Raw genomic sequence first — 72,089 nt, 5'->3', positions numbered from 1 at the left:
GTATAGTTTACATAGATACTCCACTGTTACGTTCTTAGTTCATACATGATTCATGATAACTACTATGTGATGTATCCCATGCTTTTGTTATTGCTTAATGTAAATCGCTCTGGATTAAGAGCATCTGCTAAATGCCTAAATTGTAAATTTAGGCAGATCTACGAGCTTGTAGGTCTGCTATTTTTTTAAACTGTCAGGATTTAGAAGACATTTTTAGAATCTGATCTCAGGTCAGAATGCGTTAAAGAACCACCATTCTTCTGTGCGTTAGAATCTGATCTCAGGTCAGAATGGGTTAACATGTGATCCATCGTGCTCCTCTAACCTGACCATTATATTATGCAATGTACGGTAGACTTGACTAGGAATTAAGATTTCACCCAACAGTTAGTTCACTGGGCTATCCCTTTCTGCTGGGATATCCTGGATGAGTGGGTGGCTTCGCGATTATGCTAATCTTCAAACTGGACTACGAGTGGGCTTAACTCCTGATCCCCAGATTACGTCCCTTCAGTCCATTCTCAACGTTTCATGACAAGATGTCCAAGCCGTAGGGTGCCTCCATGCAGCATTGCTGACGCAACACAAAGTAACATATGAATTAGCAAAAGCTGATGTATCTATTGCAATATATGTAGCTATAGTGTTCGAAATATAACATTTTCAATAGCTACATATCGATAGGCCTATACTGAATATTTTAATCGATTTTCATACTCATTTCCCATAGTATCGATACCATTAATATCATGCTCTCTTGTCTCTTATTAAATTAACTTTATTAGAAAGATAATTGAGTTACTTTTAAAGGCCTGATATAAAGTGATACTTCTTGAATCGTTCTGCAACGAAAACAACGCACCCACAGCCTTTAAATAATAAAAGATAATGTGGTATCGAAAGTTGTATTGAATATTAATATTTATCAGGTTTAGTTTTTTTTATCAAAGTTAGAAATCCCATTATCGTTACTGAAGCAGAATTACATGGACATACATATTAAATGGGCAGGGTTGGGCAATAACTGACCTTAATTGCCAGACAGGAAGAAATACAGGCAAATTCTAATCATTGGCTGCTGAAGCTGTTAGAAAGCATTGTTCCTTGTGTCACAGAGCTCAGAATAGACGCAGCGGTCCCCAAACCTTTTTGGCCGTGCACCCCCTGTTACCAGTCCTGACCTAGCTGACGCATCCCCTTAACACTCAGTCTCGTATTTGGCCAAAAATGATACATTTAATATGATTATGGCAAATAATCACAGAAAGTCACTGCACTGAGAGACATGCAGCTGCTGTATACTCCCGCCGATGCTCTATACATCTCCTTACAACAGTGTTTTAAGACAGCTGGTGGATGGAAATGAAGCTCCACCCACACGGCAGAATGCCACAGGGGCAAGTGCTTCCGGGAATCTGGCCGACGCGGCATTCTTCCGCGTGGGTGGAGCTTCATTTCCATCCACCAGCTGTCTAAAAACCAGGAAGAGACGCCTGCCACGAGCGGCTTTTAGCCGCACATGGAATCGCAAGTGTGCTTACACCCCGTTTCCCCCCACTGTAGAGCGTGTGCATGTGCATGTTTTTCCAAATCACTGAATGGTCCTTTAAAGAGAGAGCATTTGTAAAACTCATTTTTGGTGACCGCATCCATTGTTTTAAGGTGCGATCTTTTCAATGTTTGCTTAGATTACAATTGTTTTGCAATCTAAGAGAACATTCATTACAAAACATGCCATGCAACTTGTATTCACTAGTAATACATACACTACATCTCAATGTGAGTATAGAGCAATCTTTTATTCCAAAGTTGTCATGACAAATCTACAATTCTGCGATTTTAAACATTGTTGACGCCATCTGATGCATTTAGATGCTCATACAATGTGCAGTATAACAGATTAAGCATAGAACAGTATCAGTATTCTACATCAGTAGTGCAGTGAAAATATATATTTATATATATAATATATATCAAGATTCATAAAAAAACAAAAAGTGACTATTTTATCAAACACCAGTAGCAAACAACAGTACATCTTTGCCTCCCTATTTTCAGTGGGCCTAAAAGCTTAAGGCAGACAAGACAGCGTTAGTTTAGCATGTTTTATACTTTGTCGTGCGGCGGTATTGCATCGCAGTGCAGACGATGTGTCGCAAGCTTGTATATTGGCTATTCCACAACGGCTCATGGTGCCGTCGAACGCCGTTGCATAAATTAAAAAGTTAGGCAGCAGTAAGGTTGGTCCACTTAAAAAGAAACGCTCTCACATATGCTTTACAGTAAGTGCATAAAGTGTCTGTGTCACAAGAACACATCATTGGTTTCACTGAGAGTGCGAAGACATTTTGAAACATGGTGATATAATCTACTGTACACATCACAAACTCCTCCTAATTCAGGCACCTATACAACTGTAACCATCAGTAGTAAATGTGGGGAGGTTGGTTTCAAGATCAAAACAGCCCGTTTCCTAAACCAGTGTTCAAGACACTGCTTATTAACACGTATGAAACTGCTTATCAAATCATCTTTTTACGGGCATACTGTATTCATCATTTTATAAATGAAATCTGAGATATAAAAGATAAACACAACTCAAGCCAGCTGAGACTATACTCATTCTTACTTAACCAATACTGAATTCTGATTCTTTAAGTATAGCATTCAGGTTGACTTTTAAACCAAAATTAGATTCCCCCCGAACACAGTAGCCTATATAGCATCACTTCCATATGCTAGATCCTATTAGTTATTTACAGTGTAACGTTTTGTTCATTTGTGAATAATAACCATTAAAATATTAGTAATTATCCCCCTAAAACAAAAAAAACATTGTGGATGTAACAATCATAAACCATCCAATCTTCTGCACCACGTAAAAAGGATACATTTATCAAAATAACTTCCATTATTAAAATAGCCTGGAATCTTAAGAGCGCAAAAATTATTGCTTACCCGTAGCTTTTGAAATATGCAGACCATGTATGCTTTACAGTGTAAAGTTTACATGAACATAGCATCTTTATAACGGTTCTCTATAAGCGTATGTCTTTTCAAACTCTTAAACCCTGCATTGACCGGAGGCCCCCAGGGGTCTATACGAGGTCCCCTCCTTTTTCCCCCTCCACATCAAATATCGCTAGTGAAAGTAGCTGATCGACAAACATCCGTCGAAACAAGCTCACAATGGTGTGAGCTTGTTTCGACGGATGTTTGCTCCAGTCCAGAAGAGGGACGCTAAAGTTCTTATGGTTAGGATTATAGAAATAAAGGTAATGGGTCGGTCGCACACACCAGACATTTGTATTCTTCCATGATGGATCAATGACAGACGTTTCGGCTATCCAGCCTAGCCTCATTCAGTGATGAAGGCTGGATAGCGGAAACGTCTGTCATTGATCGCAGTCTTGGTGTGTGCGACCCATTACCTTTATTTCTATAATGTGATTTGAACGGGTAACGCACCATAAGTCAGTGCGGTGGCCACAACAAAAGTTATCCATGGTTAAGATTATCCACACCAAGTACTATTATTAACTACAGTTGTGAACAATATCGTTATAGTGACTTGTGTGGACGGCCCCCTAATTATTCATTGTTTTCTGAACTACCGGTACACATGGATGGAATGGTATCCACTGAGAGAAACCTCACTGACTTGTAGCAGCGCTAACACATTTTGACAAATTCTGCAAAGAGATTAGACAACACATAGAAGTCTATCATTTTGATCACTTGAAAACCCTGTCAACTTAAGTGTGATTATTGTTGTGGCCAGCAGATGGCTCTGCAATTTTTCTTTCCAATTATGTGTCTTGGACAGTGTCTCTTTAAATCAAGCTGTATCTAAGCTCTCCCTCTCTAGAGGGAAAAAGAGAAGTCATTCATTCTGATGGAAATGCCAAGATCCTAAATCATATCCCACCTGGCTGAACATTCAGCGATAAATAAAAATACAATAATAAATACGATTTTATATATATATATTCTCTTTTCCTTTTTTTGTCTTCTTCAGGAGTCAGGACAGATCCCTGGGAGACCGCGCTCAACAAAGTATGCAGGGTTTAAGTCCATACTATAGCTTCCCTTTTACAAACCTGCAATTTGCTCTAATGGCTCTTTTTTAGTTGCATATTAGCTTTGCTGTTGTTGAATATTTGGTCATTAAGAAGAGGAGGGGAAATGGCTTTGTTTCCTGATAGAAACACGCAGATATCATACATAGATTAGGGGGGAGGAGTCCTTTACACAGTTCATAACAAGGTTTTGAAGAGATTCAATGTTTCTCATCTTAGGTGCTATTCTAAAAGAACGTCATCTCACTTCTGTCCATTCAACAATGCCAACATATAGCTTGTTACCATGGCATCACCCTCTCCTTTAGTGGTCCCACAGTGCATCCATACACAGTGTTTAATGTTGATCTAATCGAATGCTCTCGGAAAGAGTCTCAAAGCTCGTAAAATTAAAAAAGTCTCCCTTTTATGTACACGGCTGCACTTTGTGCATGTGAAAGACTCTTATTTGCATATTTCCTGGGGCACAAGCGGTATAGCTTTAGCCATCGGTTCTAAGGCAGTATAATTCTTACGTTTGGGTCACTGGGAAAAAAATAAAATAAAATGAAGAGACTTTGAAACGACCCAATGGTAGACTGTTGAGTGTTGACCACTGGTTCTCAATGTGACCCCCAGGGGCCTTTGAGGGGGGGGGGGGGACAAACAGTGACAAACAGTTAAAAACATGTAAGCTCCATTTATTTTTTTCGCCTGTAAAAATTGCATAGTTTTGACGCGGCGTGAGCTTGTAGATGTTTTTTTGTTGTTGTTGAAAAATCGTGACAAATCATCTCGTGTGGGTGCCCGGCACGAAACCCCGTCAATTGAAGGGCTCCTTAACATGAAAATGTCTGAGGAGCCACCCTCGTCAGACGATGGACTCGGGATCGTCCTCTATGTCAGCGAGGTCCCCCGACGCCATGAGGCTCTGCAGCACGCTGGTGGGAATGGCCGGCTTGTAGGACCAGTTGTGTCTCAGCGTGGTGAAGGGGAAGGAAGACGACAGGCGTACGGAGGACCTGCCGCCGCCGCCGCCCGTCTGGGGCCCCGTCGACGACGTGCCCGTCCGGGCCCTGATGGATCTCTGCTGCTGGTTGGAGGAGAAGGAGGAGGAGGAGCCGCCGTGGCGCTCCAGCCGCCGTTGCAGGTCGCGCACCTCGCCCTGCAGCTCCGACACCTTGCCGAGGACGGTGACGGTGCCGCCGCCGAAGATCTGCACCTCCTGGATCCAGCGGAGGTAGCGCTGCATCCAGACGCGCACCGACGGGCCGTCCAGGCAGGGCAGGATCAGGCCGTGGTGGTCCGGGGGCCTGCGCTGCCACGTCTCGTAGAAGTCCCGTGTGGCGGAGGAGGGGTGCGGCGTCTCCGGGGACAGCATCCAGCGGCTGATCCGCTTGACGCGCAGCATCTTCTTGAGGCTGTCGGCTTCGTCTTTGAAGAAGCCCTTCTTCGGCGGAGTCTTGCAGGCGGTGGGCAAGGACAGCTGCCTCTGGTGCTGCATGTCATTTCGTACAGGACACATAATGTCATGTTTTGGCAATGGCGACTATGAAATGGAAACTTTCAGGATTTCTTATCGTTTCTGTTGGGCAGAAACCTCTTTTTGTGTTTATTTTGTTTTTCTTGCAAAAATAATACCCTATTTGATCATTGAATGTCACAGAAACGCATCAAAGGCAGCAGATCCACAAACTCGAATTTGAATCCTGAAGTGTAATCGTTTTGGACATATGAGGTTTCCACCAGACAGAGATGATATAAGTCTATCCTAGAAGACAAGAAGCTGGCAATAATCTTAAATAAAGAATGCAAACATCTTAGTGAATTACTAGTGCAACTGATGGTGGACACCTGGCCAATGGCATACTTTACATTCAACAATATTAACAGCAAGCAATATATCAATTTATGAGTTAATTTAATTCAATAATCGGATATACGACACAATATAACCAGGCAAATTTTTGATGTCTTCAGAAAAGGATTGGTAAGGTGCTTAAAACTCTAAATTGTGATAGTATTCATTGTTTGCTCAGTAACAGGAGTTTCCCCATCTCTTTTATAAAGTACAATACATTTTCAGGTGGGCTACCAATTTCAACCAATAAACACATTTAACCAATACGAGCGTATATTTGGTTCAAATTCCAATTTTGTCTGCACACGTTGCAGTTAATCCTGCATGAGTTTGCCTATCCTGTATGAGCTCTCCTGATTGGATGAAATTGGTATCCTGAACATGTATGTTCTGTTGGAGCTGGAGAAACAGCTTTCTTTACCTGTTACTGAACAAACACTATCAGTGATTGCTTTGGGTTGGGCATATAGAGCCATTTAATGATTTTTACCGGTATTTGTCACCGACTTACACAGGTACAAGCAGTGAAATGTTGTCAGATTGTGCTACAATAAAAACGTATACAAACATACAGTTATAGGGCTGTATGCTAATACTTAGGGACTCAGTAGTAACCTAAAAGGAGTCTTGGATTCATGGAGATGTCTTTGTTTTTGTGGCATTCCTAAGCCAATAATTGGATGACCGGAGTCTCCTGTGGAGTTTCTATACTGACCAATGACCCGTTGCCAAATTATTGGCTTCGGAATGCGACAAGAACTGAGAAAAAAACTCCCCATTAATTCAAGGCTTCATGGGGTGTCTAATTGATAGACAATAAGTAATGTTTCGGGTGAACTAGCCCTTTAACATAATCAGCAGTGTTTCCGTGTGCAGTTATTTTCACCAAAAAAAAAGAAAAAAATAAGCAATTCACCCAAATGTGCAAAGTGACCATGATGTGCAGACGCACAAAGCAAAATGATCAATCAATGTGCAGGTGTGTCACGTACTACACACGCGTAGCATGAGCAGCATTTCTCAGACAGAATTACCGTAGGTCGCGATCTCTGCACGGACTTGACGTGCTTGGGCTTCTCAGTGTACAGGGGGTTAAGGAAGAGGTCCTGGGCCCGGCAGTCGAATTGGACCGACCAGTCCCACACCGTGGGACAGTTCAATGGGTCCCTTTGTGAGTGTGGCGACTCAGCCTGCCAAGACAAGCAAGGGTGGGGGTGGGGGGGGGGGGGGGGGGGGGGGGGTTAGGGCTTTAATTTAACCCATTTCGACCCATGGGAACGATTCTGCAAATGTCTTCTAAATCCTGACTGTTTTCTTGAAAAAGCTATGTTTTTCTATGTCAGTCGTTCTCAAACACTTTCATGTCACTTTTCACGATGCTTCAAAAATAGCAGACCTACAAGCTTGTAGCGAGCTTGTAGATCTGCCATTTTTAAATAGCTAAAGCACAACGTAATGCTAACACCAAAAGGAGTTCCCGCCTAAAATGGGTTCAAAGACGGCAGGATTTCATTCAACATTCTCTGAACCAGTGAAAATAGCCAATCTACAAGCTCACAACGCGTTGTGAGACATAACGTCTTTGATAGATAATATCATATATATATATATGGTTGCATGCTGATATATATATATTTTTTAAATAATTAAAAACAATCAAGTACGTTATACAACCGTTTATTATTTTCATGCCATTGTATTTGTCATTTCTGCACCGTCAGAAATGCAGCATAAATAGATCATGTCTACAATGTGCGGTACATCCTTGTACTACTGATCCACATACTGTAGGGACATGAATTAGGGCAGTGGTTCTCAAACTTTGTACTCTCTTTTAAAGAGAGATTAGACGTTTTCTCGGGATCCAAACTAGTGAAAATAGCAGATCTACAAGCGCACACACACACACACACTTGTAGATCGACTATTTTCACTAATCTTAATTGTTATTATTTTTATTTATGGAATTTCTTAGATTTGTTTGTTTTAAAATGTATAAAGTTCTTTAGAAAATCACACCCGTGTGAACTGAGTGGTGCAACTCCGCTCTCTCGCTCTCTCTCTCTCTCTCTCTCCCCTCCCCCCCCCCCCCCCCCCCCCCCACCTCCTGCAGTGAAGCACTATCTCTCTCTCTCTGTTTCTGGCACAACAGCGCCCCTACTGGTACTCATAGTCATACTGGTGCTCATAGTCACGGACATAGTCAAATAGGTAGTCACATAGGTGAACACGGACATTGCTGTTCCTTGGAGTGGTTGCACCAAAAAGTTAAAATATGGAGATAAGAGGTTTCTGCCCGACAGCAAAAAAAAGAGAAGAAAATACTACATGGAACCCATTGGAACACAGCTTATTTTATCCCATTTCCTGAAGAGTTCACGGTTTTGGACATACAAGGTTTCTACCCGACAGCGATGCTATTTTATATATAAATGAGTACAGTAAGCGTCACACAGCTGGCCCTACGGAGCCTTCCACAGTAACGCTCTGTGTTGCATAATGCAGTGTACTGTACAGTACAGTGGTCTACAGTGCTTCTCAGAGACGTGGGAGAATAGTGGTCGCTTGTGCTGCGGTGGCAGACTAGCCAGTCACTACTTGGCCATGTTTAGTGTCACTGTGCAAGCAGCAGTTAATAACAAAAAGCACAGTTCCAATCTTTACATACATGCAACGCAAACGTTAGCAGAAGTGGCTCTAGCCACAGAGAGCTACATTGTGGTGCACTTTTTACATATACAGTAGTAGAGCAGTTTGTCTCGGGTCATGCCTGTAAATAACTTTTTCATCCAAGGCACACCTGAATCACATTGTCAGAGCTACCAACCTGCACACATTTTGTGTACCAACCACGCAATTCTAGGCGTATAGACACCTAGAATTGCGTGGTTGGTACACAAAATGTGTGCAGGTTGGTAGCTCTGCATTGTTACTTTATATAGAACCTCACATTTGTGTCATATTACGGTATATGTAAAATATTTTTGGTGAAGGAGGTCTGATGGTCCGGTCCCAAACTAGTGAAAACAGGAGATCGACAAGCACACGAGTCACACAATGTGTCGCTTGCCTTCGCACCGCGTTGTTGTGAGCTTGTAGGTCAGCTATTTTCACTACTTCTCACTACATTTGTTTTCTAATTTATGGAATTTCTTTGATTTCATTAGGAAATTACTAAAAAACTATAAATGTAGGGATTTTTTTTAACCCATTTTGAGCGGGAACCCGTTTTGGTGTTAGCATTACGTTATGCTTTAGCTATTTGTAGGTCTGCTATTTTTGGAAGAAAAAAATCACGATGTAGAAGACATTTTTTAGAATCTGATCTCAGGTCAGAATGGCTTAAATACAAGTGACCAATGTTCCCTCAATTTTTTTTTCGGTCTGAGCAAACACTCAAACCTCCTGAGCAGACATCAGCAACTACTGAGCAAACATACGTCACCTTGACACCAACTATCCAAACGTTAGATAATGCGAAGTGAGCGCCCCTCACTTCACACAGGTGTGATTTCTTTTCTTTTTTCAAAATGGATTTTGGTATACGAGTGAATCAATGAATAGTTACATAAGGTTACGCAAGTTACAATTTTTTTATTTTATATCAAGGTGGTAGGCTAGCAATTTTAGAAATATTCAGTTATCAGTGGTTCTCAACCTTTTCAGGCCCCCAAAGTAATCATATTTGAACTGGGGACCCCCCCACCCAGACAAGCAACAGAATGGTTCCACAGATAAATATTGTGAAAATAGCCAATCTACAAGCTCGTTGTGAACTTGTAGATCGGCTATTTTCACCAGTTTGACCAGTTTTTATAGCATGGTTTGCTGATTACTTTTGATGCAGTAATGGTATTCTTTCTTTTAGAGCCTTTGAGGCATTATAAAAGTCTTAAAAGTCCTTAAATTGTCACTTCACTGTCATCTGGGTTGAGAACGACTGGTATATGAATAGCCTACTCAGTACTCAATTGTGCATTACATGGAGGGCATGAGAAACCGTAAACTTTATTGGGACACACACACACACACACACACACACACACACTAAGACCGAGTTTGTTGGTGTGTCAACTCCTATAGTTTCTCAGATTGTCGAACGTCAGCAGCCCCTACTACGCCAGATATGAGCTATTATTATAATGTAGCTCTACATAGCAGAGGGATTGATTGATTGATTGAAGAAAGCTGTATTAACAGATTGGATAATTACAGAGAGAGGTTCCATATGGAACTAGACCGCTAGAGATTAATGTTAACTTCCACATGTTGTTTCATTCACAAGTACACTGGACTGCGGAGGCTTGTTGTGCTGTAGTGATAACAACGTTAGCTAACCAGCTAATGCGAAGCTAACGTTATTCCCCCTCTCCTTGTTGCGCACAGCCGCACTTCCATCCGTTCGCCTTTTAAATCTAAATGTCCCATCAACGCACGGGTCCAAGGCGCAACGCGATCTTATCTGGTTCTTGGGGTTTCACACACTGACTGCACTGCAGTGCTGCCTGCTACGTCTCCACCTATTAAGGTCCTCACTCGCCGCGCAGACGGCGCACTGGGCGCAGTATACACAGGAGGAGAGGAGAGCAAAGAGTCAAAAAAGGAGGGGAGGAGACCTGTCTGTCGCCTCGCCTCAGTGTGTGTGTGTAATCTAAATAAACTGAAGTAAATAGAAATAAAGTGTGGGCAAATGTCGACTCAGGATAGGTATTATTACTGTAATGTAGATGATACTCGGGGGGAACACCTTTTTCTTTTAAAGAAAACTTTTTTTTACACCAGCGTCGGTGTCTGTGCGCGACAGATTTCAGTTGTGCGCGAGAGCATTTGGCCATGTGCGCGCGCGCGCACGGGCGCACGTTAGGGGGAACATTGCAAGTGACCCATAAAAATGGGTCCCGACAGAGTGTTTTGGGAACCGGTGCAGTAGTAGAGTGTGTGTGTGTGTGTGTTACCCGGAGGACGCTGGCTCTGTGGTGGTGGGTGTTGAACAGGAAGGTGCTGAACAGGGGGACGTGGATGCTGTCGGACAGCACGGTCAGGTAGGTCTCAGAGAACTGGAAGGCCGGCGCGTGCTGGTGCAGCAGCTGCCACACACACTCCAGGAAGAGCAGGAACACCGGGGACGAGTTCTGGGAGGAAGGAAGGAAGCAGGATCCGGTCACGCGTCAAAGTGTTGATTTCGACGGCACATTTAGATTTAGTTTTAAAGGCCTATTCATACTCTTTTAGGTGATATAAGCCAAGGTGGTGCCCCACCGAAAACTACAACATGACGTCACACACTGAGACCGCTCACCCAAAACACATCTCTCTTGTTTTTACTAACCAAGAGAGAGGTTTCGGTGGTCAACTTATCAACTAAATCACTGAGTATGAAGAAGACTTTAGTCATTAGCTTTAGTTCATGTTTTAGTCATTTGAAATGTTTTGGTTTTAGTCAGCTAAATATGTGATTTTAGCCGACTAAATCTACAGTTGATTTAGTCTCCAAAAATCTATTTTTGATGGGCCTTGATGGCAGATTTGACACTTGGTTGCATGCTGAAAATAGCCAATCTACAAGCTCGCAACGCACCGCAGCGAGCTTGTAGAGCTGCTATTTTCAGAGCGCAACCAAACATAAAATGACTTGTCTTTTGGTTCTACTAGATCTCTTCTCCACTAGTCCTTACCCTAACATTTTAGTCTAGTTTTTATTTGTTGACGAAATTGTCAATATATTTAGTCTTAGTCACGATAGCTTAGGTTTTATTTAGTTTCCCTCTATGAAAAAAGGTAATCGACTATTTTGACATAGCTTCAGTGTGGTTCGAAGTGACGCGGTGCGAGCTTGTACATTTGCTATTTATGAAAAATCTTGAAAGTGTTCAATCATTTTGAATTTCGCACGCACGCACACACACACACACACACACACACACACACACACACACACACACACACACACACACACGTAGAGTAGGCCTCAGGCCTTAATGGGTATAAACCGCTTCTCCATAACTTAATTGTGTGTGGGATTCTTTTCCCCCCCTCGTACCTCTTTATCCTTGAGGTGCAGCTGGTTGCAGCGGTCCAGGAAGTTGTGTCCTCCTGCCACCCATTCCTTCTGGACCAGACTCTGGAAGCCCGGAAGAGTCCTGTAGAACGGGTCCAGCATTAGCTGGACCAGACTGGAGATGACGCAGCACAGGTCTGAACCACTCTCCTCTGAGCGCGCACACACACACACACACACACACACACACACACACACACACACACACACACACACACACACACACACCATTAGGCCCATCCAGTGGCGTGCACAGGTAGACACTAGGGGGTGCTAGAGCATTTTCGCATTTTTAATTCACTAATAAATTAATTATTAATTCATAATTTGTTAAATTGGAAAAAGGGCTTCGTTAAGACCTCCATATTATTATGGTCAATGCCTGTGTGAAAAGCGAGTGGGAGCGATTGGTGCAGGCAGTGAGGAGCTACGGCTGTGTTTCTGACACACAGACAGACAGACATAGATGATGATGATGATGTCTTGATATAAAAAGCCAAATAAAATATAAAAAGAGAACCACTGTTCTAATACTGTCCAATCCAGATCGAGAGTGAGTGAGTGAGTCTCGGATATCACCACCATATGCTGTTCTAAATGATGCTGGTGTTTCGCCATGAATGTATCTTGTACTATTCTGAATCCCAATCCCATCCCTTTTGCCCCCATTTTCTTTCCCCCTTTTACCTCCTTTATTTTTTCTTAGACACAATGTTTTTGTATTGACTTGTAGTGCTTTCGTTTGAAATGTACCCATTCTACATGCAATACTGTGAAAAAAAATGTTCAATCAATCAATTATTTTATGTTCAATTTAAAATGTTAAACGATTAATAACCTACCGGTTATCAGGACATTGGTGTTTTCCGTTTCAAGGCACTCCACGACCTCCAGTGCTTTCTGAAGACACTGCCTGAAGCACATCAGCACACGTATTCAATACAACAAGTCCATATTCAATACAATATAGAAGAGAATTAAACAATTACACATTGGGGGAGCTTTTGTTCTGGCGGACCTGATGATGTCCAGCCATCCACAGCTGTCTAACGATGAGAACCATTTCATATCGGACAGCCAGAAGTCTGTTGTGTTGTCTAAGAAAAGAAAGGGGACGAAACAACAGGACATTAACCACCACGGTTGCACAGCAAGCTTTTTGAACTCTTGTTAGTGTTGTATAGATAGATAGATATTCACCATTTCCTGTGTGCAAGACCACACGTTTTGACAAATGACTAACAAGACCACAGCAATTCAACATATGGATACTTTTCTTCAAAAAGTCATACAAAGATAGTGTCAATCACCATTCACCAGTGGCAGAAATAGCCATTCTACAAGCTCGCAACTGGCTTGTTCGCCTATAACTGAGCCGTGTGATCTGGTTTAGAAGAAAAAAACCTATAACAATAATGCAGTCACGCTACAAGTTAGAATAAACAATGGACAAACCAAATGATTACCAAACTAAACACATTTTGAAAAATTATTTTGATTCCGGTGACCTGACAAAGTAATCTCCGTTCCAGATCGGATCAAAAAACCAAAAATGGTATTGATCCCAGGCTAGGTTGGCACCACCAATGTGTGAGTAGCATGGCTTGGTTAACTTAGATGTGCTCCACCTCAGGAATCCATCTCCCAGGTGGTTTAGCACATTGAAAAGGAGACACCCTCATTCTAGGCCAATACAGACAATAAGCCACTCCGACCTACTTACTTACTTCCTTCACTTGGAAGAATACAGGTTATTTTCCCCCAAGGTTTCCACCCAACAGCGACAATATGTTTCTAATTGTAAACGTACACTGAAACGCTACTGGCAGACGTCAAAGGGAACCCACCAATAAGGAAGAAGTGTTTGAACTTGCTGTAGGCCAGCTGGACGTCCTGGACAGTTGGCAGTGTATCAGACAGATCCTCTGTCTTCACCGAGAACAAGTAGTTGTGAGCCACTGCGGTCAGCATTCTGCACAGGAACAAAAACATGGACACACATGGACTTAGTCTTACAAGGACGACTTCACCCATTCCCAACCTCATCTTCATATAATAATAATAATAAACTTTATTTATAGTGCACCTTTCATGAAATAATGCAGCGCTTTACAAAACAAATAAAGAATATACACTTCTATAGGCCTATATATACACACACACACAGTATATATATTTTTAATATAATTGGTCCTCACTCATGCTCATTATGAGATGGCACTATTTCTGTCTACTCACTCTTTGTCTCAGAGAGGGCTGTGGACAGTTCTGAAATCTGCCTACCCATCGATAGGCAGGTTTGGTCAAACAAACATTTAAATTCTTTAATTCTTTTGATGCAAAGAACACATGCAAGAAAGCAAGAACAATTAGAATATACTTCAACATGTTAACTTTCCAGGAGAACAAAGGCTGTATTTCTATTAGTTTGGAATCCCCATCGATGATGTACACCACCTGTTTGGTCGTGCTTTTTTTTAACTTGCCTTTCATTATTTTATTTTGTTTACACATTGTACACACAAATATTATTTGGCACATTCGTACTTTTCCATATAAGCCTGTGCCATAGAGTCCTCCGGTAGAAGGGGCAGGGACGATGTTTTGAAGAGCGCACATCCACTGTGATGGGACCAACACCACATCTGAAAGGACAAAGCAAGTCCAAACATCACCAAATGTCTGCACAGATGGGCCCAAAATGTAGCATGTCTCTCACTCTTTGCAGTGGAAAACTAATAGAAGAGTGAAGAAGAGCACCTACTGGCAATCCCTTTCCCTGGAACTGACACATGTCTGCTTCAGAAACATTCGTTGGTACAATAAAGAACTGGGGCAAGCTGAGAGAGAGAGAGAGAGAGAGAGAGAGAGAGAGAGAAAGAAAGACAGAAAACACATTAATATTCTTATACTATACCACTGTATACTATCTAACATTATTGTTATGCCATATTATTATAATTATTCTAATTGTATTTGCCTGTATCTCCCTCTTTCTTGCCCCCGACACGGTCGAGGCAGATGGCCGCCCACCCTAGAGAGTCTGGGTCTGCATGACGTTTCTTTCTTCCAGTTTTTCGTTACCACTGTTGCCAAATTGCTTGCTCAGAGTGGGGCTCAGTCGGGTCTCTGTTCTACATGTAAAGTGTCTTCGGACAATTTGTTGTGATTTGACACTTCAATTCACTTGAATTGCGTTGCGTCTCTTGCACTAGAACTTGTGTACTTGACATTGACCACTTGTAAACTCTGAACTCACTGCGGCGAGAGCTCAAAGTTGTTGTTCTCTGTGACCAGTTGACAGACACCCCGGCTTCTCTTCATGTCCAGACTCCAGTCCTCTGCACAGTCAAACATCATGGTCCTCTGTTTCCTCTGCTTCTCTGCAAACACCCAATGATTTCACACACAGCATTATTAAGATCCCATTCATGTAGACTCTACAATGAATGGGATCTTAATGCTATGTAAGAGCTGTGAGTGAAATGCAGAGCCCACATGTGTATTGCGTACACACACTCAGTCACAGTCGTGTGTCTGAGTGACCATGCCTGGACCGCTGAGCCACAAATAGACTAAATGTGACTGCAGTCAACAACAGTTGTTCTATCACTGGACGCCTTTCAGCCCAGTGTTAACAAACGTATAGGCTGCACAACGGTGACATGTGAAACAATGTTTGTAACACATAGGGATGTTAATAGTTAGCCATTTAACCGGTGAATACGAATTCCGGTTAAACAATTATTTGATTTATTATTATTATTATTATGATCTAAATCAATATTTTAGCGTTTCATTAATCAAAGATTATACATGGTTTGATGACATGGCAATTGTGTACTATACATGATGAGGACACGCAGCATGGCAGATAGTCATCTACAGTAGTAGATTAGATTGTGACAGCAAACCTCTGCCACATCCTAATGTCATAGTGGTGGTGGTGATGGTCTCCATTTGCTCCACAAAGACTACATTTACACACATTTGGCTCTACTGGGTTCCTGTAACAGTTTCACAACCAGGCATACAGTACATGCAGTCCTGGCTCATTTAAATTAGGGACCTTGAGTGATTCATTGGCATTCATTCATTCATTCTAAATAGCATACTGTCGTATTGGTATACATTCGTATACATTCGTATCGGTTAATGGTTAATTAACCGTATAAGTTTCTGTTACTGATAAACATTTTCAAAATGGCCACCCCCGATGTGGTACTGCAGTACTGTATCTTTGTTGGTAGAGAACATAGGCAGCCCTAGGTGTCACAAGACTTTAAAAGGAAACTAGCGCATTATTAAAATTAATTTAGGACTTCTAAATCCTGATTGAAATTCTTTATTAGAGAAATAATGAAATTAGTCATAATAATCATAAGCCGTCTGAAATATAATTTTGTTATTAGACACAATTGGCATGGTGAACCCAATAATGGTGCAATGCATGGATGGTGAGTTGAGTGAGTGGCTCTAGTCTAGGGCTCATGTGGTAACTGAATTACTTACCTGGACAAGCAGTGTTTTCACAGTAAGAAAAGGCAAAGAGATTCTTCAAAGACTTCGGCTCTAAACAGTGGTGTACAATTCCTTGGAAGATCTACAAGGTAAGCAAATCAACACAAACGTGTGTGTTATGCGGGCAAATCTAACAGCAAATACATTGTTTTAGATATGCCATTAGCCAAAAAAAAGCAACAGATTAATTGAAAAGTAATTCATTGAAAAGTAAAATACAAAACATACATGCACATGCAACCATATACATGAACTCAAACTCTGTGTTTATAATACTTTATGGCCAGACCGCACCAGTGCAACTATTTGCAACTCCTTGCAACAAACAGGGCCTTTCTGTGTGGAGTTTGCATGTTCTCCCAGTGTCCCTGGCCTGGGGTAGGTACCCTCACAAAAACATTCTCTGGAGGGGAAAGGAACTGGTTCGAATAGCGTGTTCCTTCCACACGCTACGTCCTGGGGGAAACTCCTCCACGTCAGGTGATAATAAGCGGCCTGCTCACTCATCATGCATTGAAGGAAGCATGAGCTCAGTTCGGGGCTCTCCCCAGGTTGGCAGAGGGAGAGTAGCGCCCTCGATCACAACTTAGGCAATTGGCAGCAGGTGAAAAATGGGTTACAAAATTGTGGGATAAATAAATAAATAAATAAACGTTGTGAGGCTAGTTCACATATCCATACCTAACCCCTGAGAAAGACAGACACACAGATGCCATCATGCCATGTGTCCATACCATTTTAGCATCTTTCTCTTCAGAGTAGGTGAGGACGAAGGTAAACACTCTCAGGTCTTTGCAGTGGAAGATGAGCTTAGATGGACACTTGTTCTTCGCCAGGCTTAGTGTGGTGATCAACTTCCTCTTGTCCTCATACCCTGGAACCAAAAGCACCAACGTGATGACAATACATTACTCACACATACCAGACATTGTCCCACATATCATTAGTCAAAGACTGAACCAATCGAGCTGAGCAGCTTTTGCTCAGCTGTGTACCTCCATAGATGTGGTCCACGCATGACAGAGGGATGTCGTTTTGCCCGTAGAGTTTGTTTTTGAAAAGCTGAGTCTGAAATGGAAAAGAATGCCATTAGTCCCGATTTATATACACCTATAACCACAGATCCAGTAGAAGTGGATTAAAATGACCCCTTTCATTTATAAAACCTAGTATATAAGTTTAAAACCCCTGAACATAATTTAGTGTAATACAACTTCGTAGATTTTAACCAAACTGGTTAAAAAGGTGGTCTCCCTAACAATAAAAAACCTTATATAAAACCTCAATAAAACTATGACTAAATGTATTGCTAAATGTAACCTCAGTAAAACTATGCCTGAACCGTGAACCTAAATGTATTCCTAACCTTATCATCAGTATCCTCAATCCAAAGGAGATGGATTGAGGCAAGCAGTGCATGTAGGGTGCTTGATGGTAGTAGAGTGAATGCAATCAACATATTCATGAATGAAACTGTATGGAAGGGCAAACTTTCTTAGTAGCATCAAAAGCAGACTTAGGACACTATAGGCCAGGGGTCCTCAACTAGAAATGTTGAAGGTCCACAAATATTTTTTTGATTAAGACCGAGGTCCGGTCCCATGCGCGGCGTCCATCGGAGAACGGGGCTCTATGCCCGTTTAGTATGGTCAAGCCAAGCTTATACAAATCAGATCGCCTTCCACCCAACCAATAATGGGGTGCAGAGTGCAGGCCCGGAGTGGAACTCCAAATCAGGCCGGGAGTTATACGCCCTGGCAGGCCACACTGCGCGCGCGCACAGCGCGCGCCAGAATTTTGGGGGCCCTTGGGGGACATTTTGGGGGCCTTTGCAGCAATTTCACATGAGAAATGTACCATCTGATGTTATTTATATTATTAACTTAGAAAAAAAATAAAAAATATATATATATATATATATATATATATATATATATATATATATATATTTTTTTTTTTTTGGTGGTCCACAAAGAGGTGGTCCGCGGTCCGGTCGCGGACCGTGGTCCGCCAGTTGAGTACCCCTGCTATAGGCACTATAGAAAGACAATACTAGATTTGACTCAGTTTTCACCTAAAAAGAGGAAACAAAAATATGGAGGAGAACTACTTAAGTAGTGCCCAAGAGAAATCTTGTACATGAGTCATTCACAAACTTCTCCAATTGGCTTCAGTTATGGGTCAATGTGGCTTTCTCTGAGTATGTGTACTTCTTCATTTTCAGTACCAGAAAATAGTCAAATGTGTGATCTCAATGAAATATAGAATGAGTATAATTTTGTTTTGTATTGTCCCTTTTATGGGAGAGTCAGAGAAAAACTCTTTAATAATATAAACTATGATGATATGATGGATTTAAATGATGCACAATTTATCAGCCGTTTATTTGAAAAATATTTTTTTAAATTGGCAAACTATCTAGAAAAAGCCTGGGACTTGTATGCAATGTACAGCCAGTAAGGGCTGTTTTTAAGGGACCAAGAAGTCACAAAGTGAATTTGGTCACTTATTGTTTTTGTGTTTATTTTTCTTCTTCTTCTCCGCCAAAAATAGCAGTTCTGGCTGAACCGTGCAGTCGGTATCTGGTTGGAATCTGGTAGAGGCCAAAACGGTGACTATGTGAAGCCCATGACCATTGGCCAAAGGGTGGCACTATAGCACTCAATTGAAAATGCTAACTTTGAATGTGCATAGCTCATGAACCGTTTGACCATCTGCAATCAAACTTCGATACACATATGCGTCTACTCATGCCGAACAACTTCCGTGCTCTGACTTTTGACCTCTGACCTTTAGATCACCCTCTATTTTGAATTAGTTGAAAAACAGTTCAAATATATCTCCTCCCAGAATCTTTGATCAAAATGCAGGAAAACTTCTACACGTGAACTTTGGACCTATACGGACAATAAATCGTAGTACTTTATGAAGCTTTTATGAGCCAATGAAAATTGCTGGTTTGTGAAAAATCTTCTTCTGCCCCTAATACATACATGCAGCGTCATATGTTTATGTCACTTTACAGTATAGTAGAGGGTCATGCCAAATAGCACTGAAAGCAGTCTTACTCCAAATAGCCAAAGGGGGGCACTATAGCAATCTCACCGTGTCTTCTGTCGGTTCCTCATCGCTAACAAACGACACACGGAAGTTGGTGCAGAGCAGCGTCCCAAACACGCCGCGCTGGGACAGGTCGTCCTGGGTTTCCTTCACCACTGTGTTAGCACTGCAGAACACCACCTCGCCTGAAGGTGGCGCCACACATACCGGTAAAAGAGAATGTTTTTTTAGCATGGTTTTCATAACAGTGTTACCAAGTGCTTCATAAACTAAAATAGAATTAAAAAGGTAGTGTTTGAAATGCGTTGGTTATGGGGAATTGAGTCCCTATTCATTACAATGGAGGGGGTGGAACGGTGAGGAGCGCTTCCTGCTCCGTTCTGTTATTGTAGTCGGCACTTTGGAACACTACAACAACGATTACACCATTTTGACAAGCAACTCAGCGGTCGGTGCAGTAGCTGTTCAAAGGTAACTTTAAACGTAGGCAATCTAGCGTAAAAGACGGCCGTGAATGGTCCGCAGTTAAGATGTTAAAACAAAAGGTTTCCCCTTAAAATGTTATATTCTGATAGTAACCATAGCTAGAGAGCTGGGCCGGATTTACCATCCCAAGGGCCCCTGGGCTAGACAAAACTTCAGGGCCCCCCTGGGCTGTCATTTTGGGCTATCCAGACCACCCCCCCCCCCCCTCCCCTCCCCCCAAAAAAGAGAGAAGCAGGCAGGCAGACAGACTAGTCGCTGCATGAATGCAGCCAGTAGTGCACTAATGCAGTTTTACAGCAAAATATTTCACAATGTGCTCTAATATTAAAATCACAGCAAGAGAGATGAGAAATAAAGAAAGACTACAGCCACTAATAGTGCACTAATGCAGTTGCCAGTTTTACAGCAAAATATTGGGGGTATTTTGACACTTACAGCACCTTTAAATAAGCAAGGAAATACAATGTAATTTTACCTGGTAATAGATCAGGGCATTTCTCCTTCTTTGGTGTGTTTGCCGACTCTGACTTGATTTCCTGTAAATCAAAAGGTATTTTGGGTTTTTTAACAGTATTCACTTGATAGTTTTTCCTTGTCTAGACATCACTATTATACTGTAATAACTGTATAATATTGTAGTTCACAGCCATAAAACCTACATAAACAAGACGAAGGGTCCAATTTTGTGCGTCTTAATTACCATGTCTTATGTCTTATAACTTAAAACCTGGAGGCATGGCCATTGCCGTTTGGCCACTCAAAATAGCAAAACAGCATTGGCCATGCCACCAAGTTATGTCATAAGACCTGGTAATTTAACACACAGTAGGAGTTTTAAAGTTGTCGAGGAGTCATCAGATCGCTAAGTATTTCACACTACAAAAGTCTCTTTTTGAAATCGGCTGTCATAATATCTTTGCGGTTTTCACACGATTGATCGCAGACATGGGATCACACACACTGCAAGAGTTCACCAAGATGTGATCCACATATACATTTGTTTTTATTCTAAATAATTTTAGACGTCTCCCAAAAACGTGCAAGGCTCCCGTGGCACGCGCACACTTACATTTTCAATGTCATCTCGTTTCCATCTCGTCTTGGCTATATTACTAACTGATTACTACAACTGAAGGAAATGCGAGAGGAGAGCATGTACACACAGTCACACACACGTCATATTGGATTGTTATTTCCACGTCCCATGCTCTTACTCACACAAATAGATACATATTATGGTACATTCAGAGATTGTGGAATAGTTGTCTGGCTACGGTATTATAGTAGAAAGCCATAAGCTGTTCCCGGTAACTAAATACTGTACTTGTAGACCACACTGCAGGGGTTTAAGAATATTTAAAAGTGCAACAGAGTGGCTCACAACCTCAGCCTGATGGCCTGCAAAGTCTAGTGTCTCCTCTGAGTCATAGAGATATCCCTTTGGATTAGTGGTTAAGATGTTGGCTTTCCACGCAGGAGACCAGGGTTCGATTCCCGGGTGTTAAAAAAGCAGTTGAAACTTGAGCTCTGTTTAAACAGCTGTCATATATGGATGAGCATATATACAGAGTTATGCTTTTAGGATTATAATTGAGACCTTCCCCTGCTTCAACAGGCATTATGAGTTATGATGATCATTCTAATTTTGGAGAGCTCCTGCTTCAATTGATTGATTGATTTTTTTTTATATACTTTATTAGACAGAAATGCAATCACAAACAGTACAAGCACTTGGTCTAAAAGGATAACGCAAACAAAAGTCCTTGCAGTCTCGTTTTCCATTCGGATCCTATGCAATTCACATACAGTATGCATTGCGTTATGATATTAATTATGGAGAGACCTCCAGTTTCGATAGACATACATGGGGCATTATGAGGCATGGCTTGACCCTGTCCGTATGGCGGCTGCATTGACAATGCTACAATGAACACTGAACAGCAGCAGACAATGTGTTCTATGTGCATGCATATTCTAATCTACGGCCATATATGCCTTTTTATGAGCTCATCTGAACAACAAGCTGAGCAAACTACTTATATTTACTACGGCAAACTACCGTATGTAATAAGTTATAATAACCAATGTTAAATTATTGCATTGGGGAGTTTTGCATCAAATAGTATTGGTCAAATTTAATTTTAGGTCAAAACTTGTCCTATACAGCGAAATCCTTAGTGTTTTAACTCCGAAGAGGGTACAAATGGAGCCATAACACTGCGTATGAAGTGAACTTTAGGTTCAGTTGAACATTGCACTTTGTCCAGCAGCAGCACAATGGTTGATCATGTGCTTCCACGGACTGTCAGCATAAATGTTTCACACTAGATCCCAATCGATATATCAGTTTGACCAACATATCAGCCATTATATAACTTGAAGTATCAACAATTATTCATGCAATGATTTTTAACCTGGTGTCCCTATTTTGGGGAAAGAGTTCAAAAAGAAAGATTACAATGTGTCACAATGACAACACATTGTGAGATTGTAGATTTGCTATTTTTGAACGTTTAAAAGAAATATTGGTTAAGCTTATCTTAAAACTTTTTTCCCCCTTTAAGAAATAGTGGCTCCTCTGCCTCGCCTCCATTTTGTTTCATAATGGTTTCAACCTAAATGCTTCATACTGGTTTGATGCTTTGCATGGAGAGTGCTGCTGTTTATCTAACATTGACACAGATGACCCGAGGATGGACTCAATGGCTTGTGGCAGATACTACTGCCTTTCAAAGTACTGAAGATTAAAAGATAATTTGGGGCAAATAATGGCTATGCAACCAGACAACAATAAAGAGAGAATTTATCAAGACTCTCTGGATTATCTTTGCAGTGCCAGTAGGATTTGACTTCCTCATTCACAGTAACTCTGTGAGTGTACAAATATGCAGGACCATTTGGTTACAGTTGTAATGTACACTTGCAGTGTTGTGACACTTTTTTAAATTCCCAATCTATTCACATTTTTAAGAGAGCTTAAAGCTTCACTATGTACCTTTTTTAACCCATTTAGGCCTGAGGCCGATTCTAAAAATCCTTCTAAATCCTGATTTAGATTTTCTGAAAAACTTCAAATATTTATATAGCAGCATATTTTTTTTTGTAATACTGTACATACTGTACAGATCCCCAAAGTGGGTTCCCGGCCTGAGGGGGTAAAACACCAAAAAGGGGTTACGGCCCATAATGTTTAATATGTTGATTAATCTCTGTCAGATGGAAACTGGAAACCTATATCAGTTAGTTTTCAGGATTCAAAATGAGACAATTATGAATCCTACTTTTGTGTGACGCTGTAGCATGTTAGCGACAATAACTGCGACGGTTGTATTTGGTATCCCTGCTCTATTGAGAAGGTTAGATCCTGTGGCATGGTGGGGCCACTACTGGTTTACAAGTGGTACTGCTAGAACAGGGGTGCCCAAAAGGTAGATTGTGATCTACCAGTAGATCACACATGACATGCCCTAAAATATATATTATTTAAATGCAAAATAAATAAATTAAAAAAGGCATCTGCCAATTGAATTAAGGTGCCTTGATTGATTGACATCAAAAAGGGCCTCAGCTCAAACCCACAATGCAATACTTTGTTTTCAAGTATTGTATCACAAACAGTATCAGTATCAGTTCAAAGTTTTCCCCCTGTATTTCCCATTCCACTTGCGTTAGTGTTATATGCCATTAATATTGCTGCTATTCCAAAGCCCCCTCAGGTACATTGTTTAACTATTTTCAGCTTTTGAGCTTGTCATTTTGAAAGTAGCTCTCAAGTAAAATAATTGACTGTGCTAGAAGGTCAACAATACAATTTCCCCCTGAATAATAGAGACAGGCTCTGTATTAGCTGAGTGTTAAAGATGTCAACACTTGTGCAGGGGGACACCGGCTAAAGTTAAATGTTCTCTTTAATAAATATATAGGCCTACTTATTTCAATATTCTCTGTCAAACAATAGTGTTTATTTGTTTTCTTATAATATAAGAAAATGATGTACAATCTTCTTAAAATAGTAAGTTTAATTTTAGTTTTTTAAATTGATTTTAATTCCCCCCTCAAACTATCAGTCAAAAGCTCTATTCTCCAAAATTGGCATCAACATCGGATGCAAAACAAAACCGGGCGTTGGCCTCTAAACTTGTGGCTCTTGGACATCATGTAAATGAACATGGTATTCCCTGTCCAGTGACTACTCTGCTCATTTTCACATATGTAGGCCATCTATTCCAGTGCATGAGAGGTTCTAAAGCTGTAAATGACTTCCAAATGCCTGCTACTAGGGTACGGTACTGGGTAGTGTACTTATACTACAGGCAGAATTCAGGGCTCTTGTGCTTTCTTTCAAATGTACCCATTCTGCATACCGCAAATAAATACAATCCTTCCTGGCTGATAAAATTAGGGCTGTCTGAGTAGCCGAAATATTAAATGGGTTAAATCGGTTCATTTATAGGCCAGAAAACACCAATGCAACTTGTCGCAACTCCTTGCAACAAAACTAAGGCCAGTCAACTGCCAAAGTGCCAATGGGGTAATGGTTGCAACTTGCAAGAATAGTTGCACTGGTGTGGAGGGTGACTGTGGACTGGCCTTATGTTTTGTATTGATAATCTAAATCTGCAATGTAATTTTCAATTAAAGCTGTCAAATACGTTTCTTGTAGTACAGTTGAAAGTGCAATAATTGCCTCTGAGATGTATGTAGTGGAGTATAAGTATCAACACATGGAAAAGGATAGGTATTAGGTTAGTAACTTTAGATTGTACGTGAGTAACTGTAGGCCTACTACGTTACTTTACACCGAGGTGTGTCTCGTCTGTGTGTACAGGACATGCAGACACGGAGTCTGACTTTGTCAAAGGGAAAAGAGAGCAGTGACAGTTCTTTCCAACTGAACCTCACCATATCCTGCTTCCCGTGAGAAAGCTACTGACCCACGTCCCGAACGCATCTTCCTGTTACCAAACTGTTGTGATTTAGAGCCCTGGATGTTTATTATTAACCCATTTTCTATCGTTTCCAAAAGCTATATACAGTATATGATCAACCGATGAATCAACCAGAACAGTGCAAAGTAACGTTACATGTCATGTAGTGTTCAGACATCTGATCTAATCTAACCGTTGGTAATCCGAGAATATTAACAAGTAATCCAAGTTTGAAGGAGTTTATAAAGACAACAGACAACAGACAAACAATAATCCCCAACGGCTCTCACACGGATCAGAACAGCTCTACTTGTGACAGTGTGCGGTCTGACTGACACTACACAACCCCGCCTGGCTCATGTATTGACGTTGCTAAAATCAGCGGTAGCAACATTTCAGCTAGCGCTGGTCAGCCGTGTTACACCGATATTGGTGACCGACTGGATTCCTTGACGCTAGTCATGTTCGTTTAGCGAATGCACTGAATTGCAGATCGATTTTACACATAAATTACATTTGGTGGATGTTCTCACGTTTGTTCATTGGAAATTACAGTCAAGAATTTAAGTCCTGCATTTGGGGAAATTATTCGCAGTCGCACTCTCGATATATAGGTCACCGATGTGTGCCTAACGTCACCGCCTGGTAGCCGCTTGTAGTTGTAATGACAGCAGAGCCGAGGAAGCCTGCTCTGCTCTTCTTACCTCCGGAGTGACATAGGAAACAAACGATGGTTTTGTGGACTTCGCAGCCACGGTTCCTCTCAATATCTCCATGGCGGCGGCTAGCTCCACTCCCTGCGTTGTTCCAGAGAGGGAGGAAACAACAACAAAAACAAACAATAAAAACAACAAGAACAAGGTTGGACGGCCGGGGACTGACTCACTGAGAGGAAAGTAGAGAGCTCTGACTGAACTCAAGTATGCACGCCCCTCTCAGTTTCTCATTGGCTCAGCTGGGATGTTACCCCGCCCTCTCCGTTTCTTTCTACCGCTGGGGTGTTTGCAAAAAATAATAATAATAGCATTACTCATGACAAAGTTGTAAAAGTCAACAGTATGTATGTCCATAAAATAAGCAAGCAGCACGCGCAGACAATACACTAGTTATTTCTTTCAATCATTGTATTATTATATTTTCACAATCTGATACGTCGGCTAGCCTCATCTTTGTTAGTAATTCGCGCGACAGATGTATGCAAATGACGGTAGAGTTTCAATAGTGTACCGGTATTTAAGAAGAAGATGATCAGGTAATGTATTAAATTGTGAAAAATAACAAAATCATTGAAAGAATTAGTGATTTATTTTGCTAGCGTGCTGCTTGTTTATGTTATGGATATACATACTTTACAATTCTTTCATGAATAATTCAACAAAAAATACTTAAATAAATCGCATTAAACAGTGCTGCCGGGCAGGTCTTTGCACAACCGCTCCGTCATTTAGATATACCGGTATGCAAAAATATAGTTTAGGCTACTTTTTTAAATAGTTCCTCCAAACGATGACTTGAGTAGGCTATGTAAAAAAAAAAAAAAAAAAAAGTGAAGGAATACTGAATTACATAGACTACTCAAGTACTGCATAACAGTAACAGTACTTGAGTAATTTAGGGCGAGGGCCCTTTAGGGCGACCTCGCCCTAAAGGGCGTGCACGCATCCGCCTCGTTGACGGCAGACTGCTCCATACAGTATACTATATGGAGATCTAAGGGTGGTAGCAGGGACATTCTCTTGCGTGTACAGGGTTTGATGAGGGCCCAGGTAGGGCCGGGCCTTAATCTTCGGGCCCGTTGAGAACTCTAGTTTTTGCCAGCTGCCAGGCACGGCTGCACTAATAACTTTGGGGCAGGCCCACTAGAGTTTGAAATTTTAATGGATAGGTAGGCCTATGTAGATGTAGAGTTGCTGGCAAATATTGATGACATCAGGGATCTCCATATATGGGCTTAAATGCGACAGCAGTTTGCATTTACTTTACTACCACATCTCTATCCTGATGTCACATGATGTCACGAGACCTGGTGTCCGACCAACACACTGATGGTGCCCAACACACTAATTAAATGCGACCTTCGGTCGAAATAATCAGATTTGTATAATCAGAAAGAATGTACTTGACATGCCATCTGAGCATCTCTATGATGGAATCAAACATGTGCATTTAGTAATTAATTAATTTAGTAATTTATATTGACAGATATACAATTAAATAGCATGTTGGATGTTGAAGTACAGAGCCCCAGAGTGGCCATTGAGAGAGAAAAAAAAGGGTGATAAATTAACTTGAGCGCTCAAGTTAGTCCGGCAGCCGGAGTTGTGGAGTGGGACAATTGGTGCAGTCTTTTTTTTATTGGCCTAAAATATTGTCTATAGGCCTACATACATTCATGAATCCACTTGCTGACCAGCATTGAGCAGACTATTGTTTAATAGGGGCATGTGACCATACCACTAACCTCCTATATAAGGAAATTGTCATTATGCTTTAATGTAGCATATGACATGTCAAACTAGGGAGTTTTTATAATTCTGAATACATTTCAAGCATTAGTTTTGCACAAAGAAACCTCTCAGTCACTTTCATAATCATGAAAACGCCCTAGTTTGACATGTCACGTACTACTTAAGGCATAATGACATTTTTGCCTTATATAGGATGTTAATGGTATGGTCACATACAAACCCCTAGGGGGAAAAAAATTGAAAATGTGTCATGAATGTATATAGAAATTAGGCAAAAAGCAAAAAAAACTATATACCAAATTTCGCAATTTTAACAAAAGAAGCCTGTTGACTGCTGGACCAAGTAAGTTACAAACTTGAGTGCACAACTTACTAACATGAGCTCTCAAGTTAGTACTATGCACGATCATGATCGACGACTACACCAGTGATTCTCTGTAGTAATCCATCCAGGTAGCCTACTTGAGAGGGTTGTTCCACCCAGGGGCCCCCAGCAAAATGAACAGTTTAATTGTCTCCACCAGGCCGAAGGCATGGGGGGGAAGAGTATGTTTTGCACTCCGTCCATGTGTCCTTCCGTCCGTCCGTTACCAGCTAATCTCCAGCACCGTTGGCCCGATCCATGCCAAACTTTGCACACTCCCTGGATGCCAACGACGAACCTTTGCCCCAAATATTCCTCAACGGCCTGTTATAGCGCCACCATGAGGCCGATTTAGGCAAAACGCATTTCTGTAGATTACTCGTACACATTTTATCCATAGATCACACAATTCGGTATACACTATCTCCATAGTCATGTGATCAACACGGAGCGGCACCATTTCCCATCTTCCATCCTGATTGGCTAAGATTGGCTTCCAAAGCTCACACGATTGGTCCGTTTCGAAAAAATGCCACAAATAACAGTGTGCAATTTCTGTGAAATTATACATGCACATTTCCACTAGGCCGAGCAAGACATGCCACAAATTTCCCCCCCAAATCAGCCTCAGTGGCGCTATAACTAGGGATGCACAGATCCGATACTCGTATCGGAGATTGGCGCCGATCCAGGCTAAAATTCTAGATCGGGTATCCGATCGGTGGCCGATCCATTATCAGATCCGATAATGTGTAATTACAGTATGAAAACAACTCTACCTCCTCTGTGACACAGCAGTGTAGTATTGACAGTATAACATGTGGAATGCAGCCAGGCTAGCCTGCGCACACATTAACCTGGTCTAATTGTTGCACAGTTATTTAATAAATAATTCAGTGCATTTATATCTGTGTTTGTTACATTTTGTTTTACAAAGTTGGGAAAGTAATGTTTAAGTCAAGCCTTGATGTTGCCTTACACAAAATAATGATTCCAGACTCCACACAGTGAGGCATACAGCTTAATAGGTTATTACGTTTCTTTGTGGGGGGTATCGGATCGGTACTCTGTATCGGCAGATACTGGACCCCCATGTATCGAAATCGGTATCGAATGCCAAAAAGCCGGATCGGTGCATCCCTAGCTATAACAGGCCAATTCCTGTTTTTAGCTATAACTGCATCGATCTGTATACAACTTATGTATGCGCACTCCCTAGAGGCCATGGCAAAACATTGTACCTTCATCCCTCCACATCTGCACGGTTATAGCGCCACCATGAGGCCGATTTCTGTAAAACACATCGTTAGTCGCACAGATTTCATCCAAATCTCACGCAAATCGGTCCACATGATCTGAGTCTGTAGTCATGTGATCAAGACGAGTCTGTTGGATTTATTCTACACGGATTGGCTTACACACTAGCTCTATAGTCATGTGTTCAAGACGGATCTGTCCGATATATCATTTTCCATCCTAATTGGCCAACATTGGCTTTCAACGTTTGCAGGATTGGCCCGCAAAAAGCCTCAAATCATCCAATTGCCATCCAAGGCAAGAAGAAATGGCACCCTTTTCACATTGGTCTATTATAGCTCCACCAGGAGGCCACAACCTGACCTGGTGGAGACCTGTGCCGATGGGCACTTTATCTAGTTTGATTATTGAAATAGTTTGACCATATCACTCTTAAGGGTTAACCCAATGACACATAAGCCTGTATATAGCCTGTACATCACGCTCACCTCCTACACAGTGGAGACATGCATACACATACAGCATGTATGCATACACACACAAGGGATCGCACACCCCCAAATGATGGACAGGAGTCAGGACTCCATGCTTCATGTTTATATTATATAAAACGATGTATATTATATCTCTTCTCAAATTGTGGCTTATGAGGGGCACCTCTAAATGGCAGATCTGCAAGCTCGTAGCGCGCCACCGAGTGGCTCGCTATGAGCTTGTGGATCTGCTATTTCTCAATAGCTAAAGTATAACGTAATGCTTAAAACACCAAAAGGGGTTCCCGCCCAAAATGGGTTAAAGAGCTAAAGGCGTTTACTGAACAAAACAAATACTTCCTGAAGTAGTTAAAAAATAAATAAAGAGAACGTTTTAACCAAAGCGATATCATGTACCCTTCCTTTAATTAAAACTATACCCTCACGGCCCACAAGTTAGGTATCACAGACATTTGGGATATCCTGTAAGCATCAACATTAAATGAAATCAAGGAGCTCACATGAAGGCCAATGGTTCTTCATTCAGGAAATGTATTTATTCTGCTTACTGCAAAGCAGAGTGCAGAGCCGGACAGGCATTGAGAATGGACCTACATTGAACTGCAATTACAACATCAAAGTTACATTTCTTCCCCCCCCTCCCCCCCCCCCATTTTCAGCTTTTACAGATTACTCAAATGAACAGAAAAATTAAAGTATCAACCAAAAGAGGGCAAGCAAGCCATTAAACGTTCCAGTAATCTAAAAAAAAACAAAATAAAATGTTAAAAGCCAGAACACAATAAAATTATCTAAACAGTCATGCTTTCAATAAACCATTTTTTTTAAACTTTGCAAGGATATAGCATTATTTTCATATAGTTATTCATATTAGAGCTAGGTTTAGGGATAACTCCACTAACACAAATGTCTCAGGAATTAGTCATTTTCAGAAATGTAGTACAATGCCACATAGATCTACTGCCACTTGTATTTTGCACAGAAGGGAGAAATTATATTCAAAAGCACAAATTGAGGGGGAAACAGTTGACCAAATTGGCTGTTTCACAACAGTCAACCTCTGAATGAAACTATACAACACATCAACATAGGCAAGTTAATTTGTACCTTTTGTTTGTGATCTAAGGTATAGATGTAACAAAGATAATCTGTCTCTACTTAAAATGTGTGAGGAATGTCTTTCCCCAAATAAAAAATAAAAATAAATCTGGAAAAGGAATTGCAGAGCTTATTTGTGAAGCATAAAGGATAAAAACTTGGTTTAGCTAGGAAAAGTTTAGGTCCGAACCATCTATAGCTAAAACGTTACAGCAAAAAGGACAGGTTTTGGTTTCTGCAGTACCTAATGAAGCACTAGTCACCACCAGGTGTACCTAATGAAGCACTAGCACCACCAGGTGTACCTAATGAAGCACTAGTCACCACCAGGTTATGTCCGCTTTACATGACCAAGCAAAATGCAATACTGAGACTCAAGCCACTACACAGGAGGCAGAGCAAACCCATCTGTTAATTGCAGTGACAACATAGAGGTACATTTATATATACACATATATAGACTACTTTAAATTAGTATGGGAAGGGAAGGAGGGGGGGGGGGGGGGGGGTTCTGCTGCTGCCTAGTAGCTGTCATAATCCTTCTTGTCTTTCTTTCCTTCGCCCTCAAAGCTGTCTGTGCCATCGCTGTTGTCACGCCGACGCTTTCGGGTGTTTCGGATATTGAAGCGAGGGTTGATCTGGGGCAGGGGGTCCATGCCCAGAACCTTGTGGATCTGACGGAATGCAAGCAGCCGCAGAGCAAACTGTGCAACGGACAGGCAGAAGAGGAAATTACACAGCAGAAGTGACCTTTTGCCTGGAAACTGTATCTCGGCCATTATGAGACTATATTGATCAGTGATTATGCAGCTGACGTGCCATGTATTTTTATTGTTTTAAACATCTTTCAACCCGTCCCCATTTTGGGAATGTCATTATAGGAAAATCTAAGTTTTCAAAGGAATGCCGATCTGCAAGCGTACAATGCACTGCGGTACATTCTAACTTGTAGATCAGCTATTTTTGGAAATGTTTGAATATGGCTTAAAGTACAGTATAAAATAAAAAGTAATAAATACTAATAAAAATAAAGCTCTGTGTGTATCAGACTGCCACAACAGCTGCGTTCGCTTCCCGCATTAAAGCGTCTTACTTGTTAATTTGCTCATTTCTCAAACAGAAAGTTTTAACACATCTAAATTACAAATTGATTTGAAAATTGTCCCCTTTTTTTGGACAAAATATCAGTGAGAACATTGGTAATCGTTGGGCTCTCCAAAATTGAGAGTGGACCAATTATCGGACACCAGTCAGGCTCAAAATAAAGGATAGGAGAAGAAAAAAAAAAGAGAAACAAAAAGAGGCTTTTCCTTTATTAGGAACAAATGCTGGCAACCTCATCCATGTCACTCAAAAGGATGCAACTAATGAAGTACCTGTGCACTGGAGGTGATGTCCTCTCTCTGCTGCTCTCCCATGGTTGTCAAGGTGTCAGTGGGATTCTTTTCACAAGGATCTACCAAACCTGGACCACCTGTTGGAAAACACTCGTTACCAGCATATTCAATGGTCCTGGACAATACCACCTTTCAGTATATCCTTCTTACTTGTGCCATATTCAGGGTTCCCACACATTTAAACTTTTCCAGAATATTGAACCCAATTTCCAGGCCTATACAACAATCAATATCTTACTCCCATGTGCAATGCCCAAAGACAGGCACTGTAGCAACAATATAGCATAGAATATAGAACGCTATAATTCTATTCCAATATTTTGCTACACCACCTACCCTAGGTGACATTAGGCTGCAATCACACATTAGGCTGTGGGTCACACAAGGCAAACCTATGTGAATATGAACAGAACCATATCTTACCGGGGAGCAAAATCCCAGAGGAAATACATTCAAAGACTCGTCTCAGTGCGTCACCTGGGCTGAGGGGGGCAGACGCACTGCTAATGGCCTTCTCCACCAACAGTTCCAGGGCCTGAAGAACATGGAGAAGAACATAGAATATAGATCGTCAGTCAGCACAAGTTAAATGTTTGTCTTAAAAACTTAAAACCACTTCAATACTCTATAATGGAGTCTAGATTGTGTGATCAAAAGTTTGGGGCAAGTGGTTCAAGGTCAAATGCTATGGAAAAAGTCCATAACCAGGTCAAAAGAGTTTGAGATGACGTCAAAAGGTGGCAAATATTGGATACAGTATTGACATGCATAATTAATTATTAAATTGGCCAATTGCTTTACAATCAAGTTAGCCCTACCTGTATATAATACAACTTCTACTGGCAGCAGTGATATTGCAAACTATAATTTTAGACAAATATGAACAATTCAAACAGCTGTTAGATGCAACAAAGACTACTTTAACTGGCAAAACAAAATTCTCAGCCTCATCTCTCAAGCAGTCCAAGGTTGTGTTCACAGCTGCCCATCACCTAAATGTGCGTGTTCCGTCTTCTGAGACTTAAACATACTGTAGGGGCAGTTCTGAGATCTTAGGGGCTACACAAGAAGCAGTTCTGAGATCTTAGGGTCTACACAAGAAGCAGTTCTGAGATCTAATTGATGCAATTGTTGCAGTTCTGTGTGCGTGTCCAACAGCAGTTAACTCTCACTCACATAAAGCACGTATTTTCCTCCACTCCCCAACATTAGTCAGATTTTGGAAGCAACAAAGAAATGCATAAACATAATGCAATGCATTAAGATAAGGCTTACTTTCCTATCTTTAGTACAAGTCTTTAGTAGGGATGCACCGAAAATGGCTAAAAATGTATTTTCGGCCTATTCGGTTTCGGCTCAAATAAGCCGAAAAATATCACCGAATAGTAGTAGTGGTCCTAAAGTTGTGAATCGAACTAAACTGCGGGAAAAACAAAGATGTACAAGCCCAACGCGCTGTGCATTGCGACGGGTAGATAGCTTGTAGATCTGCTACTTTCAGCGCAGGAAGGGCGCATGCTTATGACGCTCATTAACTATGCATCAGCTCAGCCGGCAGCAGCCAGCAGTCACAACACAACACACGAGCAGCAGACACGGAATGCTTCAATGCATAGGCAGATCCGACACAACTTTATTGCATACATATGTGCTTTCATCCAAGCTTCCATAGCCTTTTAAATCTTATTTCCCATCCACGGGCACAAGCAACGTGATATCAGCAGCTCTTCCACCCGATCTGTGGACGGGTGGTCTGTTGACGAGGGAAGCTATAGCTAGCATGGGAGCTAACGTTAGTTTTAACACTATGTACTTTCCATCCGTTCCCCAACACCTCACACTTATATACCTGGACATCAGTCCAGGTATACAAAAGCACAACGGAAATGTGGCTTTGATAGGGCAGCTAAAGAAACTGACATAAGTCATTCCCTCCCTTGTGAATCTATACCCCATATATTCATCACACCCTCCGCAAACTGGCCAACACCCATCACATGACAAGCACTGGAGCAATGCAATCCACAAGGCAAAAGAAAAGTGGGTAAAACAGACCGAGGAGATCAGTCGAGAGTGAGGCAAAGACAACTAGACTATTGTTGGCTAGTGGTGTAGTAGTTGGCTAGTAGTTCAATTAATCGATATGGCAATATATCGATTGTATGTATATATATACTCCAAACGATATGTGATCGATACAGAGGCTGCCATACCGATTGTGTGGGCGATGCAGTTTTGATATATGGTGCACATATGCAGCTACAGTTGGTGTAGGTGCAATGTACAATAAAACCGAATACCAACGAAGTCACAACTCGCCCCATACAGCCGGCATAACTGCTCAGCCTGGTATTCCTAAACGGTTACACCTAACTTTAATATCAGTAAAACGGTGCCAAAACTTAACCCTATTCTTAACCTCAGTAAAACCATGTCTAACCTTATTCTCTGAAAAACGAAATAAAGAATGCAAGAACGAGGAAAGAAAACTAGGACAGGCGTGTTTTTGGGTGAGCATTCTGGATAACATAAAGCCAAGAGGTGGTTTGTATTTTAATTTAAAGATCTGTGGGCCCAATTAGTACATGGTTGCAGAAGGAAAATATATTTAAAAGCTGGGTTGTGAGCCTATAGATTATTAGCCTCGGAAACCCAGACGTTTTTATTTCCAGGGAGGGAAAAAAAGTCTGGGTCCGAGTCCACTTCAATTCGGCATAGGGTAGCACAAAAGTCGATCACTCTCTGCTGATTTCGGATTGTCTGCATCTTTGTTAAATTGACACGCACACATGTACACACACTCCTCTCTCTGTAGCTCTAATTAATCAGTCTCATGTCGCACAGCTGTGTATAGATTCTCCCGGCGGATCCGGCCGGGAGCTGCCTATGCCATAGAAAGCATAGGTGGACCCCAGGCTAATAGATTATAGTCTTTTGAATAACACCATTTACTTTTAGTACCATTTTAGTCATGTGAAATGGTTTACTTTTAGTACCATTTTAGTCATGTGAAATCGTTTAGTCTAAGTAGACTAAATATCAATATTTAGTCTTGGTGTCAATATGGACAGCAAAATTCTGATTTAGTCCTAGTCTTTTGAACACACAATTTAGATTTAGTCCAATTTAGCATTTAGTCATCTGAAAATCTTTAGTCTTAGTAAAAGTAGTTGTGCACCAGTATTAATATCGTTGACCAAGTCAAATCAACCCTTGCACCCTTAGAATACAACTGAGTTTAATATCATGTAGGAAGTATAATTTTAGTAATATGGACACCATAACTCACACTGATACTCACCCAGCCGGGGAAAGCTGACCAGGTGGGAACTCGCTGGCAGAGGTCCCTCAGAATACGAATGATGATCACACATGACTGAAGACCGTTGGCTCTAGCCTTTTGATGCAGTGAAGTCAAGTTTAGTGAGTGACCAAGAGCCATAACAGAGACAGGGATCAAACAACTGGATGGATTCTGTCAGAGGTCCAAATACTACTGCGCAAAATGGAAGCTTCCGATTAGCTTTGAAGTAATTTTGGAGGCTATGATAATTTGCAATCAGCCACCATTCCCAGTAGTATTGTACCTCATCGTTAGTAAAAAGGGGAGTTCAAAGTTTGCAAGATGAACAAGGAAGGAGGAGCTTTCCTTGTCATCTTCTAAACCCTGACCTCAGGTTTCTCTCGAGTATCTCACAAACGGGTACTTAAAAAGTACAAGAGTCCATCTGAGAGGATAGTATAGGGACTGAAAGAGCCATGGAAATCTGCTTTACTTTTCTGGTGCATTTGCTTGATCAGCATCACAGTAAACTAATCAGACATTCCTTTTTCTCTCAATCCCTATTTTACAAGTAAAATAAATCAATCACAAAATACAAACGCTCAACATGAAAGCACTTATTGATGACACTCTTATGCAAAGTATACTCTGCAGCCTTATGGAATCACATTGAACTAAAAAAATATATATATACAGTACTTATGGAATCAAAAAAAGGGAATACAAGGATGCCAGTTCTTTGTTTAGAGGAATATGGATCATTCTAATCAACTTAAAGGTTTAGCATCAATGTATAACAGACATTAACCTTGACAGCTATTGTAGTTCTAGGCGGCATCCTTGAATATTTGTATCGTTTTCAAATAGTTACGATTTGTTTTCAACTATCAGATCAATTTACCGTTAACCCATTCTGGGCGGGAACCCATTTTGGTGTTAGCATTATGTTATGCTTTAGCTATTGAAAAATAGCAGATCTACAAGCTCAGAGCTTGTAGGTCTGCCATTTTTGAAAAATCGAAGAACGACTGACATTTTTAGAATCTGATCTCAGGTCAGAATGGGTTAATCAGACCAGTGTGTGTCCAGTGGAAACCTCGTATGAATCTGATCCCAGGTCAGAATGGGTTAAATAAAAGTAAAACCAAAAGGGTCAAAAAAAAATCAAAATGTTATGCATAATCACATAAGGCTACAATAAGAAAGTAAAATGATGTTCCAACCTGGAACCACTTAGCGTGGCGCAGAGCAGCCAGGGCGTCAAGGCACTTTTGCCTGTCCAAGACGTCCGCTGGGTCTTTCACCATACCCGAGGTTACATCTAAAAATGGATTCGAATTGTCAAGATGGTGGATGAGGAGGAATGGGTGTTTGACCAGGTCAGCGAGGCTGCCGAGAACAAACACATTGCCACACATACCAGGTGTTTTTGTCCCCTTCCCTCACATGACAATGCACTGTAGGGCTGCTTCACAACTTTCAACCTGACTATTCTGGGCTTTGTTCTAAGTGTTATCAAAAAGGCGAAAAAAGAAAAGAAAATCTACAAGCTCACAACCTGTTGCAGATGCAACACTTTGTGAGCTTGTAGACGAGCTATTTTCACAATCCATCGTACAAAGTAGTATGTAGGGCTTAAGTGGGTAACAACAGACATAATATACGTATATATGCGCACTGGCCACTGGATCTTACATCAACTTTGCCACCATATTAGTCCGGGAAACTTGCCATATCTCCACTGCAAGAAATATGCCTGTGTCATTTTAGTTACGGCCATGTATATATTTAAACTTAATTGGTTCGATAAAGATATTTGGTATTTAACACTGCATCTTTAATGTAGCCAAAGTATCACATAGTTGTATGCAACATAACATGTGTGGCATTGCAACAAATCAAATGGTGTAAAAGGTTTCATAGACAAACGTGCAGCAAGGAGGCACAGCCTGACCGAACCAATATGGCGGCCAACATTGACGCATCACTCCAATGAACAGCAGTGGCCAATGCGGGATCTACGTGTAATATCTACCGTTAACAGCCTAAACGTTATGTCCCAAAGGGTCACTTGGACTGATAACTGTACTTCACACACACAATCATGGCTACAGACATGTCTGAGGTTGAATGATGGATGTAGTTATTGTGGATTTGGCATTATGATTATGTTAGATCTTAGAAGGGATGCGTGCGTGTGTGTGTGTGTGATTAGGACTGGCATACTTTGCAGTCTAGACATTGCAGGAGAGAAAAAGGAAGTGATGTAATGGTAGTCATCTAAACAAAGCCAATACCATTTTATCAGACAACTATGTCTTACAAAAAAATAAAAAGAGGGGTTAAACAAAGTAATCTTATCAAACAATGAAATAAAAGGTAATATTTTCAATTAGCTAAATATTTGAGTGCATTTGTGTGGTGCCAATCAGTAAATTTGCCCTGAGATTTCTATGTTGAAGGCTGAATTTATGAAGGCTGAATCTATACTTTGACATAGGATGGTGTTGCATGCTGAAAATGGCTATTTTTGGCATGCGACACCATCATATGATGAAGCATAAATCAGGCTATGGGCTACCAACGGGCGAGGTCATGGTTATTCGAATGGACATGGCAACGAGGAGGAAGTCATGAGCGCAGTAATGGCTTTCTAAGATATGACCTGATAAATGTGGCGTGGAGATGGTAGGTGTGGCAAAGTGTTTGGGGTAGTGGGGGAAACCTTGGTCAAAAATCCTTCCGGAGCTGGTTGGGCCACACCAAGCTTCTGATGGCAGACAGGTCATTTACAGATCGAGGTTTTTCTCTTTTGTATATTTTTCCCACCCAAAGAAATAAGAGAGAGGGACTTTGGGCTGGACTTGTAAGAATAGCTACGGATACAGAGGCAGCGATGCGTGCTGGAAAAAATAAAACGAAAACATGAAAGCTCCCAGCAAACAAAGGGGGTTAGGACATCACTGCATGCATACCTAGCATCAGTAGGTTGGCAATATATATATTTTTTAAACAGTCATTGTATACTGATGGCTGTACCCAGGTCCAACCAAAGATTCCTCTGTCATAGTCTTCCTCCCTGAAGTTGACCAATACTCCCCTAAGGATGCTTGGAAATATATAGACTGAAAAATCTCTAGCTTATATGCATTTGCTTTACCCATCCATTGCAAAAAAATGAAAAAAAAGTTTAACACAAGCTATTTTATAGTTACTCAATTAAATCTATAATGCACCCAATTTGAGTCCTACGATAAGAGTATGGACACCAAATCCCTCAGGGGAGCACTTCTGAACAGGGCACCTCAGCATGGTGAACTTCTCGTCAGACAAAAGGAAGATTTGTTTCCTGTGGGGACATGTGACCCAGCTTCCGCTAGCCAACATCCTCTGCCTGGCTGGTTGGAATTCTGCCCTGTGGCTGAATCCTAATTTGACAAACGGATGCACAATTCGAACCCTTGCACGAATGCTCTCATGAACATTTATGCAATTTGTGCAAAGTTTCGAGTGGCACACAAGTGTGTCAAGTTAAAATTCTGCCACTTGCTAATCAGTTCTCCACAATGAACGACTCATTTGTTTTTTAGCTTTTCATTAAGACAATAAGAAGAGTATGGAGCCATCAAATCAGAAAGCTGCACCCACCACAAAAATCATAGCTTGTAATTTAGATTTGTACCAGAGCAAAGGCTGAGTTGTAATTTGATATTTGTCTATGGTGGAGTTTAAATGAACAACCAAAACGGAATATTTAACTCTTCTAAACGAAATCCCCCTACTGGTCACAAATATAACACTTACAAAGCCATGAGGCTTATCACCGTACTTATATAAAGAATGTGACATATGGTCCAATTTAATTATTTCACGGCTGTGTGATGCGATCACTGCAGACAGTGACATACACCCACAGATGGCCGGACTACAATAGTTTAGATACCGCTTTGCAGCTCAACTAGTAATACAATTTGACAGATTAACAATTGAGTGATTACTATAGGTTTCCTGCATATTATGCAGGGCCCTCATTTTAACTCAGACATTACTTGGGCACAAAACACAAAGTTACAAGTCAGACATGGGCCCAGGTACAAATTTAAATTAGAAGCTGTGAGGGTACAGCTTTTGCGTTGATGGTAGCACCATAGAAGACATGTATTTTAAGGAGTAACAGCTAGAAGAACCTGTGGTACCGCTTGTTGTAAGTGGAAACAGTATCCCCTTGAACACAGGAAACAAAAATGAATCTTACCTGGGCGATAACTAGACTCAACACAATGCAAACACTGATCATGCATCGTTTTAAAAGGGATAGCATTTGAGAGGCACTAGAAAGTTACAGAGCAGAAGCCTAAGAGCAACGCTGCTGGCATATTGACCCCGCGCCGCCCCACTCCTGCTGAACTCACTGTGATTAGAGAGCTTGCATCACTGTAACTGAAAAACTACTATGTGTCAAGTATATATTGAGGCTAGTTTGAGCAAGCTTTGACACACTGCAATCTAATCACATTGGAGCAAAAGGCGCAGAGGACCACAAAAAAAGATTTCGTAAAAGAATAAAAAGGGGAAGGATCAAGACAATTCAATGTTTGTATTCAAACTTGTGGTGGGCATGAGAAACAAATTTCTCATTCTAAATTGGTACCCTTTTCCAAAACAACTGTTGATTCCTTTAAGTGCCAGCAGGGTCAGGCTCTTCAGGACATGAATCAAAATATGGAAATTAATCTCATAGGGATGTGACAGAGAGAGAGAATTGAAAGAGAGAAGAATAATTGAGGAAATAAGGTTGCGGTGGCTTTTCCAACCTCCGTCCCGTCCGCCCTCCTCTCGGATAATGGGCGACGTCAGCGTGATCGTCACTTGCATCTTGGGCTCTGCGCCAGACATCAGGATAATGGCTGCTTCCTCGATGGAGCCTTTAACCTCATATTTCTCTGGCGTAACAATCTAGAAAGGAAGACACGCAGTAGACCCAAATGATGTCAACGCTCATTGTGTGGCATGACGGCAGGCATTGCACATTTGTAGTAGGGCTTTGGGTAAAAAGAATCAAATAATTGACATGTGACATTTCGGCGATACCGTCAGTTGCTTGGGAAGGTGCTCAACGATGCGGCTAAGGAGGCTCTTGGTGGGTTTCTCAGAGCAGAGGAGGACCAGGTTGACGTTCTTGTCCCCACGAAGGAGCAGCCCTTTGGCCAGGACACCCACCCTCATCACTCCTTTCAGTGCTCTAGATAGGACAAAGACAAAACGTTTTTTCTTTTTTTTTTAACCAGCAGTGATTTCAATGCTTGAAGTTTAAACACAGAACGACATGACGACACAAAGACATTGAGGAGCTCAGATGCCTCACCTGTCTTTAGCCACTTCTTTCTTCTCCTTATCTTCTTCCTTGACCTTGTCCTGGTCAGTGATGATGTCCGACACCAGTTTGAGGGCACGCTCGGTGATGGACACAATCTTTTGGATAGCTTGGAGTTCATCCTCCGAGGGATAAATGGCTGCATGCTTGGTCATTACGTAGCGATCGTCTGAAGAGTCCGGGCGACGAGGCGGCTAAAAAAATAAAATAAAACAATTGTGGAGGGGAATAATATTCATTCACACGCCAAAGGAGGAATCACAATGAAGATTTCAATTCAGTTAATGTAAAGTTACTCCAAAGAGTTACTTTCCTCACTAGACAATGCTATAACATGACCAAATTACTTTATGACAGTAATGCAATGAGTTACTAGACGTAACAACCCAAAACTGCATTAAAAAAAAAAGATCTACAAGCTTGCAAGCGTCGCAAAAGCTGTGCCATGTGAGCTTGTAGATCTGCTCTTTTCACAGATTGCCTACTGTTCATGTTCATCTCACAACAGACTATATTTTTGCCCAGGACCTACCACGGGTCCCTGAGGCTGAGGGATGCCAGGCATGCCAGGACGGACGCCCAAGAGACCTGGTGGACCAGGGGGCCCCTGAGGATAGCCTCCGTCGGGCATGCGACGCCGATCATCCCAGTGGTGCTCTTCTTCCATGCGTCTCCAGTACATGTCCTCTTCATAACGCCTGGACAGGTTGGGAAAGAAAACGGTGACCAGGGAGTTCAGCATATTAGACAGAAAACCTCCACCAACCCAGGGGTCTATACTTGGTTTCTCGTTTAGAGCTTTGCCGAAAATAGACATTCTACATTAAAGCTTGAACATGGTGCAGGAGGTCAATGGCAGATTCATCGTACCTCATTTCCATTCTCCAGCGCTCCTCCTCCTCTCTCCTCCTCCAGAACTCCTCTTTCTGCATCTGCTTCCTCATCTTCTCCTCCTGAATCTTGCGGGCACGGATGCTAGGCTTCACCTCCACCTGAAGGTCAGGGTTCACCTTTTTCTACAAGACCAGGGGAATAGAAAATGGTATAGGACAGCATGATCAACTTAGGACGTATCGTCAGTACAGCGTCCTGGTCCATTTTGATTACTCGCTTTGGTCTAAAAACCTGTCACAAAAACCTTTCCCAGCTATAACATGACTTGAAGATCAGTTCTTGTCAGCAAGCATCATCAAGCAAAGGCAATACATTTGAAAAATTAAGAACCTTGTACTGCAATCGATGCCTCCTTCCCTTCAAATGCATCTCCTTGGCGTTGGGATCGTTGAAACTGCATTCACACAGCTTGCAGTGGAAGCGGATGACTTTGCCTTCATCGTTGCGGACCTAAGGATACAAACATTCAAAATGTTCAATTCCATCTATCGCAGCGGGTTCTTTTAACTAATTAATATCAAAAATAAAAAGTAAATCATATGGCTCTTTGGAGTCGATAGATTTTGAATTAACTCCAATGATTAGACACTTAGATTTTCGCCTTGCTAAAAAAGAAAAACCACAATTTAACAATATAATGTATACTCCGTAGTATGACCGTCGCATGCCAAAAATAACTGCGCTACAAGCAACGTGTTGTGATGACTGATGAGACACTATAGACATGAGCTGTGGTGAGCTGTCAGAATACCTCTTCAACGTAGTCGTGTCCAACAGGCTGCACGTCATTCTGCAGTGCAGCCAGCGCCGCCGCAGACAGCGAATCAGACACATCATTCTTAGTCTCTAGGGCAGCCGAGGATGGGGCCATGGGCTTGGATATCTCCACCGCCTTTGTCTCATCCGCTTTCGCAGTGGTCTGCAGTTTATTTCCTCCTGTAAAGGGGGTCCTTTAGTTTAGTATCAAACCTTGTATCTCAATATTTCATAGCCAATTTAGTCGCGAAAATAGGTGACGGAATGTGTTGTGAGCTTGCAGATAGCGAACAGGTAACAAATACGATGAAACCTCAAATCGTAGGGCCATCTGCGGCCCGTGGAGCGCCCCCTTGTGGCCCACGGAAGGGGGGGGGGGGGTCCCAGATATAAATGGCATTAAATTGGGGTCAGTAGCCTCTGCATGTCAAACTGGGGGTCCTTTTCAAATGGGGTCTTGCCCTGAACATTAATTTCAGGGCAAGACCTCGACCTCACGCGTGCCGACTCGGCCCCCAGCCTGGTACCGTAGTTAAAATATGGCCCTTGAGGAAAATTAATTGGGGAACCCTGTCGTAGGTTAATATGCCTTGCATACCCATTACCAACCAGAAAAGTTTGTGCCATGAGTACATTCACACAAGGTAAAGTCAATAAAGCAACATATAGTATTTTTATTTATTTGTTCAGTTCTACGGGCAATTTATCTCTACATGCAGCTATGGTTTATTTTTGTGCAGCTTATAGAAGGAGAGCAGGATGGCATGGCATCAACCAGTGTCCACTAATGACTTCATCCTTATATTGTAGCCAGCCAGGCCTTATCTTTCAATCAAAGGTTACTGTAAACTTGTCATAGACATTAGCATTAGTGAACACCCAGCCACTAATTGTAAATATACAGCCAAAACTATCCGAATTGATTAACCCATTCTGACCGGGCATCCATTTTGGTGTCAGCATCATGTTATGCTTTAGCTATTTAAAAATAGCAGAAAAGCTCATATCGCGCCACTGAGTGGCGCAATACGAGCTTGTAGGTCTGCTATTTTTGAAAAATCGAAGAGCGACTGACATTTTTAGAATCTGATCTCAGGTCAGAATGGGTTCATCAGACCAGTGTGTGTCCGGCGGAAACCTCGTATGAATCTGATCTCAGGTCAGAATGGGTTAACCAATAAGAATTTGCAAATAAAACAGTTGATCATGCAAAAACAGTTATAATAATAAAAAGAAACACAATTTTACAAATGCAATAAATCACATTAAAAAAAAAGGAATACAATGACCGTTTCCATTTTCAGGGGCCAGGATTAGGAGTGAACTCAGCACCGACATGTTGGCCATGTGACTGTACGGTACTAGGTCATAGAGTTGTTATTCTACAGGGCACAAAACTTGAAAGAAATGTTTGGTTTGGTAACACACCGGCTGCCGTCCATCACTACACAAGTTGGCAGACCTATCCAGACCCTGGCATGTAGCCTTTGAGCGAAAGACGCTCTCTGGGAAAGCAGCAAAGTCTTTCTTCATGAGTGATGAGTGTTTGAACCACTTTCAACCCGGTGTCCACATTTTCAGCATTATTAGGTGAAAATTGCCAATATAAATGAATTATCAGTTTTTTTTTGCTGAATGTTCGCCCACTTCTGACACGCCCAAAATAGGGACACTAGGATTCATGTGGTTGGACTGGTTAAATGGAGAGCTAAATGATAATCAAACAGGATTACAGCTTCAAAAGCACAGAATGAACAAAGGTGAACAATGACTATATTGACATCAGGAGAGACGGCGACCTACTAACCGACAAAGTTGATCTTGGGGGCCGAGGCCTTCTTGACGGGGCCGGTGGAGTTGGCGGACGACAGACTGTTGCCGAGCGTGCTCTTGCCGAGCGCCCCGGCACCACCCCCGCCACTGCTCACTATGTTGACGGGCTTCAGGTAGGAAGAGTTGTGGGTGGAGGCGGAAGCACCGGAGGAGGTAGCCATGGACAGGGACGAGGAGGAGGTGGTGCTGGAGCTGCCCAGGCCAGAAGAGGGGGTCTTACTGGGGGCGGCCGTGGTGGAGGAGGAGGTCTGGGTGACCACGCTGGGCTCTGTGGAGGGAATGGGTTTCCCCAGCTTGGTGTGAAGCTTCACCACCTGGGGGAACGGAGCACACGGTGCAGAGCAACATGGTTTAGGGGTTTGCCATTAAAAGCAGCCGTCCAAACGCCGTTCTAAATGACGTTTTATTGTGTATTGTAACGTTTGTTTATGACACTTGAAAAATTTATATTTTCTCGATCCATCTATTCAACTCGTCACTGTTGCAGAGCTACCAACCTGCACACATTTTGTGTACCAACCACGCAATTATAAGTGTCTATACGCCTAGAATTGCGTGGTTGGTACACAAAATGTGTGCAGGTTGGTAGCTCTGCTGTTGTTAATTTGCCACCCTATGCAGCATGATGGCCATTGCATGAGCCTCATGCCGATTTTCTGTGTGGCTTTGATTCAGATGTAATACATTCCAGTGTACAGTACAGCCAATGCTCCCATAAATCTCAGAATTGGGAACAGAACATGCAACACACATGCCATCTTTGCTCTGGTTACCAAAACGCATTCAATCTAAAGTTCCCCTTCTGACTTATGAATCTGTAAAAAAGATGGCACGGTCCCACACTGTATACGACTTAATATATAGGAAAAGAGATGATCCGTTACAATTCTTTCCTTCCAAAACACCTGAAACCAAGCAATGCAAGAATGGTGTCGGCTTGTCAAAAAGAACTGATCTATGCGAGCGCGAGCGGATGATACGTGATAGTAATAAGTGTGTATACATGGGTTGGGAGGGGAGCATAACCCTTTTTGTGCGGGAACCCCTTTTGGTGTTTAGCTATTGAAAAATAGCAGATCTACAAGCTCATAGCGCGCCACCGAGTGGCGCGCTACGAGCTTGTAGGTCTGCTATTTTTGAAAAATCGAAGAGCGACTGACTTTTTTAGAATCTGATCTTGGGTCAGAATGAAAAACTGTCAGGATGTAGAAGACATTTCTTTTAGAATCTGATCTCGGGTCAGAATGAAAAACTGTCGGGATGTAGAAGATTTTTTTTTTTTAGAATCTGATCTCGGGTCAGAATGAAAAACTGTCAGGACGTAGAAGACATTTTTTTAGAATCTTATCTCGGGTCAGAATGAAAAACTGTCAGGACGTAGAAGAATTTTTTTTAGAATCTGATCTCGGGTCAGAATGAAAAACTGTCAGGACGTAGAAGAACTTTTTTTAGAATCTGATCTCGGGTCAAAATGAAAAACTGTCAGGATGTCGAAGACATTTTTTTTTTAGAATCTGATCTCGGGTCAGAATGAAAAACTGTCAGGATGTCGAAGACATTTTTTTTAGAATCTGATCTCGGGTCAGAACGGGATAACATGACGAGGCCCCCCATTTACCTTCTGATGCTTGGCCCCGCGGATGTGTGCGGCGTAGGCGTCGGCTCCGGTGCAGGAGACGTCACAGAGCTCACAGCGGAGCTGGTTCTGGACGCCACGGGCAGAGCCGCCGGTTCCTCCACTGCTGCTGCTGCTGCTGCTGGTGCTGCTCTGAGACACCTTGAGGGCCGCTTCCTTCTTCTTGTGCTTCTGGCCCTCCAGGTGCTCCTTGTATGTCTGGTTGGAGAGAGAGAGAGAGAGAGGGCAGGGGAGGTTTACCATTCTTCATTTGAGATGTAGGACTTGGAATGCAGGCCATCGAATCATGCATCGAGTCATTTGATCGCAACTGCAATTTAGGGCTGACCTCGATTAGTCGAATAATCGATCGGAACGGGTCTCAAATCTCCAATGTGCATGTGGAGTGTGTCTGCCTGTGTGGCAATGTGCCACTGCCTGTGACTTGAATCGCACAGTGCGCTGGCCTGATACTCCAGAATCTCAATCTCACCTGCTGTGCTCAATCGGACTTATGACAAGCCTCTCAGTTGTTCAAACAAAATATATATATTTAATTTTTTTCTGGAGTCTATCAGGCCAGCGCACTGTGCGATTCAAGTCACAGGCAGTGGCACATTGCCACACAGGCAGACACACTCCACATGCACATTGGATATTTGAACAGTCAGAATGTTCAAATGTGTTTATGTCCCCCACAGACCTAGTGGAATAATACAATATTTAGACTATACAAATCCTTAGTCGGGGACAGCCCTACTGCAATTTACAATTCAACTTCTGTGCTTTCGTATTGAACTAGAGAGAACGGGAGTGAAAATGCCCCCCCCCCCCCCCCCCCCCCACTGCAAAGTATGTTACCCGAGTGTAAATGTAGAATTTATATACAGATTTTAAGAGGTACTAAAAAACTAAACAAAAACGCTTTTTTTCTTTTTTTACATGTTGGACACGCTTGAAAAATAGGGCGGTGTGGTTAAAGTGCTTAAAATTCCCTCCGGTCTACACGGCAAAGACCAAAGACCCCAACATGTGGAGTATGCTCACCTGCGGGCCGGCACAGCTGATCTTACACACGTCGCAGTAGTGTATCTGAGGGGGTTTCGGCGGCTGCTTGGGGCGGAGCTGCTTGCTCTGGAAGGGCGGCTTCTTGGTGAAGGTGCTGCCCGTCCACGCTGCCGTGGCGGCCACGGCGGCCACCGCCTGCTTCTGCTGCTGCTGCTGTTGCTGCTGCTGGTAATACGAAGAGGCAGCAGAGTACACAGCAGCCTCGTAGCCCGAGTAAGACGTACCTACGGTGGGCAGGAGGCGAGGCAGACGGGCAAGTGATGATGAAATGCAGTCAAATCATATAACCATATCATTTGTAAAGACCTACAAGTCTAATTCTGCAAGCCACAGATTTTCAGAAAGAAATTAAATTAAGTGTTTCACAGCTGTGACCTTTAGACATCTTCAATCCTAAATGCACAGTCTAACGCAACTGTTTTGAGTGACAAGATTCTGCATCTACGCCCAATGCAACACTGCCTGCATACGTTGAATAATGGTCAACCGAAGACAGTTTCGTGGAAGCAAACCGAGTGACAGCCCAATAGTTTATTGTATTAAGCTATTCTGGGCAGGAACCACTTTTGGTGTTCTAACCATTCTGGACGGGAACACCTTTTGGGGTTCTGTACAGTATTAAAAAAAATTACATTTTTGATGCCGCTATATAAATATTTGAAGTTACAACTTAGGTCAGTATTTAGAAGGCGTTTTTAAGTCCAAAATGGGTTAAAGCAAACGTGTTGCAATAAGTTAACATGTAAAAGTAAATAAATAACTTTTAATTGAATTACCGTAACAGTCTTAGGGCCGATTCATACTCCTATTTTAGAGCCGAATAAAAGTCGGTTCGGCTCTGTAGAGCCTACAATGTGACGTCATTTGAGGTTCGGGGGGGGCGGGTACCGTCCTAAAGTCGGCTCTTCGGTGCTACTGAAAATTCCTGACGAGCCGAAATCATTTCGGCACTACAGCGCCGAAACAGCGGTAAAATAGGAGTATGAATCGGCCCTAAGACATATAGCACCCAATTTAGTTTTTAGGTGGGTATCAATCTATGGTGTGGGTAGTGGGTCTGCTTAATAATTTGCAGTCAGACCTCTAAATGATTTCCACCCAACAAACAATGAAATGTTATGCATTTTGACATCTAAAAAATGTCTTCTACATCCTGACAGTTTTCTGAAAAAGCTATGTTTCTATGTCAGTCGGTCTTCGATTTTTCAAAAATAGCAGACCTATAAGCTCGTAGCGCGCTATGAGCTTGTAGATCTGCCATTTTTCAATAGCTAAATTATAACTAGCTTAAAACACCAAAAGGGGTTCCCGACTAAAATGGGTTAAAACCAATTACTTAGGGAGGGGGTCCCCAGGGTCTGGTCTAGGTCTGCTTTTTTTATCAATTAAATGCATTTTCAAATTCAGCAGTTTGGGTTTAATATGCGATAAATTAGAGAAATGTAAAACATTACATTTCCGTTTGGTTTTTAGGATTCATAAACAAAATAAAGGTACACAGTGCAGATATGACAAATTACATAATTGAATAGCATACTTAAAACATCTGTCCGTTTCCAACATTTGAGGAAAATGTTTGATAATATATGAATATGATTATGACGATTATGCAAAACAATATTTCAAATAATTGCCATTAGCCGATTATGTAACAATTGTGACAGGCCTAGTTACTGCTGGCATTTCCTTACCAGAATATGTGATAGCGTTGGTGCTGTAGGTGGGGCTCTGGGAGTACGAGGGCACTACGGAGGCTTAGTATGTGGGTAGAAATTGGATTAACAAAACTTTCCCCACAGATACTGCTAGGTCATGACATATTACTTCACAATTGATTGTCACTCCAAAAATAGCGATTAACGATTCAATTGCATTAAAAAAATCCATTTGTTTTCATAAAAATAAAAAAGGTACAATGCAGATATGACAAAAATAATGACATTGAATGAATTTACACTTCAAATAGTGGAAATAGTCAACAAACTAAAAACGTGCCTTTTCCACAACTTAGCAAAAGTTTTTAAAACATATGAACATGATTGTGACAATTATGCAAAAAAAAAAAGAAAAAAGGAATCGATTGATTATTTCAAATAATTGTGATTAGGCGATTATGTAATAAGTGCGACGGTTTGCCTAGTTACCGCTGGCATTTCCTTACCAGCGTATGTGACAGCATTGGTGCTGTAGGTGGGGCTCTGGGAGTACGAGGGCACCACGGAGGCTCCGGCAGCGGGTACGGGCTGCACAGTGGACGACACCGGGTAGATGGAGAAGGTGGAGGCGGCCTGGCTGGGTGTGGCCGGCTTGATAGCGGTCACCTGTCGCGTCTGCTGGGTCTGGGTGTACGGCGTCAGCCCTTGCGTGTAGGCCGGTTTCGGGGCTATAGAGGGAATTGGAATAGTCGTTTCACTTGGTTCTGCCCCTGGCAACAAACTGGGGCATGTACGTCATTGTGAAACCATGTTCAAAAAGTAGCAGATCTCTACACGTTTCGCGAGGACCACACATTCTGACCCGAGATCGGATTCTAAAAATGTCTTCTACATCCTGAGTTTTCTGAAAAAGCTATGTTTCCATGTCAGTCGTTCTTCGATTTTTCAAAAATAGCAGACCTACAAGCTCGTAGCGCGCCACTCGGTGGCACGCTATGAGCTTGTAGATATGCTATTTTTCAATATCTAAAGCATTGCATAATGCCAACACCAAAAAGGGGTTCCCGCCCAAAATGGGTTAAATCACTTCACACTAGGGGGGGCACAGAACCCACAAATGTAAGCGCATTGATTTGCTTCCATGTGTACACTCTTCAGAGTTATGCTTGTCCATAGCCTAATAATGCACACCAAGCTGGAGGTCATCAAAGTTTACCAAAGCTCGAGAAGCACAGCTCTAGGAAGACGAGTGCGGTGGCGCGTTGTTGAGCGTACCTGTCTGATAGTAGGACTCTCCCACTGTGGGCTGGGGCTGTGCGGCAGCCACAGCCGACGTAGCGATGGGCTGTTGGTAGTACTGCTTGGGGTCATAAGCAACAGCCGGAGCTGTGGACCGCACATACGAATACGTGTCCTGCGGAAGGCAAACACAAGCAATGTCAGAGTACAGGCCATTTGAAAACCAAACTCTGCTAGGTTTCATAGCACAGTCAAACAACCAATATCCGACACAATCGGCCATAAGGAAAGAAAGGAGAAAAAAAAAGAAAAGGAAAAACTCTCAATGGCAGCTTTTCCCTTGATTTTATTGTTCCCTCGTTGGCAAATGAGACAGCTTTTACTATACACTTAATAGTACATACTAGTCTTTGCAATGCATGGTCACTCACCACTGATGAACATGGGGAATTGTACCATTGTCAAAACAAGCCAATTGTACTCCTCACCCTCACAAGTGTCTAACAGCCTACGGTAGCCAAAGCATCTTGTGTGAAGGCTTTTCCACCCTTTATAAAACTATTAGTTATAAGAATGCCAAATGACAACAAACAGTTTTTCCACATTTGAATATGCATTATATAAAACTATGATGAGGCGAATAAACCTTCAAATCAGGGTAGGCTACACGGTATATAATAGAAATAGACGACCACAAGTAAAACATATCAGTTTAATTAAGGGTGGATGATCGTGAATCGATGAATCGGTTGTCATCGTAATCAGTATTTAGCAAAGTCTGCCTTAAAAATGCAATATCCTGGGCTGAGCGGTCCAGCCAGTAAACCAGCCTGTCGGCGTGTCACGGGTTCGAGTCCCGAGCCCGTCTGCCTTTGCCACATGTCTTTTGTCGAATTACTGTACCCCATCAATAAAAATAAAAAAAACGGCCCATCGGTCTGGATGTCTGGGCTCCTGGTGCAGCCTGAAAGCACATTCGAGTCCCGTACCCGACGAGCTTTGCTCTGCAAGTCACTCGCCATCTCTCTCCCCAACCCCCTTTTTGAAACTAGCACCTCGCCACTCACCCTACACACTTCCACTCGGTTTGGGCATACATATATAAATAATAGAGACAGCACTGGATGGGAGAGGAATCCCAGTGCCGTCTCCATTATATATCTATGCTCAAACCTAGTGGAAGTGTGTAGGCAGAGTGGTGAGGAGTTAGTTCATACGGGTGTGATTTTTAGCTTAGATTGACTGGCCTATAGGGCCCTTTTTTTAAACAGAGTGGTGAAACTCCGTGTGGGGGTCCCCGGAACTTCCAGACCTGTTCCGGGCGAGCCGCCCCATGTCCGAAACGGTCAAGAAATGACAGAGTTACCGTGTGGGGGTCCCCGGAACATCCAGACCCCCAGGAACGCGCTCAGGGGGCCGGGCAGGTTCCGGCGAGCCACCAAAACGCTTGGTGGTGAAAACATATTTCCGTGATCAGCCCCAGGGACACAGCCCCACACACACACACACACACACACACAGGAGTGGTTGCACCACTCAAAAAGGTCCTGACCCAAAAAAGACCCAATAGTAATCGTCCAAGGTTTTTGTATGATCCAAATGACAGAATTTTATAAATTTTGGATCATGGTAAATTCAGGGGTTGAAAGTTGGAGTACCATTAAAAACCTACAAGGCAAAAATAAATACATTTTTAATTATGCTTTAAGAAGCATGTCATGTGTCAAGCTAAGGGCTTTGAATTAGGCCAACTAATACTTATATCAATCATGAAACCCCCCCTAGTTTGACACAATACTACTGGTTTCCTGCCCATCTCCACTTTCCACCATGAATAAAAGGCAAAAGGCACAGAAAATGGGCAATATATAAAAACCTGGAGCCAGAATCACATTTACTGTACAACAGCTGCAAGGTAAACCCCATTGGAAACCTGTCAATATCAGTATCCATCCATTTGACCATGCAAATAATCGGTAATGGGATATTAGTATTACCGATAATCGTGCATAGAGTAAAGAAGAGGGGATTAATCTGCTGCAATTCAGCTGCTATTTGTAATAACTGAAGCATCTGGATACCAGAAGGCAATTTTGAAAGGACAATATAAAAAGCACAGTATGTACTGAATCACAGCTTATTTCAATCTGTCTTAAGTTCTGACTGGAAAAGCACTTCTTAAATCAATTGACAAACAGTCAGTGTTTCTAGTAAATAACCAAAGTTAATTCATGAATATAATTTGTAGATATTCATTCATATTGTACTGTATAATTTGCACACACGCCGACTGTTGCCCTTTATTGCACGTCTAGTTATCTATGCTGTCAGCAGAATGCATTAGACCCCTTTCACGGGATGTCACAAGCACAGGATCATGTTCATTTTGAAGGACAATGACGTTTTGAAATGTGAGTAAAAGCTTGTGATTTTCTATGCTGCTTTTAATACAGAATAGCCCATCTACAAGATCACAATGCTTCAACATGGCAAGCGCCATTCATATTGTTGCCCAAGGCTAAAGTGCACGTCCAAAAGAGAAATGCTAGGTTTAAAGTACCGTTAAGTGCTCCAAACAAACATTACAAATCCCATAGACTTGGCTGACAGATGACGTAATCTTCAAAAGCCATGCATTTGAGGCCCTCAAAAAGACTGGCAGTGACTAAACGCAGCCAGAAATATGGCAGTCAAATAATTAGTTAAAATCCTCTTTTGAAGGGGGCACGGTGGCACAGTTGGTAGTGCTGTCGCCTCACAGCTATAAGGTCCTGGGTTCGATTCCCGCTCGGGACACTGTGGGTGCTGGCGGCACGTCATCAGTGCCCATACCCGAAGGCGGGGTTGGCGAAAGGGCCTTTCTGTGTGGAGTTTGCATGTTCTCCCCGTGTCCTCTAGGGTAGGTACTAAGGCTACAACAACGAATCGATTAAATCGATAAAAATCGATAATTAAATTCGTTGCCAACGAATTATCTTATTGATTTTTATCGCGGGTGTTTTCCAACCTTAAAATGTAACGTAAAGCTGCTTTCTTTTTACCGTTCAGTAACGGCACTAGGCTGAACGAACAATATGCAACGGGTCGGTATAAACACAACACAAGATTGTCTTGAACGTGACCAGAGCGCTCCGCTACGCATCTACCCCTCTCTCTCCCAACTTCAGTCTCCCCCCCCCCCCCCCACACACACACACACACACACACACACACACACACACAGAGGGAGAGCGTGAGCGTCAGCCAAGTGGCTCTGTGGCTGCGATGATCTGCTGATCTGCAAACTCATCAACCGGTTGCAAAATGCCCCAAACAGGTCCCAAAACATGGCATTTGTGAGCACGGCCACTGTCCATATTTGTTTGTCTTATGACAAAAAATGCTCCACAATGTCTGAATCTGTGAGCATGCAGGCTGGCTGAGCACTAGCAGTGTAGCTTGCTAACGATCGTTAGCTCCTCATTTGTTCCACCTGTGTAATCACAGCAGCGCATTGAAGTGGGCACAGGGCAAAAATCTCCGTGAACGTTTTTGCTTAACAATGGTTTATTCAGTGCTGTTTAACTTTGGCAATATGTGATACTAGAGCCTAGACCCTAGAGAACATGCCAATATGGCTGCTAAATAAGAACGGTTTCCCCTGTCAGCTAGCATGCTACTTGTAACTTGTGTGCATACTGCACAGTGTGTGTGTGTGTGTGTGTGTGTGTGTGTGTGTGTGTGTGTGTGTGTGTGTGTGTGTGTGTGTGTGTGTGTGCGTGCGTGCCCACACAGACTGTGTAGGACAGTGGTTCTCATAGTGGGAGTTCCAGCTACATTATAGATAGTTAGGAAGTAAACCAAGTGGACCCTAAAGGGTCTGTAACAGAGAGTGCAAAAATGGAACCAAATGGACTCTCAAAATTGATTTTTACCATAGAAATTAAAAATTGGGGTCCCAGAGATAGAAATGGAAAGAGACAAGTCAGCTATACACGGTCAACATTACAGATTACAGTATCATTACAAGTAGGAATGGCAATGAAATCAAATTGGATAAAAAAGGGGGTAAAATATTAATTTTGAATGAGTATTCATTTTTATTGTCTTTATTGTTAGTTACAACATGCCTAAAATAATTTGAAGCTAATTTGTTTAAGTAATTGCAAAAAGGTGCCATAATCCGATTCATCGAATTCATCGTTTAAATAATCGGCCGATGAATCGATTATGAAATTAATCGTTAGTTGCAGCCTTAGTAGGTACCCTCACAAAAAACAAGCAGTAATCCTGGTCTCTAAACTGCCTCCCCCTGGCCAGCCGGGGCGCCTGATGGAGGGGAAAGGAACTGGTTGGAATAACGTGTTCCTTCCACGCGCTATGTCCAACGAGGGAAACTCCCCCCTGTCAGGTGCAAAGGAGCAACTTGGACACTCAGGCATGAAGGAACTAGGAAGCATGAGTTCAAGTCTGTTGCTCTCCCCAGGTTGGCGGAGGGTGTGTAGAGTCATTAGATGATTGACACAGGGGTGAAAAATGGGTTACAAAATCGTGGGATAAAAAATATCTATAAAAAAATCCTCTTTTGATAAACCCATGCACACCCTTATTTTTTTTTATTCATTTACATACAGATGATACGGTGCAGGGGACTTTACCTGGTAGTTCTGAGAGGTGACTGGAGGTGGGGGTGGAGGGACTTCAGCTTGACGCTGGGCATAGGCGCTGTAGTCCGTTGCCGCGTGTGCGGGCTGGTACCCTCCGTACGCCGCTGCCGTGGCGGCCGCCACAGACACCGGTGCCTGCCGTACAGCTACGGTGGCAGCGGTGGGGGCATAGGCGGCCGCCACGGTATGAGCCGCCACCGGGGCCTGGTGTACGGTATAGCTGGCAACCGTTGTTGGATGAGTGTAGGCTACCCCGGCTCCTGGCTGCTGACTGGAAGGAAACAGGAGTAGGTATTAAAGGTATATTCAGTGATTTCACTCAAAAAACCTTAGGTTTCGTTTTTGGCTGGGACCCAAAGCCTTTCGTCCAATTAGGATAGAGTCAAAAACGAAACCTAAGGTTTTTTGACCGCCAGGGGTTAACTGGGGACAGGGAGGAACTCCTTATATGGTCAGCACACTCTATAGTAGAGAGGATTATCACAAAACAAAAAAATAAGTGATATTTGAATTAAGTGAAATCACTGAATATACCTTTAACTGGTGTTCTCTCAGGCAACCAGTTTGTGATTTAGGACTTCAAAGTGTCCGCACAATATCTATGTACCAACGGTTTGTTGTTCTTTAAACAACAAGTTACTTAAGACAACGCGAACCCGAGTAACACAGGTTAACCACTGAAGCCAGACGCCATCATGCAATTAATATAATAACATTTACACACTGCAATGGCTCACTGCTCATCCTTAAAGCCTATTAATGTGTTTGGTAAGTGCTTTGGTATCTCTGACGAGTGGGAGGCATTTTGTCTGAATTAGCCAGTTAATAATTCAGACCACTTCCTGGGGTTCTTCCACATTTGTCCAATAGCTCCCTTGTTGCCATTGCAGCAAACAGCCAGCTGAGCATGGAAAATGTGTCAGTTTCTTATCAACTCCTTCAGCAGCACATTTAATATCAAGTTTTTGTCGCAAATTGCCACGAAGAGCCACCAGCTGATTTGATGACCCGGAAGTAACAAGCAATCATTTCTAGGGCACTCGCTTGTGTTTTTATCACAAGCGTTGATACGGTACTGCACGTTCTTTTTATTGAGCTCCTAAAACATGTTTTGTACGATAACAATCTGAGCCTCAATTCAGAGATAAATGCCGCTGTGTGGACGGAGGTAAAATAATCAATGATGTCACCAATGCGGAAGCAAACTGTTGCCGGGCGACGGAGAGTCGGACGCGCCGAGAACCGGTAACAATTATTCAAGCGATGCTGGATGCATTATAAATGCCATCCTGCATGTAGAAATGATAAGAAATTTGCCAAATTTCAAATATTATTCATGAAATAAAAACTATACGAAATGTGACATCTAAGGCTTTTAAACAAGTTCAGAAATGTAATTTGACTTTGGCCTCAAATTGTATTATATTTGATGGTGCATAACATTTATGCAATAACTATGTATGTAATAACTGGTTAGCACTCGTGAATTGTTACCAATTGTTTATAAGTTAAATAATGTTTCCTCATCGTTTGCAGTGTGACCCATTACACCTTCTAATAGTTATTATTGAATACTTTCAAACATGAAATAATGACCATATCAAACGTATAAGCCAAGAATGCATCACATTGCGACGTGATGCTAGCATGTAGATTAGCTGTACATTAGTGATACAGTCACACATGTCAGTAGCATGAGGATGAAGCGTAACATCACTGTTCAGTGCGACGTTGCCTTCAGAAGTAGTCAGGAATAAATTAACGTTAACAGACTGGAATTGATTATGTAATCAGTCTCTGCATCGATGCCGAATTGCCCACATCCGCATTACAATGCATCTTAAAAACAATTAATTTCAACAAATCTGCTCACTCCCATTTTAAAGTGGTACACGGTCAGGTGTGTGCTGTGCTGTGAGACAGTGGTGCATTTGTCCAGGGGCCCAAGAGCTGTGTTAACAGAGAGAGGCATTGCCCTGGCTGATAATGCTAGAGATAATAGAGTTTGATTTGCATGAAAGAGCTTTCAGCTGCAGCCAACACGTTCTAGCCAACCATTTTGATTTGAGCACCAAGAATGTGCCCATAAAATGCAGTACAACTAGATAATAGTTTTTCCTTTTTCGGAATAAATGGGTTAGGTTGTTTAAAACATGAGAGTCAAACCATTAACCTTACAGCATGGATAACTATCGAGGCTTGCCATAGGCACGAGTGTCTGCACGTAACAGACAAGCCAAAATGTCGATGTCAAACCTTGCTGGGACCTACAGTAGTTTTGTCACATGTTTAAACAAGATACAGGCCTATGTGCATCCAAGAACTTCTATTTTAAGATGATCTGAAAAAAGGTATAAAAGTGCATCTCATATGCAGAGTTGGACATCAATAAAAACAATTCAAATTTTACAACATTTTGGCTGCACTGAAAAATCCTCATTTAGTCATTTGTTGGGTTAAGCCTATTCAAGTGTTAAAATCCTTGTGAACATAAAAGTGACTGAATCGGAATGGACTCAATCCTAATCATTTAAGTCTCCAGTAGGTTTCCTATAATGCGTACAAAAAAGTATAATCTGGTAGATTTAGTCTGTTAATGCTTATGAAGAATCAAGAATAAGATTTTTTATATCTAAACATTTGACCTAATTTGTGGCTGCTCTAAGAAGACAGATTCCCCACAGTGGCCAGGGGAGATATGTGTGCCCTCTGTGCCTCAGGCAGCACCAACTTGTCAACCAGTGTGTCCTAGCTGACAGCAGGGCCTAGGCATCTCAATGGATGAGTACTGAGAAGAGAGCTCACCTCCAACCACTAGGATTAGTAATACTTTTAACATACTCTGCCATACAGATGGGTTGAAATAACGTTTTATTCATTCAAATAAAACATTCGGATGGCAGCTTTAAATGAGCACGGTCCACGGAGGGTTATAGTATTATGCAGCAGTTATAGCTGTGGTGGTGCCACCGTGCCAGTGGTGGTGGTGGGGGAGAGAGCAGCCTGCCGCCGCAGCAGCACAGACGGACTGCGGCCCCCTCCCCCAACCTGGAACAATGGCGAGCATCACCATCACCAATGTCACCAAATAATCTGTGCGACATGAATGATGCAGCCCTGATGAAAGCAACCACTACGACACGGGGGATGGGGCAAAACATTCTAACCTCCTGCACTTCTTACCTGTACTGCGCAGCCCCACCGTGGGTAAATCCAAAGTAGTTGCCGGTAGCCATTTTGGCATCTTCACCAAGCCGGCTGGGCACTGTGGAGAGAGAGACGGAGGGTGAGCGCTACATGCTAAGGCTGCGCTAAGCTAGCCAACGTTAGCATTGAGCTCCATGGAGAACCTGGCGGAGGGGTTAACGCTATGCTAGAACTACGCCAGGCTAGCCATAGTTAACATTTAGCATCACGGACTGGAGGAGACTCGGGTGGCGTGAGAACGCTAGGCTATCAACGACACGGGGGTGTTGTCGCGAGCGCCGCGGATTAGCAGAGCTACAGGCTCACAGCACGTCGCATCGGCGAGTCGTTGTGAGTCTATAGGTCTGCTATTTAATCGCTAGTAGCAGGCTATAGCCAATATTAGCACGGCGGCTAACAACCGCGGAGAAGCCAGGCAGACGGACTCATCGCGGGGACTCACCCCTCCAAGGACACATGAACAAATACGCATGCATAACATGCCGTTAACGCGCCATAAGAGTGTTTCTAATGATCCCTTGTGGACATGTCGTGCTGCGCAATAATAATATTATAATACTCACCATAGGTGAAGGACACTACTGGACATATGGGAATCATTGGGGTTCTGTTCTCTCTGTGACGATGTTGAGCGAGCAAACCTTCTTATTTATATGATCGCCGTGCCCGGAAACACCGATATAGCGCATGCGCACTGTAATGGGTGCGCGGTTATTGTAGTTCTCTCGTTCTCCCTACAGCAGCAGCCAGCAGCAGGCCAGACAGTAAGCCGACACGCGTTAAAGAAGTACATACAGTTTTATACTCGTATTGTTTGATTAGAATGTCACAATTTAAATAAAAATACCTCCTCAAATTCAATCAGTAATATTATCTATTACTTACTAATCAGAAATTGATTAACGTTAAATATGTGATCATGAACACAATACACAAATCTAAAATGTTCGCACTTGGCCAATTTGAGTACTCATTGCGTGTTTTGCGTTCATACGGGCAGATGTAAAAAGACGCAGTGTACCATTCATTGTCAATGGAAGCCAGCGACATGACGTTGCAAAGACGCAATGATGCATGATGTAGCTGCTCCAAAGTCACAACCCTGGTCACAACGCGTCTTTGCATCGTTGCAGCCAGGGTGTGAACGGGTGTGAACGCACACCAGGGATTATTTTCTACGCTGCGCAATGACGTCACCACGCAATGTCAACCGCCATTTATTCCGGGTATTTATTTAACAACAAACTCGACCTTTAGTTTACATTCGGTCCGCAGTGTGTGGTGAAAATCCAATGACTGGACGTGCGTCCTAACATAACAGCCATTGTAGAGCGGACAGTGGCGCTATCATCCACCTAAGGCTATCACCATGTCTCTCCGCACGATCATGGCGTGCTCCGGGATGATAGGGATGGTATTGGCCGGCTACGGAATGTGGGAACTGATCGCTCCTGGAGAAGAAAAGAGGAAAGAAATACTAAAGGTAACTTGCACTTCATTCATTTTCATAACACTGTGTAGCCTAGTAAATTAGTATAGACTGCTGCAACACACACACACACACACACACACACACACACACACACACACACACACACACACACACACACACACACACACACACACACACTCACACTCACACACACTGTGACTGGACCTCACCTGCCTAGGTGTGTGTGTCACCTAGGCAGGTGAGGTCCAGTCACAGTGTCCACTACAAGTGACTACATGACACTTTACTGCTAAACTAGTGGGGAGCTCAAGACAGACAAGGTTCTGGGGCTGAAAGAGGGTCCAAGTCAGTTCAATTCAGCATTACTGAAAAACATGCTGCACAATGCACATTACATTGCAGACAGTGAACTTTTTGTACTTCTTCAACAGTAGGAATAGAAAATGTGTGTGTGTGTGTGTGTGTGTGTGTGTGTGTGTGTGTGTGTGTGTGTGTGTGTGTGTGTGTGTGTGTGTGTGTGTGTGTGTGTGTGTGTGTGTGTGTGTGTGTGTGTGTGTGTGTGTGTGTGTGTGTGTGTGTGTTTTTTGTTTTTTTTTACAGGGACAAAGCTCATTAATCAACATGTCAGTTTTCACATCCACATCCCACATGGGCCAGAGTTAGCCAAAGCTAAATTTCATCTGTAGTCCCTGGGCAGGCTCTTAAAAAATGAATGATAAATGAAAGGCAGAGTGTAGGGTGCCTGCACACAACACCATGCGTTGATGCCATGTGTGCATATGCCTTAGCACACACACGTTTGATGTTTCTGTAAAGTGGACACAACATTAAACATTTTGTCTTCCCCTCTGACAATAACCAGGGCCTTATGTTAAACAAAAACACATGTGTGGTCCCTCTTTGGTCTGCTAAGCTTCTGAAACAAAAAACAACAACAAACAAAAAACAAACAAAGTAGATTTATTTTAGATTTATGTGTGCCAATGTACAAGTATAGGCGGTGGTGACAACACTATAAGCTCTGTGCATAAATGAAGGATTCCATAAGAATTAATACGAGAAAAAGGGGGGGGGGGAATCACGCCGTAGAGAAACAAGAATGACTCAGTCATATTTGCCAGCTGCAGCAAGCTCTCGTTTATGAACATCTATAATCAGTGTGTGTGCCGCAGCCTCTGCCTCAGCTCACAGCTTCATGCTGCAGCGTTCAGAGTATGCAGCCAATATGACTTCATGTTGCAGCGTTCATCAGTCGCACTGATGTATCGGTCATTTTGGGCGCTGATGCCCGACATCGGACATAAGTGTTTATTTAATCCGATGTCCCGATGTTTATAGTCAAGTCATAGACATGCAGCGCGGCAGCATGCTCCGCTGTCTGCTCCATAGTGACAACAACCAGCCCCACTTTCAAGGCTACAACAGCTGATACCTTATTGAAGAAACGAACTATTATACATGTAATTGCTTAGCGAAACATCTGCAGAAATCTTTAATGTCCCATGTTTATTTTACATCTGCCATGGTGAGTGCTCAAATGTTGACAATGTAGGCTACAGTAATGTATTTGATTGCCCATTTGCCTATGATAACACATGGTAGGCTATGATTCAAGAACACTACACATATGAATCTCCACGTTAACTCTGTTCATTGCAAATAGCTGATCTGCAGCTCACCAGGGTATATATTGGCTATTTTAATAAGCTACCGGTAGTTAATTGACAGTTGACCTACTTTTATGTCTTTTGCAGAGCAGTGACACTTTGGCTATTTTCTGGGTGTTCATTTAAACGAATGAATAACTGATCTGCAAGCTCACTACTAGGTTGTAGATGGATTACAATTATACTAATAGTGATATATAAATAAAATCATGACATGACCAGCTAGACACCCAATTAAAATATAAACCTCATTGATAAAAATGTGTATGTGGCTTAATTAAATTACCAGTGCTTTGCTGTTATGCATCCATGGTTCTGTGCGCCGTCAGCGCCACCAATGCACATTTGCTTGAAAATTGATTGTTTGATAGAAAGTCCAGACAATAAAATCTTTCCTTCTAAAGTCCTACTGTTATGGCACAAGTATGAACCGAGCAAATCTGCACCATTAAAGTAGTATAATAGCATGGTAAAGTCACTTTTTAGGCTACAAGCTCATCATGTCACTCGAGCAAAGTGATTGATCTGTGTCTCTCCTAGGGTCCTACACAACAAGGATGCGGGCTGGAAGCGACAAATGTTTACGCCCCTTTTGGGATATTTTGCTGGGCCATATGGAGCGTTGCAGTCCCGCCCCCTCAAGAGACCCGGAAAAGAAATCCCTGTTAATTTTCCTCATAGACTTTTCAGAAAGTATTTATTTAACATCCAAACAGCAGTTCTACTGTATATGGCTATGGGCTGTGGCAATAAGTTTGAAAAGAAAAACGAAAAAGATTATTACCAAGCACAAATAAAATACAAAATAATGCTGAAAATCTACGTTTCCTGTATTATTTCATCTGCCACTACTTGAGTGGCAGTAGCCTACTAGTTCACTTGAAAAAGAATAGTTGACCTCGGCAACGTGTTGTTTTTTTATTAAACTTAATTATTTTCTTGTAATGCAGCTTAATAAGTGGAGAGTCTGGAGACCGAGAACTTATGGTGCCCCAGCTGCCAAACTGCTAAAGGGGTTTACTTTTCATAAAAATGTTCAATGTTGCTGAGTTGAATGAGAATGCAGTCAGACATACTGGAAGTTTACAGAATACAGATTATTTTATTTTATTGTTATGATATTAAGATATTCTGATATTGCACATGTGTATGACTTCAGGGTCAGGGTGCATTTCATTTTGAAACAAAAGCCTTATGTACCAAAACATTTTATTTAAATGTTCTCTCAATATTGTATTCTATTGTTAACTTGAATATATATATATATATATATATATATAATTTGAAGTTTAGAAGTTTTTAAAAAGCCCTTTGCTTGGGCCATCCTCATAGGGGTCCCCACATTCCATTGCTATGCTCTCGCATGTCAAATTATCCCACGTCACTACCCATAGATTCCAGAACGCAACTAAGCATTGCAACACTGTATTCCAATTATAACATATAATATACATTTGGCTCTTTGTGCCACATTTACTTTCATTGGCCCATTTCGCCTCAGTGGCGAACCACACCGGAACGAAATGCTGTTGGCGTCAGTTAGCCTTAACAGCTAACATCATTTTACACTTACCTACCAGTTCTTTGCAGTCACTGGAGGTAATGTCGGTATTCCATTATAGCCACCCCAGTCCCGTTCATATTTCCGTAATGTTCGTGTCAGTTCATAACCTTGCAGATTTTCCTCAGGCACCAAACAGTCTATTATAGAGGGTATGCGTGTGACATCATCATCATACCCGGAAGTTATGCGCTAATATGCGGGAATACCTAATGAGTGGCAAAAAACTACTTTCTGGCCATGACAGCCCATACATCCAATCAGAAAAGTCCTATCTGATTGTGTTAAATGACGTTAAACTCACTTTGCCATTCACTTTTTGCATGAGCATACCCTCTATAGTGGAAATGGAAGATGTACATGCTCAAGTGTCACATCGAAGTACTGTGAGCTATTTTCACTTCATGTTGCATTAAGAAGTATATGGCTTATATGGATAAGAAAATACCCACCCCTCCTACTTTTTAAGAATCAAACCCTGACTAGCTCCTTCTACTCTGCCCTCCAGAATCTGCCTGAAAACAATCCAGCCAGAATGGAAGAGACCAGGAAGAGGAACGTGCTTGTGATGCAGGCACTGAAGGAAGCTGCTGAAACTGACGTCAACATTGCGAGATCCAACACCTGGTCCAAATAGCTACACTGGTAGTGTACTGTACTGTCTAGAGTAGACGCTGGACTGCTGGGTTAAACTTGAAAATATGCTTATCACATACTGTGAAGGCTGGTTAATTGTTTGATTTTATGTTGTAATGTGTTTGACATTAAAACGTTATGCACACGTTTTCATTGCCTGATATAGACATATGGAGTCTACTGTACTGTTTGGTAACATATGCTGACTTTAGCAGGGATGGCCAGTGGCCACAAACCTTCATTTCTTTAATAAGCCATCTTATATCAACGTCTTCCTGTTCACTTTTTAATCCTGGAGTCACTATTTAGGGCACATCATAATTATTAACCTGACTCCACCACATGGAAGAAGCTTTAAGGTCACAATGCGTCACATTGTGAGCTCGTAGGTCGGCTATTTTCAAATGGCCAAAATGTATATAGGGCTGAAGTAGTTACCAGTAATGTATGTTTTGCAATAATGAAAAAGGAACAAACACCCGCACACTGTCTTCAAATGCAGTGACCAACTTTTATTTCAGGGATACAGCAACGTTTCGGCCTATGCAGCCTTCATCAGGCTATCTTTATGAACACAAATGGGAAAGCATCCTTTGTTTATCCTTCAGTTTGCTCCATATAGTTTTTACCTTATTGTATTGTTGGTTATTTTCTTTTGTACCTGTTTTTACCTCTTGTTCCCCTTTTTCTTTCACAGGGAAGGTTTTTCATGAAGCTTCAACCTGCAAAATGTTTCATGATCATGATTTTTGTATACTCTATTATTTAATAATATTACCAATTGTATACTGTCATGATTATTAATATGGATTATGTTTTTTCTTATTACTTTGCACTGGTGTATTGAGTTTTTATTTGACTGTTTTGTTCTCATTTAACCACATGAGAGCGCCTGTCACCTTAAGTGAGATGTCATTTCTTTGGTTGTCCTGATAGGCTTACCTTTAGGCCAGACAGCATTACAAAAAGGATGCTTTCCCATTTGTGTTCATAAAGATAGGCCGAAACGTTGCTGTGTCCCTGAAATAAAAGTTGGTCACTGCATTTGAAGACAGTGTGCGGGTGTTTGTTCCTTTTTCATTTTTGGCGAACATGCGTTAATATTAGGACCGCGCTGCGACATGCTTGCGGTTAAGTTTAGGGGAGGGTATGAGGAGGCTTGTCATTTTCAGTAGGCTCCCAGCATGTCCAGTAGACCTGAATAGACCGATAAGATCAGTGTCATCAACGCCAATCGAAGCCAGTAGGCTTTAGACGAGCCGATCGGCGTAATAAGTAACCTACTGGGAATTATCGGTTGATTTTCGGTCGAAGCGGCTGGCAAAGCACAAGTTGGCAGCTCGACAGAGTGCCAGTTTAATCTGCCCCGTGTGAATGCAACATAAGGGTCTCCATGATGTCACGAGATGTCACAATGCGTGATGGATTGGCAACCATATATGGAGGCATGACTAACGGACGGACGGGTTTTGCAGGTTTTCATAGTTTTCATGTCTCCATATATGAAGATCACAACACTGACCTCATCACATCCTGGATAGCCATGCATGGAGAAGACTGGATGGATCATCACCTAGATCTCGACACATGGAGCCGGCCAGCAACTATACATCTGACCTCAAACCCTTAGATCTCCATATATGGAGCTGACCTGTTCTGACATTAATTTCCATATGTTGTCTTGACCTCATCAATCCACCCAGGTGGATGCGTGCACCGTGCACGTGACCTCGCTTCTTGTCCACAGGGCGTCTTATATAGAGCGTTGCAGTCCCTCCCCCTTTCAGAACGACGAGTGGCCCAGGAAATGAAATGCAATGCATTTCTCCCATAGGATTTTCTTTAAGTATTAATTTAAAGACTGTTACGCCGCGGACAAAGCCAACTCGGATTGTGACAAATCATGACAATGAACACAATGTTTTGGGCCGATCAAATAATTTATAAGAAGAAAAACAAAACAAATAGTGTTGTCTCCTGCCTTTATTTTCTTCTTTCTAATGATTTGATCGGCCCAAAATATTGTGTTTATTGTCATGATTTGTCCGCGGCGTAACCGTCTTTAAATAAATATGTAAAGAAAATCCTATGGGAGAAATGCATTGCATTTCATTTCCTGGGCCACTCGTCGTTCTGAAAGGGGGAGGCACTGCGTATTATTATTATTATAGCAAGTTGCATTGGCATTCATTAATCATGCCTTCAAACCTTACACTCAGTCCAGAAACTCAGTTTCCCAGCAGCGCGTCCGCCTCGCGTGCACAAGGCAAGCAGAGCAGATTTTTACCCAGAATGAATTGCGCTCCACTTCCTTTCCTTCCCGCTTCTATCAGAGTGTCCAGCATCCATCCATTATACATGTAAGCAGCGTCTTATTACTTTCATGCAAAATATATATATATAAAATAAAAAAACGTTCAGCTAAAGTGTGTATGTCGTCGCAACGGGGGCCTGTACTAGTGTAATTAAAATGCAGTTTTGTGGCGGCGTCGTTGTGCTGTCGGCCGCCGAACAGCCAGTAGGCAGCAGTAGCTAGCGGTTTGCTACCTCCTCCAGCAGCACCAACCTGCCTGTGTGTGTGTTTGTGTGTGTGTGTGTGTGTGTGTGTCGTCTAATGGTCTGGAAGCTACATGAAGGCTTCATGTAGCTTCCAGACCATTAGACGACACAGTCAGTGACACACGGCACATTAACACTAGCTTCATGATGAAGCTGGTGTTCATGTTAATGGCAGGCTGCTAGCACCATCACACCGAGCAGCCGTTAGATAACCTCCATTATGCACAATTGCACATTAAATCTTGTGAAGATCTGCATTTTTCTAAAAGCCTGGGTACCGAGGCTAAATTTTTCTTGACTGGGGAGCCACCCACCGTTTTATGGCATAGACAAATCTCAGAACACAAGGGTCATAGTTTGGTTTATTAGAGTTAGGGTAAGTGATGTTTTTTGTTGAAAGGTCAAAACATATTTTGATTTTGACTTAACCGATTGCCTTTTCTCCTGTGCCTGAAGGGATTGACAATCAATGCAGAACTAAAATGTGGAAAAAGTATGACACAAAGAACACAAGATAAAAGGCCAGGGGTGGGGAAGGGAGTCTTTTTAAGTGACCATAGTATTAGTTCCCCCAAATGGCCACATGGTGTCATTGTTGCACTTCACATGAAATGATGCGTTTCCCTTTCAGCACAATGCCTAAATCAAAGGAAGTCCTGTCATCCACATCTGGAAGTAACTCCGATAGTGAGGTGGAGACCAAGGTATGTAGTATGTACACACTCATCACACTGGCTTCTGACACTTGCTTTGCCTTTGCCTTGTGGCCTCCAAGCATGGGGCTACATCACATCTGGAGCAGCAGGGTTCGTCTGTATTAGCTGATGTTGGCCTTAAAATGCAATATCGGTATCAAATTGATATAAAAAATAATCGGATTTAGCAGATCTTTTATAATATGTTGAAAAATAAAATAAGACATGCTGGAAAAGCCTGTGATGATGGCTGCAGTTGTTTCTCTTATGGAAAGCTGGAACATGTTTAAATAAAAAAAATGCTACATTCAAGCTCTTATGTTGGGATAAAATGTGTACAGTGTACACATTCCACCAGTAATGTGGCAAAATAAAATAAAATGCACTTTGATTCTTTTGTGTTGTGTAGGGTTGTTTCACCCCATAATGGCTGTTATAATTAGTTTTTGGACAAATGATTAAAGAAGAATCTAATGCGGTGTTCTCATCTTCTTTACCCCATACCTTTTTTCATGCCTAGCTGAGATCATAATGAGACAAACCAAATGTATTTTTCAGGCTAAGAGAAAGAAGTCAAGTGCACCAGAGAAACCTGCCAACAAAAAACAGAAGAGTGGGGAAAGCTCCAAGCCTAGTGGCTCAGCCAAAAGTTCCGGTGGAGGTGATGATAACATGTTTCAGGTACAGCTCTACTGACAACTACTCTGGCACATGTATTATCCCATTCTGACCTGAGATCAGATTCTAAAAATGTCTTCTACATCCTGACAGCTTTCTGAAAAAGCTATGTTTCTATGTCAGTCGTTCTTCGATTTTTCAAAAATAGCAGACCTACAAGGTAGGTCTGTAGATCTGCTATTTTTCAATAGCAGATCTTAGCCCAAAATGGGTTAAGGAACATTCATTATGGAATTGCCCGATCACAATTATGAGCTTATTGCAATTATCTTTATTAGTTGTCTCCACCAGCCGAAGGCATGGGGAGAGTATGTTTTGCACTCCGTCCGTCCGTCCGTGTGTCCGTGTGTCCGTGTGTCCGTCCGTCCGTCCGTCCGTCCGTGAACAGCTAATCTCAGCCACCGTTAACCCGGTCGATGCCAAATTTTGCACACACACTCCCTGGATGCCAACCATGAACCTCTGCCCCAAACTTTCCAGAACGGCCTGTTATAGCGCCACCAGGAGGCCGCTTTGTGCAAAACAAGTTTTTGCACAGTACACCTACAGATTTTGTCCAAACATCACGCAAATTGGTACACAGTCTCTCTAGAGCCATTCAACGAAACGGGTCTTTCAGATTTATCAGACTCCATCCTGATTGGTTAAGATTGGCTTCCAAAGTTCACAGGAGTGCTCAGTTTCAAACAAAATGCTGCAAATCATGAACACATCGCGTGATTTCCGTGAAATTGTGCACCCACATTCCCACTAGGCCCAGGACGAAATGCCACATGAACAATTTCAACTCAGCCTCAAGGTGGCGCTATAACTGGCCCAAAAGTGTTTTTACCTCTAACTGCACGGATCTGTGGATAACCTGGTGGAGACCTGTGCCCGGAAGGGCACTTTTTCTAGTTTTAATTGTTTCCATTCATCTGAATAAAGACAGCTGGATGAAATTAACAGAAGTGTCACATTTTCATCATCCCTTCCTCATCGTCCACTTTCAACCTGGTGTCCCCATTCTAGGTGTTGATACATTTTCAAAAATAGTAAAAGGGAGCAGATCTATAAGCTCACAAAGGTCATTGTCAAGGTGCAAGTTTGTAGATTGGCTGTTTGCTAATTATTACAAGGACATCAAAGACGTCGAGGTATTTTTGCTATTTTGAATAACATTGCATTTCACCAATGCCTGATGAAGGCTCTTAGCCGAAACACTATACACCGAAATATGTATATGATTTGAAATTTGGGAGGTGATTCTTTTTTAAAGAATTCCTATTGTATACTACATTTTGGGACTAGCACTCCACTGAGAAAATCCATTGTTGATGTGCAACCTCCATTTTATTGTTTCCTAAACACGGTTTTACCCTTTGACTCAACTTACCCTGATCATGGCTCTTTATCAATTATTATTCTGTTATTGATTTAATTATATATTGTTTTAATTAATAGGCTTGCCTTTTCTTCATTCACTGTTTGTTTTAATGTAATTTTGTATCAGTCTTCCGCTTTCCTGTTAAAAAAATAAATGCAAACAAAACAAAAATAAAGTGAATTGAACATTGAGTTTGGTTTGACTGTGATGTACTTCTTTGTTCAGATTGGTAAAATGAGGTTCGTCAGTGTGAGGGACTTCAAAGGCAAGTCCCTGATTGACATCAGAGAGTACTGGATGAACTCAGATGGAGAGCAGAAGCCGGGCAAGAAAGGTACATGTTTTATCCAATTACTGGATTAATGTACTGGATCAACTTTAAACACTTCAACCAGTATCATTCCTTAAAAACTCTGAATTCACACCAGTTTCATCTAACAATAGCATTTAGTATGTTTACTATGTTATTGATTGAACATGGTATTGATGAATCTTTTGTAATAAAATGACCAATCCCTATTTCGGGCATGTCATTAAGGTCAAAACTTTTAGAAATGGTTGAACAAGCAACAAGATGACATCGGGGTTCTCCATTATATGGGCTTTATTGCGGCAGCAGATCGCATTTACTATGAAATCAATCCAATCCACTTTATTTATATAGCACGTTTCAAAACTCAGAGTTTACAAAGTGCTGTACAGGAGAAAAAGAAAAAAAACAAATGCACTAAAGCTACCACACAGAATAACAACGGCGAGAAAACAAAGTACAAACGGTGAAAATAACTGAGACATATTACAGAAAAACAACAAAAGCAACAGCATCACAGTGAGACAAAACGTATACAAGGACCGAAGGAACTCAAGCGGGGTTAAAAGCCAAGGTATAGAGGTGGGTCTTTAGGCGAGATTTAAACGTCTCGATGGAAGGGGCCAATTTGACGTGGGAGGGGAGTGCGTTCCATAGTTTGGGGGCTACAGCAGAAAAGGCTCGGTCGCCTCTGGACTTTAAGCAGGTTTTCTTTGTGACCCTGAGATTTAGCTGGCCCTCAGACCACAGTGACCTATAGGAGGAGTATAGACCTCAATCAGGTCAGACGGATAAAGAGGAGCCAGACCATTAATAGATTTAAAGACAAATAAAATAATCGGATGTCATAGTGATGTCACGAGACCTGGGAACCATATATGGGGGCTTTGGGGATTTTGAGCGATACACTGACTGACGGGAATTGCACGTTTTCATAGTATAAATGTGACCTCGCTGTGGTCGCAATAATGGTTAGAAAAATTGACCACCTCCTGTGTCAGTAGCATTCACTCCTCCATGGACAATGCATTGAAACTCAGCACTTTCTCAGAACGCAGGAGATCAGTAAAGTGTGGCAGTAAAATAGCCTTCTGTGTATTTCTCCACGATATGGACGCAATGAAACGATGACATCATGATCGGATTTACAGAATGTATGCCTAATGATATGGACAAAGTTTTCCTTTAATTTATAGAGACCATTGCCTGAGGGCGTTGTTTGCAAAAATGTGTCCTAAGGCCCCATTTAGACTGCAGCTAAGTCGGATCGGATTCATTTCTCAAATCCGATCTTTTGACCCGACTGTTCACTGCATTTGCAAGTGATCAGATCTGTCACAGATCTGTGTCTTCAGACCGTTTAAACTACGTTAACTCAAAGCCGCCATGCGTTGACATACAGTTTTTGGTTACCTTAGTAACGACTTAGGCGCTAGTTGATTACGTTCAGGAAATGTGACACAACAGACAAGTGACGACAACAAAATCAAATGCATGAATTCATCATGATAACAGTGGAAAATGATATCTCAGCTCGCACTCTACACGGTAGCACACATGCTGAACTTTTGTTTTATTTTCATTGCACCCCTTGCCGCTCTCGTAAATCAAAATGTTAACGGATTACTCTGATTTTCTAGTATAGTTCCAGACTAGCATTCGGAGATTGCTAGTTGTATGATTGCTAGTTGTATGGCAACGCGAGACTAATGGCACAGATCTGATTCAGGCTGGATTTGGCTGCCAGAGTAAATGGGACCTAATGCCGAGGCTCCACTGTCACGTTTGGACTGCATAAAAAAGTTAACCCGGGCGAATGCGCAACGAGCAGGGCAACGTCTGCAGTGGAGAACCCTTCATTGATTAAATAAGGGAATATTGCCTACGATGACGGACGCCCGATGGCTGCAGTGGAGCTCCGGCCTAAGAGTCTCCATCTAAATATGTTGATAAAATGGTTCAGTTGTCGTGGCTGTGGGTGCGCAACAAGATGACACCTGCAGTATCGTGCCACAATTTCCAAAGTTAATTATAGATAATATATTATACAGTATTGGACACATGACGGGACCAGAAGATATTACACATGAAAATAACACAACACAATATGGAAACACCAGAAAATAACACAATGCAATATGAAACCAACAGAACTTTTGAAGAAGTTTCTGCCCATCAGCAACGATATAGGGATTAAGTGGTTAACTAGTTTAGGGGATGATTCCTGTAGTGTGATGCTTGGATAAAAGGATGTCTTCTTTCTTTAATGATTTCCAGGTATCTCCCTGAATCCTGAGCAATGGAGCCAACTTAAAGAACAGATCTCTGACATCGATGAGGCCCTCAAGAGATTATAGGCAGCTTCTGCTGCCCTCTCTGTGAAATGTATTGTCACCCCAAGTTTTGTTTGGCATAAAGGTTTTTTGTAAAAAAACAAAAACATAACACAAAAAAATACTTATACTTTTATAATAACCTAGCTACTTGTCGGTTCATTAGCCATCATTGTGTTGAATTTGTCTCCTGTGCATGTGCAGTGTACTTGTGTTTTTGATCTATTCTTAGTAACTGCGTGGGTGAATGTGTGGGCAGTGTTATTTTCATTGTTGGGTATGACTGAACCATACAGTCGACTGTTCTTTTGAATTTAAATCTTCAATAAAAAATAAAAGCCTACAGGGCTCTAGCTTATTAGTTGTTGAGAAATATTTAGTTTGACATGTCATGTGAAGTTATACTGTATTCAGTGTATTGTAGAGTGTAGTTCTCAGTGTATAGTTGGTGTGCAGTTGGATTGTTGTCCAAGTGATGGACATAACACCTTGGCTTAATTTTGTTAATAATTTTCATGTTTAACCCATTAGGCCCGACCTCAAAATGTTAAAAGATTCTTCTAAATCATCATTTTCTGAAATAAATATTTTCACGATTTTTCAAAAAAAGCAGACCTACAAGCTCGTAGCGCGCCACTCGTTGGCGCGCTATGAGCTTGTAGATCTGCTATTTTTCAATAGCTAAATTATAACCTGTTTAAAACACCAAAAGGGGTTCCCGCCCAAAATGGGTTGACCCCTAATGAGTATTTCTTAGGGACAAACTCCAGATAAATCATTACATTAAGTTGGCTGTCATGTCGGACATTGTATTTTATTAATTTAGACTTATAAGAATTGACTACTGCTGAGGTCGTGGAAATAAATGACTAATAAATACGAGCTGGCACCTTTGATCCCGACCCCCACCCCCCACCACACATGGCTTGCCTTCATGTGATCAGACGCTAAGCAGAGCATCCCCAGGTGTCTATCAGCCGTGAGACTGCAAGTCATCTTCCATAAATCTGTTTCACACCCAAATTAAATTAGTCCCATTTGAATCACCTGCTCAGTCACCAGACTCGCCATTGACGTGTCCTATAAAAAAACATTGCAGTGTTTATATGAATGTAGGATTTTTCAAATAAGTTATTTTCAATTAAAAGGACATGCACTATTGGCCACTAACTGAGGTCTCCACTAGCCCCTCATTTCTCCCCTCTACACTA

General features: G+C 42.0%; 3 protein-coding genes across 5 annotated transcripts; 1 reads left to right on the top strand and 2 right to left on the bottom strand.

The window, feature by feature from the left end:
- Positions 1–3,410: 3,410 nt before the first annotated feature.
- Positions 3,411–25,841, bottom strand: mtmr12 (myotubularin related protein 12). The gene is made up of 16 exons (XM_083784421.1): positions 25,677–25,841; positions 20,520–20,580; positions 19,604–19,743; positions 17,494–17,566; positions 17,233–17,372; positions 16,490–16,580; positions 15,237–15,360; positions 14,742–14,817; positions 14,525–14,622; positions 13,825–13,949; positions 12,996–13,074; positions 12,820–12,890; positions 11,960–12,129; positions 10,875–11,051; positions 6,954–7,109; positions 3,411–5,556 (listed from the first exon to the last, which is right to left on the bottom strand). The coding sequence occupies exons 1-16, from the start codon at positions 25,746–25,748 to the stop codon at positions 4,930–4,932; spliced, it is 2,280 nt and encodes a 759-aa protein (XP_083640547.1). The 5' UTR covers positions 25,749–25,841; the 3' UTR covers positions 3,411–4,929.
- A 4,228-nt stretch (positions 25,842–30,069) lies between these two features.
- Positions 30,070–58,280, bottom strand: zfr (zinc finger RNA binding protein). Of its 3 annotated transcripts, none has more exons than XM_083784963.1 (21): positions 58,184–58,280; positions 57,597–57,678; positions 54,405–54,684; positions 49,804–49,942; positions 49,035–49,256; positions 48,565–48,627; positions 46,853–47,097; positions 45,809–46,024; positions 44,165–44,504; positions 42,353–42,537; positions 41,932–42,051; positions 41,578–41,723; positions 41,240–41,405; positions 40,699–40,901; positions 40,425–40,575; positions 40,148–40,289; positions 36,557–36,654; positions 35,340–35,447; positions 32,474–32,585; positions 32,030–32,127; positions 30,070–31,357 (listed from the first exon to the last, which is right to left on the bottom strand). In XM_083784963.1, exons 1-21 carry the CDS (start codon positions 58,218–58,220, stop codon positions 31,175–31,177), a joined length of 3,336 nt encoding a protein of 1,111 aa, XP_083641089.1. In that variant the 5' UTR covers positions 58,221–58,280; the 3' UTR covers positions 30,070–31,174. The 3 variants fall into 3 exon arrangements, with proteins under 3 accessions (XP_083641089.1, XP_083641090.1, XP_083641091.1); XM_083784964.1 differs by having other exon boundaries at positions 35,352–35,447; XM_083784965.1 differs by lacking the exons at positions 30,070–31,357; positions 32,030–32,127; positions 32,474–32,585; positions 36,557–36,654.
- A 6,951-nt stretch (positions 58,281–65,231) lies between these two features.
- sub1b (SUB1 regulator of transcription b) lies at positions 65,232–71,239 on the top strand. Its single transcript, XM_083784017.1, has 5 exons — positions 65,232–65,297; positions 66,128–66,200; positions 66,750–66,872; positions 68,461–68,569; positions 70,823–71,239. Exons 2-5 carry the CDS (start codon positions 66,132–66,134, stop codon positions 70,900–70,902), a joined length of 381 nt encoding a protein of 126 aa, XP_083640143.1. The 5' UTR covers positions 65,232–65,297; positions 66,128–66,131; the 3' UTR covers positions 70,903–71,239.
- The last annotated feature ends 850 nt before the right edge of the window (positions 71,240–72,089 follow it).

This window comes from Protomyctophum parallelum, assembly GCF_964188405.1.
Source record: "Protomyctophum parallelum genome assembly, chromosome: 15".
Taxonomy (NCBI): domain Eukaryota; kingdom Metazoa; phylum Chordata; class Actinopteri; order Myctophiformes; family Myctophidae; genus Protomyctophum; species Protomyctophum parallelum.
Note: the sequence above shows the minus strand (reverse complement) of the source record. Positions and strands in the feature narration are given on the sequence as shown.

Coding starts and splice junctions, on each gene's coding strand:
- mtmr12 (XM_083784421.1), bottom strand. CDS start 25,748: ATGGAGATATTGAGAGGAACCGTGGCTGCGAAGTCCACAAAACCATCG. Junction 15,361..16,489: donor TGAAAACACTGCTTGTCCAG/GTAAGTAATTCA, acceptor GGGTGTTTGCAG/AGAAGCAGAGGAAACAGAGG. Junction 14,818..15,236: donor AACTTTGAGCTCTCGCCGCA/GTGAGTTCAGAG, acceptor TCTCTCTCTCAG/CTTGCCCCAGTTCTTTATTG.
- zfr (XM_083784963.1), bottom strand. CDS start 58,220: ATGATTCCCATATGTCCAGTAGTGTCCTTCACCTATG. Junction 47,098..48,564: donor CAACGCTATCACATATTCTG/GTAAGGAAATGC, acceptor TGCCCACCGTAG/GTACGTCTTACTCGGGCTAC. Junction 36,655..40,147: donor GGAGGGCGGACGGGACGGAG/GTTGGAAAAGCC, acceptor ATCCATTTTTAG/ATGTAACCTCGGGTATGGTG.
- sub1b (XM_083784017.1), top strand. CDS start 66,132: ATGCCTAAATCAAAGGAAGTCCTGTCATCCACATCTGGAAGTAACTCC. Junction 66,201..66,749: donor ATAGTGAGGTGGAGACCAAG/GTATGTAGTATG, acceptor TGTATTTTTCAG/GCTAAGAGAAAGAAGTCAAG. Junction 66,873..68,460: donor GTGATGATAACATGTTTCAG/GTACAGCTCTAC, acceptor TTCTTTGTTCAG/ATTGGTAAAATGAGGTTCGT.